Source organism: Petromyzon marinus, chromosome 56 (assembly GCF_048934315.1).
Source record: "Petromyzon marinus isolate PM22_M1 ecotype Great Lakes invasive population chromosome 56, UKy_Petmar_22M1.pri1.0, whole genome shotgun sequence".
Classification (NCBI taxonomy): domain Eukaryota; kingdom Metazoa; phylum Chordata; class Hyperoartia; order Petromyzontiformes; family Petromyzontidae; genus Petromyzon; species Petromyzon marinus.
Genome location: NC_133722.1, coordinates 3,086,091 through 3,150,931, shown reverse-complemented (window position 1 = coordinate 3,150,931; position 64,841 = coordinate 3,086,091). Strand labels below are relative to the sequence as shown.

The window sequence follows — 64,841 nt, the reverse complement described above, 5'->3', positions numbered from 1 at the left end:
GGTTTAATGTTCGAATTTGTTTGATATTAAACGTTTGATAAAAAAATATATATAGTTTAAGCAGCTGAGAACTGAAGACAGCAGGATAGAGTATCGTTGACAGAGTGGCCGGGGGCATCATAAAAGCAAAGAAAGTTACAGCCATGAGGTAAATATAAATCATTAACAAGGAGACTCAACACGTTCGTAAATAACAGCACCGCGTTGGTGCGTAGCTATAAAATTACTACTTTAAAAATCGACGTTTCGGGTAATGTCCCTTGTTCATAGCACAATTATAAATCAAGGTAAATATATATTTGCTGTGAAGGGCCATTACCCGGAACGTCGCCTTTCTATATTTGTTTACCTTTTTGAAGGCAGCGCAGTGTTGTTGTTATTGACTAATGTGTTGAGGTTTTTTTATTGTTTGTACTTGTGTACCACTGCTAACATTGCAGCAGCATCACCAAATAATGTCTCATTTATATTTGGTTGCCTGCTCTTGTGTTTTAAGCCGTAACAATGTACTGTATTCGTCTGAAGGCGCAGACTATGGTCATTTAAAGACCAAAACATGGTAAGTGTCTACATTTATTTTGCCACAAATCTGATTTCTGGCAACGACCTGATGATGCTGGCTGCAGGTTACCAGCGAAACGTCGGACTACCGAGTTGTCAAATGTACCGCGTGGATCACAGTGATAACACACCAACGCGTGTGTTCATCACGTTAACAAAGCTTATTGAATTTTGACTTAAAGCTTTCGTGACTGCAGGAATTGATATTCTTTGGTTCTTTCGGTAAAGTTACGTAGATAGAAAAAATAATAAATAAATAAAGTGGGCGAACTGGCAGTCTATAATGTAGACTGTAGCCTGGTAAACTGACACACTTAGCCCATCTCTAAACCTTTATAAAGTTTGACTTTAGAGGCTAACCCCCCCCCCCCTTTTCCTGATGATGACTGCTTGTGTTGCGATCGAAACGTCGTAGTTTTTGTGTTTAATTTCATTTTTAGTACTGAAAGAACCAAAATAAGTCTACATTATAGACTGCCAATACGCTCACCAGCTTAAAAACCAAGCTACAGTTTACCAGGCTACAGTCTACATTATAGACTGCTAGTACACTCACGTTTTTATTATTATTTTCTATCTAAGTGACTTTACCGAAATAACCAAATAATATAAGCTTATTAAATGGCTGTGTCGGGTGGAGGAGAGTGGACGACACACATTTTGCTTACTCAAATCTGACATACATATCGGTTATGAATAAAACATTTTGGTCGCAAAAGCTTACGCGTTAAATGTACAGTGAGGAAAAAAGTATTTGATCCCCTGCTGATTTTGTACGTTTGCCCACTGACAAAGAAATGATCAGTCTATAATTTTAATGGTAGGTTTATTTGAACAGTGAGAGACAGAATAACAACAACAAAATCCAGAAAAACGCATGTCAAAAATGTTATAAATTGATTTGCATTTTAATGAGAGAAATAAGTATTTGACCCCCTCTCAATCAGAAAAATTTCTGGCTCCCAGGTGTCTTTTATACAGGTAACGAGCTGAGATTAGGAGCACACTCTTAAAGGGAGTGCTCCTAATCTCAGCTTGTTACTTGTATAAAAGACACCTGTCCACAGAAGCAATCAATCAATCAAATTCCAAACTCTCCACCATGGCCAAGACCAAAGAGCTCTCCAAGGATGTCAGGGACAAGATTGTAGACCTACACAAGGCTGGAATGGGCTACAAGACCATTGCCAAGCAGCTTGGTGAGAAGGTGACAACAGTTGGTGCGATTATTCGCAAATGGAAGAAACACAAAAGAACTGTCAATCTCCCTCGGCCTGGGGCTCCATGGAACTTCTCACCTCGTGGAGTTGCAATAATAAAACAGCTGTGTTAAGATGTTAAAACACCAAACTGAAACCTTTCCAAGGAATCATGTCTGCATTAAACCACACAGGACTTGTGGTGAACATGCAAACAAAAAAAACATGCTCTGACAGTATGTCCTGATAGTGGCGTTGTTTTTGTGCTGTTCGCCTTGTGGCGTCCTCTGGTCGAACACTGTCAGTGAGACGAGGCTCTAAAGAAAGCCGTCTCTGGTGTGGACCAATCAGTTTCAAAGACGATGCACATACTGTCAGCATGTTTTTTTTGTCAGCATGTTCACCACAAGTCCTGTGTGGTTTAATGCAGACATGATTCCTTGGAAAGGTTTCAGTTTGGTGTTTTAACATCTTAACACAGCTGTTTTATTATTGCCAGAAAAGGGAAAATCTATTATCATGTAATACTGCAGAGGAGGTCTCGTGATGTTCTGTTAATGTATAATGCATTGTCTTAAAACTGATTGGCCTGCACCAGAGACGAACAGTACAAAGACAATGCACGTATCAGAGCATTTCATAGCTCAGGGTGAGCAGCTTCTATCATGAGATACCTTTTTGCCAGTATCATGTGTTTACATTCACGGTTTTATCAGCCGAGCTCCAACTTCTGCCTAATTATAGTTGTATTTATAATGGTGCATTATCAAACAATTCTCATTCAGCTGACCATTGTACAGGGAGCGCAAGTGCAGTGGTTAGCACGTTCAGTTCGACCGATACGGCGTGGAGGAGGCCTTCATCCAGCAGTGAACTAACAAAAAAATGGCTTGGTATATTATAGCAACGTGACCATTGCAAAGGCGTCGTTACATAGTTAGGGCAGTAGGTGGCGACCCAATCTCAATCACTTCCCCAATTACAGCCACTGTGTTCAACTACCCCACGACGCACTTCCAAAATGTACCCTACTGCCCAGCATGGAAGAGTAGGCCAAATAACCTCGAGAAGGGGTCATCTATGGCAATGGTTCTCAAAAATGTTTGGCTACTGATGTTGAATCTCAGAACCAAACATGGTTCTGAGATCTTGATTTGAAGCTTTCGTGACTGTAGGAATCCATATTCTTTGGTTCTTTCGGTAAAGTCACGTAGGTATTTTATACGTCACGTGACTTTACCGAAAGAACCAAAGAGTATGGTTCTGAGAAATATTTGTATGAATACTCTTTGGGTGTTTCGGTATGTATGAATAATGAACATCAATATTTCAATATTTTAATAAATTCTTCATTTGTGAGGTTATATTGGACAAACGTAAAGTTCACATTTATATTTTAGTAAATACTGCCCACTGTTAACCCCGTAGCACCCTCGCCAGTGTGACTCGGACCCCATCTTTATAGCAACCGCCACCCGCGTAGTAGCTTCGAACACCACACTGCATACTTGATTTGAGCACCTTAATAAACCTCCCCATATTATCCGCAAACACCATTGTATAGCCTCGACCACCCCACAGGTCAATATAGCCTATGCCACTTGTGGGGTAGCCTCGAACACTACGGTGGCGGATAGCCTCGAATATCAAATAGCATCGAACACCACTGTGGCGTAACGTCCAATGCCATTCATAGCGTCGAACGCCACTTTCGTGTAACCTCGAACACCGTTAATTTCCTCGAACGTCAAATAGCCTCGAACACCACTGCGGAGTAACGTCCAACACCATGCATAGCGGCGATCAAAACTATTGTGTAATTTTCGATTTAAAGCTTTCGTGACTGCAAGGATTCATCTTCTTTGGTTCTTTCGGTAAAGTCACGTAGAATGAGAATAAAATAATAAAGTAATAAAATAACAAAATAAAATTCTCACGACGTTTCGGCCACAACACAAGCAGCCTTCTTCAGGTGAAAGAACAGAACTGTCGGGACGACAGAGCTTCAATGTTGTGTAATCTCGAACACCTTTAGTCGAGAATACCAACGACGGGGTAGCCTCGAACACCACCGCAGGTGAGTGGCGCGCCCCGCTTGTGAAGTCTCGCCACGCGTCGCGCGCAGCGGAACACCGCGAACCCGCGTGGTTATTCTGGCACTCGCATTCTCACGATGGCGAGGCGTCAGGTCGCCTCGCTTCGCTCTCATCAGCACCACCCCCACCAAACCCCTCCCCAATGAGGGGTTGGGTGGGTGGGTGGGGGCTATGAAGGTGGGAGGAAATGGGGAGGGATCAAGCTAGGGAAGCGGTGTAATCGCAAACACCGCCACCTTCGCCGCTCTTAGTTGACTCCCTGCTCTTGACTGCGCGTGTCCCAGATCGCGTCCACGGAGGAGATCGAGCGATGCAATAAACTCGTGTGCAGGTGCCGGTGGGAGGATCGTGATAGATTGTTGCGGCTTGGGAGAGGTCTTCATCCAGCAGTGGATTTATCATGGCTGACGATGATGGTGACTGTAAGTGTGGCATCACCTTCCTCACAATGATCTGTTGAAAACGGTGAATCTGTAGAGGCATATGAAACGCGTACAGCCCTTTATCATTCCGCTGCTGGATGAAGCTAGGTGAATCTTCAGTGACGTACTCCACTGAGCCAGTACCGCCTGTGAACATATGTTCAAAACCCGGGCTCAGCCGCTGCTTGTGATTAAACCTGGATCTCAAATGTACCGATGAGTTGGTGACCGCAGTCCGGTCACCAACTCATCGCTTAAATTCTGTTCTGTTAATTGGTAATTAGTGGGCTAACAGCTCGGTATGTCCACTGCCTCTTATACACGTGAAAATAGGATTTCCTTAAAAATGCACTGGGCATTTAACTGAGTATTGGATCAACTTTATAATCATGAAACCCATCGCTTCGTGCACCACCAACCCCTCCCCAGCCCATGCGATCGTCTCATCTTGGTCCTAGAAGGTGCGGAGAATGGTTGGTGGATCACAAAGTGGTAGGAGTAATTATGATACTGCCGGTTCAATAATTAGTTATGAGGCTATTTTGTAGTTGTGGATAAATGATTACTATTAATGGATATACGTGATGCTGATTTGGGAGTGGAGCGGTGGCACAGTGGTTAGCCCACCGTCCTACGAAACCCGCAACCCAAGTTCGAATCCCGCTCACGGCCAATATCAGTGGCGAATATCTGAACCTCCCTTAAGTTGACTCAGCATTAAATTAGAAAAACATCACTGGGGAGACAAAGGCGACCGGGCGTGGTTATGGCCACACCACTCACTCACCCACTCACCCAATCGAGGCAAAGATCCACTTTACAGCATGAACAGATTGTTGGGGCAGGTGCTGTTAGCGAGCACCTATGAAGGTCGGCACGGCACACGAGGTGGTAGGTGGCCAGCACCACGACCGGCCGCCTTTTTCTCCCCAATGGTGATGTTTATACATCGCACCAGGTACTCGCCCACCCACTTGTGCACCCACTCACAAACTTACTCAACCGCCCATTCACTTACGCACACAGTGGCTCAGTTACTCGGCAGCTCCCTCACCTCCTCATCCACTAAGCTGTTAACCCACTCATCTACTCACAGATGACCAAACCCCTCCCGCAGTAGGCGAGATGGTATCTCCCTCGCCTGTGGGCACTTTAGACTGCGTGGGTTTGTTCTCGACCCTGGAGATGCCTGTAGTTATAATAAAAAAAAAATGATGCCTGTAAAAAAATATTGCTGTGGTTTTCCCACCTGATGATGACTGCTTGTGTTGCAATCGAAACGTCGTGATTTAATGTATTTTATACCTACGTGGCTTTACCGAAAGAACCAAAGAGTATGGATTACTGCAGTCACGAAAGCTTCAAATCTCGATAGAATGCCTGTAGTTGCCACACGTGGATTTTACTCCGGATTTTCTACCCTGCACATTGAGAAACACGCGTTTAGATGAATTGGTTGCTGCTATAAATTCCTACGTGTGACGATAACAGCCACTTCGATGAGCAATCATGGGTGGCCAGGTCGCCTCTGAAAAATAGCTATGAGCTCAGTGGGCATGACCTGGTAAATAAAATAATTTGGTTTGAGACCTCTCTTCGCACTTACCAAGCCATACATTTACCCACAAACTCATCCAACAGCCCAAAATGCCACTCACCCTCCCTTATACCCTGTTGACCTTAATTAATACACGTTCTCTATAACAACGCTTTCCCAAACTGCCTGTGAAGGCTATACGGGATATCTTTGTCTTTATGTAATACCATATGCCCACGGGAGAGTGGGAGGGTCCTTGCGAGGAAGAGAGGGGAGGGGCGTGCCAGGAGGCGGGGTCATGGGGGGCATCGCTAATACGATGGGCGGGGCAACGATTCCCCCCCCCCCCAACTCGCGACCCCTCAATTGGTCAGCCCCGCACGTGCGCGCGCACCTCGCCGCTCCAGCCAATTACGAGCGGTCGCTCGCTGTCAGGGACGGGGCTAGGGCCCCAGTATAGAAGGGGGGGGGGGGGCCCGCGCGGTCAGCTGTTGAACCCCGCTCACCTGCTGGTTCATTCATAAAAAACACCCCCCCACGCCACTCCACTCCCCGTGGCCGCACGCGCTGTGCCTCCTGTCGCAACTCTCTCACCACCCTCAACCCAACGACACACGCGCGCGTGCACATTTATAAGCCTGACACCCACCAACCTCTTTCCCACCCTCGCCCGCATCGTCAACCTTCCACCTCTTCTATCCGTGAGTAACCCCCCCCCCCTCCCCCTCCAACCCGTTATCGCGTTGCGTTATAGACGAAATCTCTCTGTGTCCTGGAGAAGGGCCATTGCCCGAAACGTCAGCGTGTATGTTTGTAGTAAGTCAATATATTGGGCGTCCAACCGAGGAGATGGAGTGATGAAATCAGCTTGTGTGCAGGCGGTTAGGTGGATTATCGTATGGTGACGGGCTTCGGGAGGTATTCATCCAGCAGTGGATTAACCATGGCTTATGATGATTCAAGTTTAATGCTAAAAACAAGGACAACAATTTACTATCAGATTATTAAAGTTTACAGCTCTGGATGAAGACCACCCCACACCGTGTTGGACATGGGGCGTTGTTTGACCATACTTCACCACGCTGGTCAGTGCGGGTTGTTGAAGGGGGGTCGGAAGGAGAGACGAGGTCAGGACTGGTTTTGAGATCACTCGCCACTGATGATAGCCGTGGACAAGGGGGGAAATCGAACTCAGGTTTCCGAGGCTCGCAGTGCAATGCGCTAACCATTGCGCCACCGCTCCGCGCATATTGTACTAAACAGTACCACTTTAAATCTAAGTTTAAGCTGACACGTAGAGGATGCAACATCGTTGCGCATCCTCTATATGACTCTGTGGTCACGAATAAACGGAAGTCAAAATTCGTTATTAATTTATTTATGCCGACTCGGTCCCACCACGCACATCAACGCCGCGATCCACCTGGCGCGGGTCGTTTCTGTTGCGATGTCCTCCAAGCGCAGCTGCGAGGATGAAGGCGCACAAGAGCTGAACAAGCGAATGCGCTCCATGCTCGGGTATGGGCAGGATCATAACAAGGCTTATCCAAAGCTGCTCAAACTGCCTACACGACTGAAGTCATTTTTATTTGTCACCACGGTATGCATAATAATACGGCGAATCTGCCCTCTTATCTTTATTATTATTTGTGAACTACCAATGTCTGCAGCCAGGATCAATCGATGACAATCTGCAGATATTTAACAGATGAGATGCGTTGCACCGTTAATTCCTCCCGTTTGATAACACTTCTCTTGTCCGTATGCATCTGTGCAGATAGGTTTGTTTTTGCGGTTAAGCCATAGTCCCCACGTACCGCTCGTATCAATGCGGATAAGAGGAGCGGCGACCCACTGCTCCGTAGAGTAACATTGGTGTAAACGCTCGTTACAATATGAACAGCGCATTGAACACGCGCACTATTTGATGTACTGTTTACAAAGTGTGTTCACACATCCACACTGGGAAACACGAGGGGTGTAAATTACGTTTTCGATAGTGTATTTAAATAGAGGTACTGCAGGTAAGTAGTTTTCGGCATCGTTTAACAAGACAACACTGGCCACCATCCTTCAAAACCCATTGGTGAAAGAGAGCAAAGTGTTTGTTTACATTATAATATGTTTACATTATATATAATATAATGTTTATGCGGTAGCCGGGGGCTTATGGGACCCCGGGGTCTCGCCATAAGGTTCATATGTCAAAAAAGTTCAAGTGATTTCTCTGCCGTGACCGGGAATCGAACACACCCCCCCCCCCCCATTCATAGATCGTATTATACTAAAGAGTGTATTTGAAATGGGAGTCTACAAATGTATCCCTTAAGTTATGCACTACTGGTTGTAGGTGGTACTGATTACCACCATGTATGAGAGTGTTCATAGTTTTATTCTAAGACATTACAGTTCTTTTCCTGCCGAATATTCGGGGAGATGGAGCGATACAATCGGCTCCTGCGCGGGTGCCATGGGTGGAGGATCGTGAGAGGTGGCGACGGCTGATTTAAGGCCGAGTCGAGCGAGGGGAGGTCCACGACAGGTCCAAATGTTCGCGGCTGTTATTAGTTTTGAGCGGGAATGAAATTCGGGTCGCCGGGTTCGTAGCGTGGTGCGCTCACCACTGCATCACCGCTCCCATAATGATACACACAAGCACACGTGTGTTTGTCGATGGTTTACGAGATCCCTGACCGCCGATGGCTTTAAAGAAGTCTCATTTCGAACGAAACTTCGTCAAGTTAAACTGTAAACAAGAATGAGGTCTTCAGGAGCTGCAGGTTAACAACTTCGCCGGGGTCTGTCTTCACGTGCGAGCTCGCAATAACTCAAACAGACACACATGGGGGTGGTGGTGGTGGGGGGTGTGCAGACGAACCGACCATTGCCTATCAAGGTACACTCAGATTGAAATAGCAAGGAAGAAAAAAACACGCGCACGTCTGGAGTCTGTGAGCGCGTTGCATGCAGCAAGGGTTGGCACTTTGTAGCGCTGCTGTTTTTTGCTGTCGCGTCGTGTGTGCCTCCCTCCCAAGTCCTGTGAACGCGTTTTTGTTTGTTTGTTTGTTGTAAATCAAATGGCTAATTTTCTCTCGAGGGTAAAGTCCACGATAAGAAAGGCAGCCGCATACTGACGGGTGTTTTTTTTGGTTCGGATTGAAGCTAATTCACGAAAGATGCCGCGGCTCTTCCACGTTACTCTGGCGGGCGGGCGGACGGACGGACGGGCAGGCAGAGCTCATGCGTTAGAGCCTTTGAGCATTCGCCGCTTGGCCTGTCACGACCAATAATTGTGATTTATGTTAATAAAACATCCGTACTCAACACGCTCGTCAATTACAACGTGGTCGTAAAGTGGAGGGGGGGGGGAGGAATATATTAATAGGCGACGTTTCGGGCAATAGCCCCCATAGCATAGCACATGCATGATTTGATAACACTGTGGATGAATGTTTGAGTCGGATCGCCACGTGAAAAGAATGGCAATGCGTGTGTGTCGTCGCACCCTCCTCTACCCGACAGGTGTAAATAACACGTGGGACAAACAATTAATCGTCAGTGTTTGTTCACGTGACAACGCTATTTATTTATTCGATTGTGTCGGGTGGAGGAGGGGTGTACGACACACTTGGACTTGTATGCGATGACCCAATAATTATTTTAGCTGTGATCAATTTAACCCTTTAAAAAAAACCTTCGTCGGAAATCGTAACAGTATAAATGTCAACATATAAAACGTAACTTAAATATTCAGACTTTTTTTTTACAAAAAAAAATTGCCATTATCCGCAGCTGCGTTATATATGTAAGGAGACGCTGGCAAAAAAAAGGGGACGCAAATACGATGGCAAAAACAATGTGAGGATTCTGTTGGTTTCCGTGAAACAGCCCTCGCGCGTGCCTCCTGATGCCCTCTGGAGCAGCTCCCGTGCTGGTCATTAGAAGCATCAATTAAGATGCAATTAGGCTGTGCGATAGTACGGGGGGTGGGGGGGGCGTGGAAAGGGATGGGTGCGAGTTCAGTCGAGTTCGCCCTCCACCCGTTTGGGGTTAAGGTACGGGATGTGTTCGTGTAGCTGTGCGCGTGCGTGTGTGGGCCATTGTGTGTGTGTGTCACTGCCACGGTGTGTGTGTCACAGTGTCATTGTGTCCCTGTGTGTCACTGTGTGTGTCATTGTGTGTCACTGTGTGTGTCACTGCCACGGTGTGTGTGTGTGTGTCACAGTGTCATTGTGTCACTGTGTGTCACTGTGTGTCACTCTGACACGGTGTGTGTGTCACGGTGTCATTGTGTTCCTGTGTGTCACTGTGTGTCACTGTGTGTGTCACTCTGCCACGGTGTGTGTGTGTCACAGTGTTATTGTGTCACTGTGTGTCCCTGTGTGTCACTGTGTGTGTCACTCTGCCACGGTGTGTGTCACAGTGTCATTGTGTCCCTGTGTGTCACTGTGTGTGTCCCTGTGTGTCACTGCCACGGTGAGTGTGTGTCTGTCACGGTGTCATTGTGTTCCTGTGTGTCACTGTGTGTGTCACTGTGTGTCACTGTGTGTGTCATTGCCACGGTGAGTGTGTGTCACAGTGTCATTGTGTTCCTGTGTGTCACTGTGTGTGTCACTGTGTGTCACTGTGTGTGTCACTGCCACGGTGTGAGTGTGTCACAGTGTCATTGTGTTCCTGTGTGTGTGACTGTGTGTGACTGTGTGTGTGTGTTCCTGTGTGTTCCTGTGTGGTGTCCCTATGAGTGTGTGTCACTGTGTGTGTCACTGTGTCATTGTGTTCCTGTGTGTCACTGTGTGTGTCACTCTGCCACGGTGTGTGTCACAGTGTCATTGTGTTCCTGTGTGTTCCTGTGTGGTGTCCCTGTGTGTCACTGCCACGGTGAGTGTGTGTCTGTCACGGTGTCATTGTGTTCCTGTGTGTCACTGTGTGTGTCACTGTGTGTCACTGTGTGTGTCATTGCCACGGTGAGTGTGTGTGTGTGTCACAGTGTCATTGTGTTCCTGTGTGTCACTGTGTGTGTCACTCTGCCACGGTGTGAGTGTGTCACAGTGTCATGTGTTCCTGTGTGTTCCTGTGTGGTGTCCCTATGAGTGTGTGTCACTGTGTGTTCCTGTGTGTTCCTGTGTGGTGTCACTATGAGTGTGTGTTCCTGTGTGTTCCTGTGTGGTGTCCCTATGAGTGTGTGTCACTGTGTGTTCCTGTGTGGTGTGGGGAGCGGTAGTGTAGCGGTGAGCGCGCTGTGCTATGAACCTGGCGACCCGGGTTCGATTCCCGCTAACGGCCAACAACCAGTGATGATTATCTGAACCGGTCCTGGGCCTCCCCTAGATCGACTCAGCCTCAAATGAGTACCTGGTGGATAAAAACATTGCCACTGGGGAGACAAAGGCGGTCGGGCGTGGTGCTGGCCACCCACCCCCTCGTGTACCGTTCCGGCCTTCATAGGTGCTGCTCGCTAACAGCACTTGCCCCTATAGTCTGTTAAGGCTATATGGGGGATCTTTGTCCTGTGTGTGTGTCCCTCTGAGTGTGTGTGTCCCTCTGAGTGTGTGTGTCCCTCTGAGTGTGTGTGTCCCTCTGAGTGTGTGTGTCCCTCTGAGTGTGTGTGTCCCTCTGAGTGTGTGTGTCCCTCTGAGTGTGTGTGTCCCTCTGAGTGTGTGTGTCCCTCTGAGTGTGTGTGTCCCTCTGAGTGTGTGTGTCCCTCTGAGTGTGTGTGTCACTGTGTGGTGTCACTATGAGTGTGTGTCACTGTGTGTCACTGTGTGGTGTCACTATGAGAGTGTGTCACTGTGTGTTCCTGTGTGGTGTCACTATGAGAGTGTGTCACTGTGTGTTCCTGTGTGGTGTCACTATGAGTGTGTGTCACTGTGAGTGTCACTGTGAGTGTCACTGTGAGTGTCACTGTGTGTGTGTCACTGTGTGTGTGTCACTGTGTGGTGTCACTGTGTGTGTGTCAGTGTGTGGTGTCACTGTGTGTGGTGTCACTGTGTGTGTGTCACTGTGTGTGTGTCACTGTGTGTGTGTCACTGTGTGTGTGTCACTGTGTGTGTGTCACTGTGTGTGTGTCACTGTGTGGTGTCACTGTGTGTGTCACTGTGTGGTGTCACTGTGTGTGTCACTGTGTGTGTGTCACTGTGTGTGTGTCACTGTGTGTGTGTCACTGTGTGGTGTCACTGTGTGGTGTCACTGTGTGGTGTCACTGTGTGGTGTCACTGTGTGGTGTCACTGTGTGGTGTCACTGTGTGGTGTCACTGTGTGGTGTCACTGTGTGGTGTCACTGTGTGGTGTCACTGTGTGGTGTCACTGTGTGGTGTCACTGTGTGGTGTCACTGTGTGGTGTCACTGTGTGGTGTCACTGTGTGGTGTCACTGTGTGGTGTCACTGTGTGGTGTCACTGTGTGGTGTCACTGTGTGGTGTCACTGTGTGGTGTCACTGTGTGGTGTCACTGTGTGGTGTCACTGTGTGGTGTCACTGTGTGGTGTCACTGTGTGGTGTCACTGTGTGGTGTCACTGTGTGGTGTCACTGTGTGGTGTCACTGTGTGGTGTCACTGTGTGGTGTCACTGTGTGGTGTCACTGTGTGGTGTCACTGTGTGGTGTCACTGTGTGGTGTCACTGTGTGGTGTCACTGTGTGGTGTCACTGTGTGGTGTCACTGTGTGGTGTCACTGTGTGGTGTCACTGTGTGGTGTCACTGTGTGGTGTCACTGTGTGGTGTCACTGTGTGGTGTCACTGTGTGGTGTCACTGTGTGGTGTCACTGTGTGGTGTCACTGTGTGGTGTCACTGTGTGGTGTCACTGTGTGGTGTCACTGTGTGGTGTCACTGTGTGGTGTCACTGTGTGGTGTCACTGTGTGGTGTCACTGTGTGGTGTCACTGTGTGGTGTCACTGTGTGGTGTCACTGTGTGGTGTCACTGTGTGGTGTCACTGTGTGGTGTCACTGTGTGGTGTCACTGTGTGGTGTCACTGTGTGGTGTCACTGTGTGGTGTCACTGTGTGGTGTCACTGTGTGGTGTCACTGTGTGGTGTCACTGTGTGGTGTCACTGTGTGGTGTCACTGTGTGGTGTCACTGTGTGGTGTCACTGTGTGGTGTCACTGTGTGGTGTCACTGTGTGGTGTCACTGTGTGGTGTCACTGTGTGGTGTCACTGTGTGGTGTCACTGTGTGGTGTCACTGTGTGGTGTCACTGTGTGGTGTCACTGTGTGGTGTCACTGTGTGGTGTCACTGTGTGGTGTCACTGTGTGGTGTCACTGTGTGGTGTCACTGTGTGGTGTCACTGTGTGGTGTCACTGTGTGGTGTCACTGTGTGGTGTCACTGTGTGGTGTCACTGTGTGGTGTCACTGTGTGGTGTCACTGTGTGGTGTCACTGTGTGGTGTCACTGTGTGGTGTCACTGTGTGGTGTCACTGTGTGGTGTCACTGTGTGGTGTCACTGTGTGGTGTCACTGTGTGGTGTCACTGTGTGGTGTCACTGTGTGGTGTCACTGTGTGGTGTCACTGTGTGGTGTCACTGTGTGGTGTCACTGTGTGGTGTCACTGTGTGGTGTCACTGTGTGGTGTCACTGTGTGGTGTCACTGTGTGGTGTCACTGTGTGGTGTCACTGTGTGGTGTCACTGTGTGGTGTCACTGTGTGGTGTCACTGTGTGGTGTCACTGTGTGGTGTCACTGTGTGGTGTCACTGTGTGGTGTCACTGTGTGGTGTCACTGTGTGGTGTCACTGTGTGGTGTCACTGTGTGGTGTCACTGTGTGGTGTCACTGTGTGGTGTCACTGTGTGGTGTCACTGTGTGGTGTCACTGTGTGGTGTCACTGTGTGGTGTCACTGTGTGGTGTCACTGTGTGGTGTCACTGTGTGGTGTCACTGTGTGGTGTCACTGTGTGGTGTCACTGTGTGGTGTCACTGTGTGGTGTCACTGTGTGGTGTCACTGTGTGGTGTCACTGTGTGGTGTCACTGTGTGGTGTCACTGTGTGGTGTCACTGTGTGGTGTCACTGTGTGGTGTCACTGTGTGGTGTCACTGTGTGGTGTCACTGTGTGGTGTCACTGTGTGGTGTCACTGTGTGGTGTCACTGTGTGGTGTCACTGTGTGGTGTCACTGTGTGGTGTCACTGTGTGGTGTCACTGTGTGGTGTCACTGTGTGGTGTCACTGTGTGGTGTCACTGTGTGGTGTCACTGTGTGGTGTCACTGTGTGGTGTCACTGTGTGGTGTCACTGTGTGGTGTCACTGTGTGGTGTCACTGTGTGGTGTCACTGTGTGGTGTCACTGTGTGGTGTCACTGTGTGGTGTCACTGTGTGGTGTCACTGTGTGGTGTCACTGTGTGGTGTCACTGTGTGGTGTCACTGTGTGGTGTCACTGTGTGGTGTCACTGTGTGGTGTCACTGTGTGGTGTCACTGTGTGGTGTCACTGTGTGGTGTCACTGTGTGGTGTCACTGTGTGGTGTCACTGTGTGGTGTCCCTATGAGTGTGTGTCACTGTGGGTTCCTGTGTGGTGCTGTGTGGTGTCACTATGTGTTCCTGTGTGATGTCACTCTGAGTGTGTGTCACTGTGTGTCACTATGTGTTCCTGTGTGATGTCACTCTGAGTGTGTGTCACTGTGTGTCACTGTGTGTTCCTGTGTGGTGTCACTATGAGTGTGTGTCACTGTGTGTCACTGTGTGTCACTGTGTGTTCCTGTGTGGTATCCCAATGAGTGTGTGTCACTGTGTGTTCCTGTGTGTTCCTGTGTGGTGTCACTCTGAGTGTGTGTCACTGTGTGTTCCTGTGTGTTCCTGTGTGGTGTCACTATGAGTGTGTGTCACTGTGTGTTTCTGTGTGTTCCTGTGTGGTGTCCCTATGAGTGTGTGTCACTGTGTGTTCCTGTGTGTTCCTGTGTGGTGTCCCTATGAGTGTGTGTCACTGTGTGTTCCTGTGTGTTCCTGTGTGGTGTCACTATGAGTGTGTGTCACTGTGTGTTCCTGTGTGTTCCTGTGTGGTGTCACTATGAGTCTGTGTCACTGTGTGTCACTGTGTGTTCCTGTGTGTTCCTGTGTGGTGTCACTCTGAGTGTGTGTCACTGTGTGTTCCTGTGTGGTGTCACTCTGAGTGTGTGTCACTGTGTGTTCCTGTGTGGTGTCACTATGAGTGTGTGTCACTGTGTGTTCCTGTGTGTTCCTGTGTGGTGTCACTATGAGTGTGTGTTCCTGTGTGTTCCTGTGTGTTCTTGTGTGGTGTCACTCTGAGTGTGTGTCACTGTGTGTTCCTGTGTGTTCCTGTGTGGTGTCACTATGAGTGTGTCACTGTGTGTCACTTTGTGTCACTGTGTGTTCCTGTGTGGTGTCCCTCTGAGTGTGTGTCACTGTGTGTTCCTGTGTGGTGTCACTGTGTGTCACTGTGTGTTCCTGTGTGGTGTCACTGTGTGTTCCTGTGTGGTGTCACTATGAGTGTGTGTCACTGTGTGTTCCTGTGTGTTCCTGTGTGGTGTCACTATGAGTGTGTGTCACTGTGTGTTTCTGTGTGTTCCTGTGTGGTGTCCCTATGAGTGTGTGTCACTGTGTGTTCCTGTGTGTTCCTGTGTGGTGTCCCTATGAGTGTGTGTCACTGTGTGTTCCTGTGTGTTCCTGTGTGGTGTCACTATGAGTGTGTATCACTGTGTGTTCCTGTGTGTTCCTGTGTGGTGTCACTATGAGTCTGTGTCACTGTGTGTCACTGTGTGTTCCTGTGTGTTCCTGTGTGGTGTCACTCTGAGTGTGTGTCACTGTGTGTTCCTGTGTGGTGTCACTCTGAGTGTGTGTCACTGTGTGTTCCTGTGTGGTGTCACTATGAGTGTGTGTCACTGTGTGTTCCTGTGTGTTCCTGTGTGGTATCACTATGAGTGTGTGTTCCTGTGTGTTCCTGTGTGTTCTTGTGTGGTGTCACTCTGAGTGTGTGTCACTGTGTGTTCCTGTGTGTTCCTGTGTGGTGTCACTATGAGTGTGTCACTGTGTGTCACTGTGTGTCACTGTGTGTTCCTGTGTGGTGTCCCTCTGAGTGTGTGTCACTGTGTGTTCCTGTGTGGTGTCACTGTGTGTCACTGTGTGTTCCTGTGTGGTGTCACTGTGTGTTCCTGTGTGGTGTCACTATGAGTGTGTGTCACTGTGTGTTCCTGTTTGGTGTCACTATGAGTGTGTCACTGTGTGTTCCTGTGTGATGTCACTCTGAGTGTGTGTCACTGTGTGTTCCTTTGTGGTGTCACTATGAGTGTGTGTCACTGTGTGGTGTCACTATGAGTATGTGTCACTGTGTGGTGTCACTGTGTGTTCCTGTGTGTTCCTGTGTGGTGTCCCTATGAGTGTGTGTCACTGTGTGTTCCTGTGTGGTGTCCCTATGAGTGTGTGTCACTGTGTGTTCCTGTGTGTTCCTGTGTGGTATCACTATGAGTGTGGTGTCACTGTGTGTTCCTGTGTGTTCCTGTGTGGTGTCACTATAAGTGTGTGTCACTGTGTGTTCCTGTGTGGTATCACTATGAGTGTGGTGTCACTGTGTGTTCCTGTGTGGTGTCACTATGAGTGTGTGTCACTGTGTGGTGTCCCTATGAGTGTGTGTCACTGTGTGCGTCACACTCCCATAGGTGCTCGTTAACAGCACTTGCCCCAACAGTCTTTTAAGGCTACACTGGGGATCTTTGTATTTTTTTGTGTCACACTCCCAGTGCGTTGTCCTTAAAGTGCACCTAGACTGGTACAAGCACCGTGGTGATGTCACCGCCACTTGGTGGCGAGTGGCGGCTGTTGTTGTTTTGCCACAGTGGTGGTGTCGTGGCAAAGCGCACTGCGCCACAAACCCCGGCAACCCGAGTTCGAGTTTCGTTCGTGACCAATATAACAATGACGAACATTTGAACCGGTCCTGGGCCTCCCCCAGGTCGACTTAGCCTTAAACATGAGCACTGTGCGTGGTGTTGGCCACGCACCCTCTCGTGTGCCCTGCCAGCCTTTATAGGTGTTCGCTCTCAGCACTTGACCCCAGCAGTCTGTGAAGGCTGTACGGGGGGTCTTTGTCTTTGTGTCACGGTGACATTGGTGTCCCTTTGAGTCTGCGTGTATGTGTCACTGCCATTATGTCCAATGAGTGTGTGTCACCGTGGCATTGTGGCCCGACCAGTGTGTCAGTTAGTGTGTGTATGTATGTCTGTGTGTGTGTGTCACAGTCAGTTGTGGGGAGCGGTAGTGCAGCGGTTAGCGCGCTGCGCTGCGCTATGAACCTGGCGACCCGGGTTCGATTCCCGCTCACGGCCAACAGCAGTAACGAATATCTGAACCGGTCCTGGGCCTCTCCTAGGTCGACTCAGCTTCAAATGAGTAACTGGTGCGGTGTGTAAACATCGTCACTAGGGAGACAAAGGCGGCCGGGTGTGGTGCTGGCCACCCACCCCCTCGTGCGCCGTGCCGGCTTTCATAGGTGCTCGCTAACAGCACTTGCCCCTACAGTCTGTTAAGGCTACACGGGGGATCTTTGTCTTTTTGTGTTTCACAGTGACATTGTGTACCTTGGGAGTGTGTGTCGGTGTATGTATGTCTACGTGTGTGTCACCGCGACATTGTGTCCTTATGATAAGCGTATGTGTGCGAGTCCTTGTGTATGTCACTGACACCGTGTCCTCATCAGCGTGTCACTGTGTGTGTGGTGTGTGTGTGAGTGTGAGTGTCACAGTGACATTGTGTCCCCTGGAGTGTGTGAGCGGTAGTGGAGCGGTTAGCGCGCAGAGTTTAATTCCCGCTCACGGCCAACACCGGTGACGATTATCTGAGCCGGTCCTGGATCTCCCCTAGGTCGACTCAGCCTCAAATGAGTAACTGGTGCGATGTGAAAACATCGCCACTAGGGAGACAAAGGCGGCCGGGCGTGGCGTTGGCCACCCACCCCCTCGTGCGCCGTTCCGGCCTTAATTAGGTGCTACTCGCGAACAGCACTTGTCCCAACAGTCTGTAAAAGGCTACACGGGGGATATTTGTGTATGTGTGTGTGGGTCACTGACACCATGTTCCCATCGTTGTGTGTGTCTGTGCGCATGTCACCGTGACACTGTGTCCCCCATAAGTTTGTGTGTGTGTCATTGTCCGTGTCTTGCGTGTGTGGGAGGAGCGGTATTGTAGCGCATCGTGCTACGAACCCGGTCACCTGAGTTAAATCCCCGCTCACGGCCACCACCATAACCGGTCCTGGGTCGCTCCAAGGTCGTCCCAGCCTTAAATGAGTAGCTGGTGCGTCTGAATAAAAGTTCGTACTGAGGAGACAAATGTGGCCAAGGCGTGGTGCTGGCCGACCTCAACAGGTGCTGCCCGGCCTCAACAGGTGCTGGCCGGCCTCAACAGGTGCTGGCCGCCCTCAACAGGTACTGGCCGGACTCAACAGGTGCTGGCCGACCTCAACAGGTGCTGGTCGGCCTCAACAGGTGCTGGCCGGCCTCAACAGGTGCTGGCCAACCTCAACAGGTGCTGGCCGGCCTCAACAGGTGCTGCCCGGCCTCAACAGGTGCTGGCTGGCCTCAACAGGTGCTGGTCGGCCTCAACAGGTGCTGGCCGGCCTCAACAGGTGCTGGCTGGCCTCAACAGGTGCTGGGCGGCCTCAACAGGTGCTGGCCGGCATCAACAGGTGCTGGCTTCCAATACTCGCCCCAACAGAGCACGAAAGGCTACACGGGGCACCTGTGTGTGTGTGAATACAATGGTTTTAAATCGATAGTCCTCTAACCCCTAATATACACGCAGACAGACGCTCGTGGCTGACAGCAGTGAGTTCTTTATTAATTCTAGATTTGAAGCTTTCGTGACTGCAAGGATCCATACCAAAGAGTATGGATCCTTGCAGTCACGAAAGCCTCAAATCTAGAATTGATAACCTCTACGGGGAGGGCTTTCACCTATCTGTTATAGAGCTTTCAACAGACAACGGGACAAGAAGTCACAGCTCATCGAGACGCTGACCTTCCTCAAAAGTGATTTTTGTTGTTCTATATTAATGTTCTCGAAGGGACATAGAGCTGTCACGGGTTTCTTTGATTGGATCCCGAATCATCCAGAAAGTCTTGGGGCTACATCGTGTATTACTTACAGATACTGTATACACCACTGTATATGTACAAACCAGGCCCGAGAAAAGTTGGCAAGCTTCACGATTTACATGTTAAATCGGAAACCAACGTTTTATGCCCGCGAAACATCGCACGCGTTACAAATTGCAATAACGGTTCATTGTTTTGATTTTGAGCAGATGTAACAATGGGTCTTGTTCTAGAGCAAGGATTTGATCCGATTCCCAAAAATAATCGATTACTTTTCCGATGATCGGTTCCGCTGCCTCAACTAAATCGAATGAACGCCGAACGTAATTGCTCGGGGGGAGGGGAGGGGAGACCTTTACCACTTGTGCCGCTGGACGGGAGGTTATGGCGGGAGGGTCTTGGTGACGTGAGCCGCATCGTCACCAGGCACGTCACGCTGGGTCTTGTGAGTTTTGTGCGTTGTGTGTTCTCCCACTAGGACCCATATCTAAGAGAGAGGGCCCCCTTCTCGATAACACGTGGGCAGATCGCCAGCATTGGTTCAAGGGAGACTGATTCTGCTGATGAGACACTGATTGTGTCGTCCTGAACCAGTGCTACTGGTATGAATACGATGCACTCCCATAGAGCCGTTTCGGCTGATGGGATGTGTAAAACATACGTTCTTGGTATATGTCTTTTGCGTAAGCTGGCTTGCGCATACTGTACTGTAGTGTATGGCTCTGTGCGAATCTGCGTGGCTATATGATTTTATGACGTAATGGAGTGTATGCCCAAATTAATGGAGCGATTGATGAGGTGATGGAGTGAATGAGGAGGTGATGGAGTGAATGAGGAGGTGACGGAGTGAATGAGGAGGTGACGGAGTTAATTAGGTTATAGAGTGTACGATGGACATGACTGCGAGATGAGGTGACAGAGGTGACACGCTGGTGATGAAGTAAGGGGATGGGGGAGGGGGACAGTGGGAGGGTGGGAGGGAGAGTAGGTTCTGTGTCACCGTGACATGGGGGAGGGAGGGGGGGCACCGGGGCACCCGCCCCCGCCTTCTCCCCCCACTCCCTCCCCTCTCCTCACACCTCCCTCTCCGTTGTCTCCTCCCACTCCCTCTCTCTCTCCCTCCCACTCTCCCTCCCACTCCCTCCCACTCTCTCTCTCCCACTCCCTCTCCCTCCCACTCCCTCCTACTCCCTCCCACTCCCTCTCTCCCTCCCACTCCCTCCCTCTCTCCCTCCCACTCCCTCCCACTCTCTCTCTCCCTCCCACTCCCTCCCACTCTCTCTCTCCCTCCCACTCCCTCCCACTCTCTCTCTCCCTCCTCACTCCCTCCCACTCCCTCCTCACTCTCTCCCTCCATCCTCCCTTCGCTCTGTTGCTCTCCCGGGTCACTTCCTCTTCTCTCTATTTTTTCTCACACAGCATCATCACCACACAGCATCATCACCACTCAGCATCACCACCACACAGCATCATCACCACACAGCATCACCACCACACAACAACATCACCACCATAGCATCATCACCACACAGCATCACCACCACACAGCATCATCATCACACAGCATCACCACCACACAGCATCACCACCACACAGCATCATCACCACACAGCATCATCACCACACAGCATCATCACCACACAGCATCACCACCACACAGCATCACCACCACACAGCATCATCACCACACTTAGCATCATCACCACACAGCATCATCACCACACAGCATCACCACCACACAGCATCACCACCACACAGCATCATCACCACACTTAGCATCGTCACCACACAGCATCATCACCACTATAGCATCATCACCACACAGCGTCATCACCACACAGCATCATCACCACACAGCATCATCACCACACAGCATCATGACCACACAGCATCATCACCACACTTAGCATCATCACCACACAGCATCATCACCACACAGCATCACCACCATAGCATCACCACCACACAGCGTCACCACACAGCATCACCACCACACAGCATCACCACCACACAGCATCACCACCACACAGCATCATCACCACACAACAACATCACCACACAGCATCATCACCACACAGCATCACCACCATAGCATCATCACCACACAGCATCATCACCACACAGCATGACCACCATAGCATCATCACCACACAGCATCATCACCACACAGCGTCACCACCCCACAGCATCACCACCACACAGCGTCACCACCACACAGCATCATCACCACACAGCATCATCACCACCACACAGCATCATCACCACACAGCATCATCACCACCACACAGCATCACCACCACACAGCATCATCACCACACAGCATCATCATCACCACACAGCATCACCACCACACAGCATCACCACCACACAGCATCACCACCACACAGCATCATCACCACACAGCATCACCACCACACAGCATCATCACCACACAGCATCAGCACCACACAGCATCATCACCACACAGCATCATCACCACACTTAGCGTCATCACCACCATAGCATCATCACCACACTTAGCATCATCACCACCATAGCATCATCACCACACAGCATCATCACCACACAGCATCACCACCACACAGCATCATCATTACACTTAGCATCATTACCACAGTATCACCGCACGCATCACCATCACAGCGGCAGTAACTGCACACATCATCATTTTGCTTGGGCTAATAACATAAGCTTGGTACCACTTTGCGGACAGTTAACAACGATGATCGTTGGGATGGACTTGGCCCCGCCACGATAATGTGGAATGCGACCAGTTAACAGAGACGTGCGCTGAGCTCTGCTGGTGTTGTTGAACCGTTGCTGCTGATTATATATGCAGTCCTAGATGGCCGAGTGGCGCATGGGACGTGTTAAAAAAAAATACTTTACGTGGAGGGACGGGTGTGGGGAAATAGGACGCGGATTGGCCTCCGAGTTATTTGGTCATTGCTAAATGGCGTTTTCCTTGAGTGGTGCATCAGTGGCAGCGCTCATGTCTCACGACAAGAAGGTCCTAGGTTCGATTCCCGGCACAGGCACCTTTTTTGCGTGGAGTTTCTATGATCTCCTGTTCTGTAGAGTGGTGCGAGGTGAGTGTGTGCGGTGAGTGTGTGGCGAGCGGTGGCTTTTGTAGTGGTTAGCGTCACTGAGCTACGACACGGGACGATCCGAGTTCGATTCCCCGCTCACAGCCACCAACACCAGTGACGATTTTCTGAACTGGTCCTGGCCCTCCTCTAGGTCGACTCGGCCTCAAATGAGTGTACCTCGTGCGGTGTGTAAACATTGTCACTAGGGGGACAAGTGGGGCCTTAACTGGTAATATTGAGGGCGCTTCGAAAAATGTTTTAACACTTCTGAGAATTTGCAACAATCGCACAAGAAATGTGCTGCTGCCTTCCAGGCTCTGGAGATCACCTGGAGAAGGTTCCAGGCCACGTGTTGACAACGATGGTGAACAAGTGGGAGACTCTTTGACTTTTTGAAGCTATTAACATACATTTGTTATCATGTTTACAGTGTATTATCCGTTCTTTTTCCATTGAAAATGATAGTGCCATGTAAGTGTAAAAAAAAAATTAAGCATCCTGTATTATTTTTATTTAAATGGTGATTTAAAGCTTTCGTGACTGCAGGGATTCATATTCTTGGTTCTTTCGGTAAAGTCACGTGGAAGGGAAACAATAAAATAAATAAACATATATAAAACAAAATTCTCACGACGTTTCGACTGCAACACAAGCAATCATCATCAGGTGTGAAACTCACAACAAGAACATTTGAAAAAAGTGGCGGGTTTTTTTTACGTTAAAAAACCCCGCCACCTTTTAATGTCCTGGGAAGACGGAGAGCTTTCTCGGAACAAAAGCAGCAGCTGCCTCCTCAACAATAGAGGTTAAAGGCCCTCTGAACTATAATAGATATTTGTCAGCAGCGACCTGGCTATCACAAATTATCGTTAAACGAAGTGGCTTATCATCATGATGTGGACATTTATTGCAGCCAAATCACTCTAAACGCGCGATGTTGATTCTAAATGTGGAGGGGGAAAACCGGAGTAAAATCCACGCGACCACGGGGAGAGAGACACACGCAAACTCCGGTGTCAGGGTAAGGATCGAACCCATGATCTCCTGTATACCAGGCGAGGCAATGAACCTCTCGCCACCACCGAAGTGCCCTAACAAACACCACCAGCACATTTCGGGGTACGTGTTCACATGCCTGTTGAAAAAAAAACCTGCGCATGTGTTTGCCTAAACCGGCTCGAGTATCCCCGTTCTGAACCCGCTCCCCGTCACCACCCGCTGTGAAAACAGACTCCGCTCCGTGCAGTAGCAGCAGCGTGGAGGCCCTGATGCAGCCTCTCTCTCCTCCTCGTCTCTCCTGACCCTTGGCTCCCGTTTCTCCACTCGCCTTCCCACCGTCTTCCCCCCCTACTTCCCGTTCTGTCTCTTCGTATTTTTCGTCGACTCCATCTTCCCTTCCCTCGCTTCTGCCTTCCACTTTCTCCCGTACAATCCCCTGGACTCCTCTGCCCTCCCCGTGGCACACCACGGGTGGAGCAGCAGTTGCAAGTCATGCAGGAAACGGTGTAAACAGAAAGTGATGTCTCCATCCCTCATCATATCCAGTCTCTCTTTTGGCCTCTCTTTATATACGCCATAAAGGACCGTTATCCAAAGCGTCGCCTATTGTATACTACTCATTTTAAGGCCACGCAAAGACTACCCTATAGCCATAACAGACTTTTGGAGCAAGTGCTGTTAGCGAGGACCAATGCAGCAACTTTGGCACAGTAGGGAGTACAGCTGGAGCATCGACCAGTCATCTCAGTCAGCTAACCCTTGCCACCTGCTAGGTCTGTCCCGTGACCCCTGTCAGCGAGCCAAAAAACACTTCACGTGGCCTCAAAGTGCACCTGGCCTGGCACAGGCGCCGTGGTGACGTCACCATCACTTAGTGGCGAATGGCGAGTATTGGTATATGAGTGTATGTAGGGGAGCAGTAGTGTAGCGATTATCGCGCTGCTGTGCTACGAACCTTGCGACCCGGGTTCGATTCCCGCTCACGGCCAACACCAGTGACGGTTACAATTATCTGAACCGGTCCTGGACCTCCCCTAGGTCGACTCGGCTTCAAATGAGTACCTGTTGCAGCGTGTAAACATTTTCACTGGGGAAGCGAAGGCTGTTGGGCGTGGTGTTGGCAGACCCGGGACCTCAACATGGTAACTGTGGTAGTAGCGATAGAAGAGTGATCAGGAGGCGGATGACTATCGGTGGAATGATGTTGATTCGTGTGTCGACAATTGGAAATTCACAACCGTGATCTGGCCTCCGCACGCGACGATTGATGACGACGATGATGAATTTTACAGATCTCTGTGTCCCCTGCGGTTTGACACGCTGGGGACAAACCCTGTCCTCGGGGGACACGGGGATACAGCCTCGTGTGCCGAGCCAGGACACCGCATTCTCACCCCAGACCAAATCTTCAGCCAAAGAACATGATGAGATGTACATACCTGTCACGGTCGAATGCGTTTGTATGGGTGTGTGTGGGAGTGTGGGTGTATAGGTCTTCTCGGCCACGGTCATTCCCTCCCTTCTCTACGCTTGCGAAACGTGGACCCCCCTAATGGAACATCTTCGCCGGTTAGAAACATTTAGGCTGGCCTGCCTACGGTCCATCCTGGGTTTAACCAGACTGGATTATGTAAGGAGCTCACAAATCCTTGAAAGATCTGGGCAAGGTCCTATCGGTGAGCTCCTCCAGCGGGCAAGGCTGCGATGGCTGGGTCATGTAGCCCGCATGCCCAGCCACCGCATGCCGAAACAGCTTTTGTTCGGCCGGATCGAGGGGGCTCAACGGGCGCGGCACGGGCTAGAGAAGAGATGGAGTGATGTGGTACAGGAGGACGTGGAGCTGAGTGGACTTGCCGATGACTGGTACCAGCGGTGTCAAGATCGGCCTCTGTGGAGGAGGCTCGTGAAGGACGCTACTGGGCAGTTGGAGGTAGTCGCCCTCCAACAACAACGGAGGGCGGAGGAGCGACGCTCACAACAACGAGCGGAGCGCTGGGTGGCTAAAGCACAGCGGGTTGGCACAGTAGGGGGCACAGGTGGTGCACCAGCCAGTCATCTCAGTCAGTCGACCCGTGGCACCTGGGTCTGCTCCGTGACCTCCTGCCAGCGGGCGTTCGACACTTCACGTGGCCTCAGGGTGCACATAGCCTGGCACAAGCGTCGTGGTGACGTCACAGCCACTTAGTGGTGAATGGCGGTTGTTGTTGTTGTATTGGTGTGTGAAGGTTTGGGGATGTGTGGAGGTGTATTGGTGTGTGGGTGTATTGGTGTGTGAAGGTTTATGGATGTGTGGAGGTGTATTGGTGTGTGGGTGTATCGGTGTGTGAAGGTTTGGGGATGTGTGGAGGTGTATTGGTGTGTGGGTGTATTGGTGTGTGAAGGTTTGTGGATGTGTGGAGGTGTATTGGTGTGTGGGTGTATTGGTGTGTGAAGGTTTGGGGATGTGTGGAGGTGTATTGGTGTGTGGGTGTATTGGTGTGTGAAGGTTTGTGGATGTGTGGAGGTGTATTGGTGTGGAGGTGTATTGGTGTGCGGTAGTGTAGCGATGAGTGCACTGCACTACGAACCCGGCCACCCGAGTTCGATTCCCGCTCACGGGCAACACCCAGTGACGATTACCTGAACCAATCCTAGGCCTCTCCTCGGTCGACTCAGCCTCAAATGAGTACTTGGTGCGGTTTTGTAAACATTACCACCGGGGAGACAAAGGCGGCCGGGCGTGGTGTTGGCCACCCACCGCCTCGCGTGCCGTGCCGGCCTTCACAGGTGCTGCTCGCTAACGGCACTCGCCCCAACAGTCGGTTCAAGTTATGGGGGGGATCTTTTTTTGTATGTGTATTGGTGTGTGGAGGTGTGAGGGTGTGTGGAGGAGGTGTGTTGGTGTGTGGGCAGTGGCAGGCCGTGTATTTTACACCTAGGCCTTCAGTACTATCCTCCCGCAATTAAACCGCCTTCGAATAACCTCACCGTGACACTAGGGGCTACAGGCTGTTGTCATTCGACGTAACCACCCCACATTCACAGTGACAGTGACCTTTATCGAGTGGAAGAAAGTGATTTAACACGAGGCTCAACACCTATGAGAGTTACAATACACTAATCGCAGAGACATGAATACATGGTGACTGAAACCATCAAGGATGTACCACTATTACGCGGTATTACAGGATGCTGCATCACACATAGACATCGCATAGCCCAAATCAATGCCATTACCAAATAAATAAGAACAAACTAACAACAACCAGTCACATTTACTCATACGACCACCAAGCAAGCAAAAATGTCGTAAAACACAAATAATACAATCAGGATTCAACAGGCTTCCCCACAGAGAAAAAAATAAATCTAAAGCACTACATTTAAAAATCTAAACATCACGAAAGAAAGTTTAAATACATCTTGGATGATGCTACGTTACGTGCTAGCTAGTTTTACTTCAGTTAGCTAACTGGCCCTCCGATCACGCCACATGAACAATGCTGACGTAGGCAGCTAGGCCAGCTAGAAGGTGCCGGCGCGTCAAAGGACACGCCCACCATGGCAATCTCGACATCTGATTGGTTAAAGAATATGACAATCAACAACATCGTCTCCATTTGCTTCAACAGCAGAGGGGATTCACTCGACATTCTGAAGGCCTCAGGGTAGATTTTTTTTTTGCCCGGAGAGGCGGAGACACCACAGGTGGAAAATCTGATTGGATAAAAGCTCTATTTTATATGAGCTGCACTGGAAGCAGCGCAACTGAGGGAGAGAGTAGCAATGATATGACGTTAATAGACTAATGGGAACGAACTTCGTAAAATACATATAGCATTAATGAAAATATATTAAATAATACAAATAACATTTTATGATTCTGGCATTCTCTGCCAGCAGAGAAGGCCTTGCTGGCCCTAACGGCCCGCCTCTGTGTGTGGGTGTATGGGTATATGGGTGTTTGGGGGTGTGGGTGTATTATTGTGTGGGTGTGTGAGTATGTGGGAGCGGTGGTGCAGTGGTTACGCGCTGCCCTACAAACCAAGCCACCCGATTTTGATTCCTGCTCATGGCTAACATCAGTGGTGAAAATGCGAAGCGGTCCTACACTTGCCCTGGGTCGATTCAGCCATAAATGAATACCCAGTGTGTAAATATCAACACTGCCACACCTGCTCACTGCCAACGCATTCTCCCCTCCGCCAGATCTTGCAGCTGCCGCACAATAGAGACACGCATAGAGTCACTTACCTCTGCCCTTAGATAAACTCAGACAGAGACCCATAGACTCACACAGAGATCCATAGACTCACACACAGAGACCCATAGACTCGCTCACACAGACCCATAGGTTCGCATATAGACCTCTAGACTCACACAGAGATCTAAAGGCTAAGAGACCCACAGACTTGTACAGAGACGCGCAGACTCAGAGACCCACAGACTCATCCAGAGACTCACATAGAGATCTATAGACTCACAGAGGCCCGCAGACTCACTCACACAGAAACCCATAGACTCACAGAGGCATCCATAGACTCACACAGAGACCCATAGGCTCACACAGAGACCCATAGATCTGCCATGACAGTCTCCCCCGATCTGGTCTTAAACCGTCATCTTCATCACGATCGCATCATCGTGATCATAATCATGATCACCGCGTCAGTGGGTTCTTGTGTGCCCTCCAGAATGATGCCACGGAGGTACAGCGGAGGACGAGCGGAGCACGGAGACCCGGGATCACACTGACGACCATACGCAGCGAGGCATCGTCACCAACAGCACCGCCATCGGCAGCACCATCATCACGACCAACATACGACACGCGCCGAAAACCAGAAAGAAGAGGAGGAGGCGCAAGAAGAAGAGGCACAAACGGGGCCAGGGGGAGAATAATCCGAGAGAGAGACGGACAGAAGTTCTTGTTACACGCTTGCGGGGGGACATCTCGTGAAGACCTCAAGATGTCTGGCAGTGTGCCGTGTGCCTGTGTTGTGTGACTTGTGGTGTGTGATGTGGCCGCGGCAGTGATGTTAGAATTGAACCTAGGTTCCCCAACCCAGCAGCTCTGCGCACTCCCCCCTCGACTGCCCTGCTATCCCGCTCAGGGCCAACATCGGTGACCTTCAGCGTGCTCCTGGGCCCTCCCGTTATGTCGACTCGGCCCTAAATGAGTGCCCGGTGCACCGTGACCAACTTCGGCGCCGAGGAGACAAAGGTGGCCGGGCGAGGTGCTGGACATGCTGCCCGCAGAGACCCATAGAGGTCTGTCCGCGCCCATCTGCTATTAGACTCGCACAGAGACCCACAGGCTCACACAGAAACCAATGGACTCACATAGGGACCCATAGACTCTCAAAGAGACCCACAGACTTACACGGAGAGCATGGACTCTCACGTAGACCCATAGGCTCACACATTCTCAGAGAGAGCCATACTCTCAGGGAGATCCACAGGTTTGCAAAGACCCATAGACTCACACAGAGACCCACAGACTCGCAGAGACACCCATAGACTCACACAGAGACCCACAGATTCACAGAGACACCCATAGACTCACACAGAGACCCACTGATTCACAGATACACCCATAGACTCACACAGAGACCCACAGATTCACAGAGACACCCATAGACTCACACAGAGACCGACAGATTCACAGAGACACCCATAGACTCACACAGAGACCCACAGATTCACAGAGACACCCATAGACTCACACAGAGACCCACAGATTCACAGAGACACCCATAGACTCATACAGAGACCCACAGATTCACAGAGACACCCATAGACTCACACAGAGACCCACAGATTCGCAGAGACACCCGTAGACTCACACAGAGACCCACAGATTCACAGAGACACCCATAGACTCACAGAGACCCACAGATTCACAGAGACACCCATAGACTCACACAGAGACCCACAGATTCACAGAGACACCCATAGACTCACACAGAGACCCACAGATTCACAGAGACACCCATAGACTCACACAGAGACCCACAGACTCACACAGAGACCCATAGACTCACACAGAGACCCATAGACTCACACAGAGACCCACAGACTCGCAGAGACACCCATAGACACACAGAGACCCACAGATTCACAGAGACACCCATAGACTCACACAGAGACCCATAGACTCACACAGAGACCCATAGACTCACACAGAGACACCCATAGATTCACACAGAGACCCATAGACTCACACAGAGACACCCATAGACTCACACAGAGACACCCATAGACTCACACAGAGACACCCATAGACTCACACAGAGACCCATAGACTCACACAGAGACCCATAGATTCACACAGAGACCCACAGACTCACACAGAGACCCACAGATTCACAGATATACCCATAGACTCACACAGAGACCCATAGACTCACACAGAGACACCCATAGACTCACACAGAGACCCATAGATCTGCCCTCACCCCATCTGTCACCGGGCCGTGGAGACTGCTCCATGAACGTCGCTCTCCACTATCGGGCCTCCTCCCCCAACCTTGCTGCACACACCCCACCCAGCACTTGCCCCCAGGAGTATGTGTAGGCTACACGGGGGACCTTTGTCTTTTAGGGGGAATACCAGTGGTGTGTGCGGCGTAATGGTAGCGTAAGTAGATAGTATAGGTGTTTGTGCAGGTTACCGGTGTGGGTAACCGCGGCGTACGAGGTGATGGTGGTGTAGTAACTGTGTTGAGTGGTGTTCTGGGTGACGTGGGCAGTGATGGTGGGGTTGATGGCAGCGTAGGTGCTGTTAGTGGCGGCGAAGGTGGTCGTGGTGGTAATGGATTCGATAGTGGTGGCAGCATTTGGGTTGTGAGTGGTGATGGTGTAATTGTGTGCGTGTGGTGGTGTTGTATCGGGTGGCAGTGTGGTCTATACAGTAGTGGTAGCGATTTTTGCGTAGGTGGTGTGTGTAGTCGTATTGGGTTAATGTGGATCTTTCTGGTAAGAGTGTGATGGTGTTTTAGCTGGGAGTTATGTGGTAGTGGTGGTGTCGTGTTTATGGTCGTGGTGGTAGTGTAGTAGTGATGGTGTGGTAGTGGTGGTGTGGTCGTGGTGGTAGTGTAGTAGTGATGGTGTGGTAGTGGTGGCAGTGTAGTAGTGGTGGTAGTGTAGTAGTGATGGTGTGGTAGTGGTGGTGTGGTCGTGGTGGTAGTGTAGTAGTGATGGTGTGGTAGTGGTGGCAGTGTAGTAGTGGTGGTAGTGTAGTAGTGATGGTGTGGTAGTGGTGGTGTGGTCGTGGTGGTAGTGTAGTAGTGGTGGTAGTGTAGTAGTGATGGTGTGGTAGTGGTGATGGCTACCACAGTATTGCTGTAGTAGTGTTGGGTGTATGGTGTGGTAGCGGTGGCTCGTGGTGGTGTGGTAGCGGTGGTGTTCTCCACAGTGGCTGCTGCCGGTGTGAATGAGATTACAGCCGGCGTGCTTTGCCTGTGTGTGTGTGGCGGATCAATCATTATCAGCATCATCAACCGCAGCAGCAGCAGCAAAGTGTGGAGAGCACTGGGAGGAGGGAGGAGCCGTAGCGGCAGGAGGACCCCGAAGCCATGATACTGGGTCACCGTGACCCGAAGAGACAAGACGTTCTCTCCAACACTCCCTCCCGCCTCGGCATCCTGCCCAACCCGGTCTCCACCACCACCACCACGACCACCACCACCACCTCCTCCTCCTCCACCACCAGCAGCAGCAGCAGCGGTGGGGGCAGCCCCCTCCCACCACCCGCCTCGCGGCCCCGCCCCTCGCGGAGGGGAGGGGGGATCAAGCGGGAGGCGAGCGGCAGCCGAGAGCCCAAGAAAGGTGAACGAGTTTGTGGGGGCGGTTATTTATTTATTTACTTTGTCAGCGCGTCGTGCGGCGCGCGTGGGAAGAGACTCTCTGTGTGTGTGTGAGGGGTAGTGACTGTGTGTGTGTGAGGAGGGTAGTGACTGTGTGTGTGTGAGGGGTAGTGACTGTGTGTGTGAGGGGTAGTGACTGTGTGTGTGTGAGGGGGGTAGTGACTGTGTGTGTGTGAGGGGGGTAGTGACTGTGTGTGTGAGGGGGGGGTAGTGACTGTGTGTGTGTGAGGGGGGTAGTGACTGTGTGTGTGTGAGGGGGGTAGTGACTGTGTGTGTGTGAGGGGGGTAGTGACTGTGTGTGTGTGAGGGGTAGTGACTGTGTGTGTGAGGGGTAGTGACTGTGTGTGTGTGAGGGGGGTAGTGACTGTGTGTGTGTGAGGGGGTAGTGACTGTGTGTGTGTGAGGGGGGTAGTGACTGTGTGTGTGTGAGGGGGGTAGTGACTGTGTGTGTGTGAGGGGGGTAGTGACTGTGTGTGTGTGAGGGGTAGTGACTGTGTGTGTGAGGGGTAGTGACTGTGTGTGTGTGAGGGGGGTAGTGACTGTGTGTGTGTGTGAGGGGGGTAGTGACTGTGTGTGTGTGTGAGGGGGGTAGTGACTGTGTGTGTGAGGGGGGGGTAGTGACTGTGTGTGTGTGAGGGGGGTAGTGACTGTGTGTGTGTGAGGGGGGTAGTGACTGTGTGTGTGTGAGGGGGGTAGTGACTGTGTGTGTGTGAGGGGGGTAGTGACTGTGTGTGTGTGAGGGGTAGTGACTGTGTGTGTGTGAGGGGGGTAGTGACTGTGTGTGTGTGTGTGAGGAGTAGTGACTGTGTGTGTGAGGGGTAGTGACTGTGTGTGTGTGAGGGGGGTAGTGACTGTGTGTGTGTGTGTGAGGAGTAGTGACTGTGTGTGTGAGGGGTAGTGACTGTGTGTGTGTGAGGGGGGTAGTGACTGTGTGTGTGTGAGGGGGGTAGTGACTGTGTGTGTGTGTGAGGGGGGTAGTGACTGTGTGTGTGAGGGGGGGGTAGTGACTGTGTGTGTGTGAGGGGGGTAGTGACTGTGTGTGTGTGAGGGGGGTAGTGACTGTGTGTGTGTGTGAGGGGGGTAGTGACTGTGTGTGTGTGAGGGGTAGTGACTGTGTGTGTGAGGGGTAGTGACTGTGTGTGTGTGAGGGGGGTAGTGACTGTGTGTGTGTGTGTGAGGGGTAGTGACTGTGTGTGTGTGAGGGGGGTAGTGACTGTGTGTGTGTGAGGGGGGTAGTGACTGTGTGTGTGTGAGGGGGGTAGTGACTGTGTGTGTGTGAGGGGTAGTGACTGTGTGTGTGTGAGGGGGTAGTGACTGTGTGTGTGAGGGGGGGGGTAGTGACTGTGTGTGTGTGAGGGGGGTAGTGACTGTGTGTGTGAGGGGTAGTGACTGTGTGTGAGGGGGTAGTGAGTGTGTGTGAGGGGGGTTAGTTACTGTGTGTGTGTGAGGAGGGTAGTGACTGTGTGTGTGTGAGGGGGGTTAGTGACTGTGTGTGTGTGAGGGGGGTTAGTGACTGTGTGTGTGTGTGTGGGGGGTAGTGACTGTGTGTGTGTGTGAGGGGTAGTGACTGTGTGTGTGAGGGGGGTAGTGACTGTGTGTGTGAGTGGGGGTAGTGACTGTGTGTTTGAGGGGGGGGGGTAGTGACTGTGTGTGTGTGTGAGGGGGGTTAGTTACTGTGTGTGTGTGTGAGGAGGGTAGTGACTGTGTGTGTGTGAGGGGGGTTAGTGACTGTGTGTGTGTGTGTGAGGGGGGTTAGTGACTGTGTGTGTGTGTGTGGGGGGTAGTGACTGTGTGTGTGTGTGAGGGGTAGTGACTGTGTGTGTGAGGGGGGTAGTGACTGTGTGTGTGTGAGGGGGTAGTGACTGTGTGTTTGAGGGGGGGGGGGGTAGTGACTGTGTGTGTGAGGGGGGGTAGTGACTGTGTGTGTGTGTGTGTGAGGGGGGTAGTGACTGTGTGTGTGAGTGGGGGTAGTGACTGTGTGTGTGTGTGTGTGAGGGGGGTAGTGACTGTGTGTGTGTGTGAGGGGTAGTGACTGTGTGTTTGAGGGGGGGGGTAGTGACTGTGTGTGTGAGGGGGGGGTAGTGACTGTCTGTGTGTGTGTGTGTGAGGGGGGTAGTGACTGTGTGTGTGTGAGTGGGGGTAGTGACTGTGTGTGTGTGTGAGGGGGGTAGTGACTGTGTGTGTGTGTGAGGGGGGTTGTGACTGTGTGTGTGAGGAGGGTAGTGACTGTGTGTGTGCGAGGGGGGTAGTGACTGTGTGTGTGTGAGTGGGGGTAGTGACTGTGTGTGTGTGTGAGGGGGGTAGTGACTGTGTGTGTGTGAGGGGGGTTGTGACTGTCTGTGTGAGGGGGGTAGTGACTGTGTGTGTGCGAGGGGGGTAGTGACTGTGTGTGTGAGGGGTAGTGACTGTGTGTGTGTGAGGGGTAGTGACTGTGTGTGTGAGGGGGGTAGTGACTGTGTGTGTGAGGGGGGTAGTGACTGTGTGTGAGGGGGGTAGTGACTGTGTGTGTGAGGGGGGGGGTTAGTGACTGTGTGTGTGTGTGAGGAGGGTAGTGACTGTGTGTGTGTGAAGGGGGTATTGACTATGTAAGGGGGGTAGTGACTGTGTGGGTGAGGGGGGGTAGTGATTGTGTGTGTGAGAGGGGGTTATGACTATGTGAGGGGGGGTTAGTGACTGTGTGTGTGTGAGGGGGGTAGTGACTGTATGTGTGTGAGGGGGGTAGTGACTGTGTGTGTGTGTGAGGGGGGTAGTGACTGTGTGTGTGTGAGGGGGGTAGTAACTGTGTGTGTGAGGGGTTAGTGACTGTGTGTGTGTGTGAGGGAGGGTAGTGACTGTGTGTGAGGGGGGGTTAGTGACTGGGTGTGTGTGAGGAGGGGTAGTGACTGTGTGTGTGTGTGTGAGGGGCGTAGTGACTGTGTGTGTGTGAGTGGGTAGTGACTGCGTGTGTGTGAGAGGGGGTAGTGACTGTGTGTGAGGGGAGTAGTGACTGTGTGTGTGTAAGGGGGAGTAGTGACTGTGTGTGTGTGTGAGGGGGGGGGGGGGGTAGTGACTGTGTGTGTGTGAGGGGGGGGGGTAGTGACTGTGTGTGTGTGAGGGGGGTAGTGACTGTGTGTGTGTGAGGGGTTAGTGACTGTGTGTGTGTGAGGGGGGGTAGTGAGTGTGTGTGAGGGAGGGTAGTGACTTTGTGTGTGTGGGGGGGGGGGGGGTAGTGACTGTGTGTGTGTGTGAGGAGGGTGGTGACTCTGTGTGTCTGAGGGGGGTAGTGACTGTGTGTGTGTGTCAGGGGGGTAGTGACTGTGTGTGTGTGAGCGGGGGTAGTGACTGTGTGTGTGTGAGGGGGGATAGTGACTGTGTGTGTGTGTGTGAGGGGGGGTAGTGACTGCGTGTGTGTGAGGGGGGTGCTAACTGTGTGTGTGTGTGAGGGGGAATAGTGACTGTGTGTGTGTGAGGAGGGTAGTGACTGTGTGTGTAGATGTGTGAGGGTGGTAGTGACTATGTGTGTGAGGGGGTTAGTGACTCTGTGTGTGTGAGGGGGGTAGTGACTGTGTGTGTAGATGTGTGCATGTGACGTGTGTAGTGACTGTGTAGGATGGATCGTGACTATGTGTGAGGTGGTAAGAGGAGTGGTGGAGTCGTGGTTCGCTCTGCTGAGCTACAAACCGCGCGGTCCGAGTTCGTTTCCCACTCACGACCAAAAACACCGGTGACAATTATCTGAACCGTTCCTGGGCCTCCCCTAGGTCGCCTCAGCCTCGAATGAGTACCCGATGCGATGCGTAAAACATCGCCACTGGGGGAGACAAAGGCGGCCCGGCGTGGCGTTGGTCACCCACCCCCTCGTGTGCCGTGCCGCCTTCACCCCAACAGTCTACGTCTTGCTGATGATTTTGATCGATGGTGATTGTAGATTTATGACGGAACTATTGATTGTAACGATGGTGGTGGTGTTTTGCCGCGACGTCTGTGGGAAAGAAGAGCTTCAGAGCTCATCGGATTTTTTCCAGGATAAATGGAGACTGACATAGTTAACCTAGACTCAAGTCGCCGCTGCAAACCCGTGGATTAATCTTTCACGTGGATGAATCCCGTGAGATGGGATACATCTCAGATTAACACGTAGGATACATCTCAGATTAACACGTAGGATACATCTCAGTTGAACACGTAGGATACATCTCAGATTAACACGTAGGATACATCTCAGATTAACACGTAAGATACATCTCAGATTAACACGTAGGATACATCTCAGATTAACACGTAGGATACATCTCAGATTAACACGTAGGATACATCTCAGATTAACACGTAGGATACATCTCAGATTATCACGTAGGATACATCTCAGTTGAACACGTAGGATACATCTCAGTTGAACACGTAGGATACATCTCAGTTGAACACTTAGGATACATCTCAGATTAACACGTAGGATACATCTCAGATTAACACGTAGGATACATCTCAGATTAACACGTAGGATACATCTCAGATCAACACGTAGGATACATCTCAGTTTAACACGTAGGATACATCTCAGATTAACACGTAGTATACATCTCAGATTAACACGTAGGATATATCTCAGATTAACACGTAGGATACATCTCAGATTAACACGTAGGATACATCGCAGTTTAACACGTAGTATACATCTCAGATTAACACGTAGGATACATCTCAGATTAACACGTAGGATACATCGCAGTTTAACACGTAGTATACATCTCAGATTAACACGTAGGATACATCTCAGATTAACACGTAGGATACATCGCAGTTTAACACGTAGTATACATCTGAGATTAACACGTAGGATATGTCTCAGTTGAACACGTAGGATACATCTCAGATTAACACGTAGGATACATCTCAGATTAACACGTAGGATACATCTCAGATTAACACGTAGGATACATCTCAGATTAACACGTAGGATACATCTCAGATTAACACGTAGGATACATCTCAGATTAACACGTAGGATACATCTCAGATTAACACGTAGGATACATCTCAGTTTAACACGTAGGATACATCTCAGATTAACACGTAGTATACATCTCAGATTAACACGTAGGATACATCTCAGATTAACACGTAGGATACATCTCAGTTTAACACGTAGGATACATCTCAGATTAACACGTAGGATACATCTCAGATTAACTCGTAGGATACATCTCAGATTAAATCGTAGGATACATCTCAGATTAACACGTAGGATACATCTCAGTTTAACACGTAGGATACATCTCAGATTAACACGTAGGATACATCTCAGATTAACTCGTAGGATACATCTCAGATCAACACGTAGGATACATCTCAGATTAACACGTAGGATACATCTCAGATTAACACGTAGGATACATCTCAGATTAACACGTAGGATACATCTCAGATTAACACGTAGGATACATCTCAGTTTAACACGTAGGATACATCTAACTTTAACACGTATGTAGTGTCATTACTGGGTGACGCCACTGCTCCCCGGATGTAGTACCAGCTCCAGGACGACAGGAAGAGTGCCCGCATCGAGCTGGGCCGTGGCACTCAGTTTGAACCCAGGGGGGCTCGTGACCGGAGGTATGGACCCCAGGACCCCCAAGAGGGGGCTGGGGGGATGACGTGTCCACAGCCCAGGTCCTATTCGACAGTTCGAGAAGGAGGGCATGGCTAGGGGCAGGGAGAGCTGGGACTGACTATATAAGCCAGACCCCTGAACGGGTCCGGCTACTGTTGTATACTTGAAGACCCGAAGCCGCCACCTGAAGACCTGAAGCCGTCACCCTGAAGAGGAGCCCAAAGACGGGACCCGGACCCCAGCCGGGGTCAGGTCGAAGTTAACCTCCCCAGTGTTAGGGCGCGTTAGCCCGGAGGCTATACCTCCGTGGAGTATCGGGTGGAAGGGGCCGTTACCCCTTCGTGTTAAGGTCATGATTGTTATAATAGACGTGTTGCCTCTATTTAAGTCTCGCTCTCCATTCTACCCACTACAACTGGTGTCAGAAGTGGCCCAATAGTTAGCTAAACTGCTATTATGGAGACGTGAAGAAAAACATGTACCAGGGCTCCAGAGGAAGAGGAGGACGACTCAACAGCCCCAGGGTTGGCAGCCCTGGAGGGGGGAGCAGAAGCACTGCCGGCCGAGCTGCACACTGCCTGGCCACCCGGTGGCTCACCACCGTCGGGGATGGCGCTTCGGGTGGCACACTCCCGCCTCGCCAAACTCCTGCACGCGGCGGCATCCATCCTCAATGAAATACATCGCGGGGAGCTGGCGGTGGAGGACGGAGGAGTGGAGCGGCGCAGGGCTGCAGTTCCCGCCGCCGCTTCAACAGTTCCCGCCCAAGATTTAGAATTTCTCGCCGAAAGTGGGGGAGCTTCCACCGGAAGCCTCGATCACCCAGAGATCTCCGGGGCTTCCGCCCACGATTCCCGGCAATAAGGAATCGCCGCGTCAAATTTGGCGCGACCGGCGGAAGGGGCCGCCATCTTACCTTCAGACTGCGGCGCAGTTCCCACCAAGAATGAAGTAAACCAGCTGTCAGCGGGGCGCGTTCCGTCTCTCCAACAATGCCTGCCCATCCTCAAAGAATTCTCCATAGTGGCAGGCGACTGGGCGGCCTTCCAAGGACGGTTCCTCTCCAACTGCAAGATGGCAGGGTGGTCGGAGGCGGAGGCGATGCGAGTGCTCCTGGCCGCCCCGGATGACGACGCCCTGGCTGCCCTCATCACCATCCTGCGGGCAGATCGCTCTACGTTGCAGCAAGCGCTGTAACATATGGCGGCGATTTATGGACCACCATTGGACACGCGCCATCACTTTGCTGCACGGAGGAGGGGTGAGTCTGAGACACCCCTCGCCTTCCGCAGCGCATTGTTGGCCTTGGCGAAGGCCGCCTTCCCCCGCATGGACCACGAGGGCATTGATGCTCTGGTCCTGGAGAAGATGCTGGCGTTGGCGCAGGACCTGCAGGTGGTCATACACGCCGTTGACGACAAAGACCTGTGCTCCCTCCGGGCCGCCAAGTGCATCCAGGCGCACTTGCTCCTATAGGGGGAAGTGGGCCTGGTGGCCTGTGCTGCACCGGATGAGGCGCGCAGTCCGCCAGAGGAGGCGGAACCCACCCAGGCCTTCGCGTCAACCCGGGACAGGGGATGGCGAGTGGACGACCGGCCGCGTTGGGATGGCTCCCGGCAACGGGGACGGACGTCACCACGACCGGACCGGGCCCTCGTCACCTGCTACAACTGCGGACTGCGGGGGCACGTGTCATCGTGCTGCTGGGCGCCTTGACGTCGTTTCTCCGGATCTCAGCCGTCGTCCCCTCGCTCACCCTCGTCTCCGCGGCAACCTGAGGCGAGTCGCGGCACCATACACACACGGCCCCTGCCTTCACCTCATGCATCTCGTTGCGCCGGCTCGCGCGTTCGTCATGCGTCGGGTGTAGGGGGGCCGGAATGCGCTCATTCCGCCTGGCCGCTCCGACCGGGTCAGTGGTAGGAGCTGGCTCATAGGGTTGTTGCAGTGACCGCGGGATCCTCGGTCATTATCGGTTCTATCAAGGGGGTCGCTTTCCGGATGCTGGTCGATACGGGAACATCGGCGACCATCATTTCGGAACTCATTTATAACATTTTACCCGAGAAATGCCGCTCCTTACACCCCTTTGAGGTGCCATGCTTCGCCGCTAACGGGGGTTCATTGGGCATCGTTGGCCAAATTACTGCCCAAATTTGTATTGGTGATATTAAATTAACGGGCCCGATTCTGGTTGCCTCATCTCTTGCCATTCTGTGTTTACTGGGGACCGATTTCTTGGGTAAGATGCCTATCAAAATTTTGATCGACCAGGCATGCATTGAATTTTCATCCGGCCGTCGGTTGGCATTCCAGCCCTCCCTCACTCGGTTGCGTACGGCCTACGCCACTGTGCAGGCGCTTACATCCCGGGCAGTGCGCATTCCCCCTGGAGCGCAAATGCTTGTTCCCCTTAGCTTGCGCAAACCACTCAATTCGGTGGCGATGGCGGGGGAATCCTCTTGGGTCCGTCGAACACGGTTGGAGCTGGTCGGGGCACAAACCATAGTGTCCAACGACAGGGAGCTCTTCATCCAGGTCTTGAATGCCGGGTTGCGGACTTCCGTCATACCACAGGGTACCGTGCTCTCTCACGCGACACCGGCACTCCAAGGATCGGTTGTGGGGCATGTTGGGGCCGTGCCTCGGCCGCAGCCGCACGCGGATCTGGATGAACGGTGGTTGAATTCATTTTGCTCAGAGGCTGGCAACCTGTCAGAATCCGAGAGGGAAAAATTGCGGGCGCTCTTGTGGGAATTTACTGACGTTTTTAGCAAGAGTAAATTTGATATTGGCCGCACTAACCTTTTAAGCCATCATATTGACACGGGTGACGCCGCTCCCATCCGGCAGAACCCCTATCGGTTGAGTCCAGCGGAAAAGCAGCATGTCCGATTGGCTGTTAATGACATGCTGGCTGCGGACATCATTTCACCATCCACCAGTCCGTGGGGGCCCCCGATTGTCCTTGTTAAAAAAACATGATGGCAGCTTGCGATTTTGTGTGGATTTTCGCAAACTGAATAAAATTTCGGTAGTGGACGTTTATCCCCTTCCTCGGATGGACGAATCCGTGGATGCCCTGGTTGGTGCATGTTCTTTTTCCACACTGGACCTTCTGTCCGGCTTTTGGCAATTGCCTCTGGACGAGGCCTCCAAGCCCAAAATGGCCTTCCGAACGCCACAGGGCCTTTTTTGATTCAACCGGCTCCCAATGGGTCTCCACTCTGCTCCAGCAACATTCCAGCGTCTGATGGAACTGGTCCTCGCTGGGCTTCAGTGGAACTCGTGTCTGATATATTATGACGATGTCATCATCTTTAGCCGTACGTTTGAGGAACACCTAGATCGCTTGAGGGCTGTCTTTGTTAAAATGCGAGCAGCCAATCTCAAATTCAAGCCCCAAAAATGTCACCTCTTGCGGGAATCCTTGCAGTACCTCGGGCACGTTGTCAGCCATTGCCACTGACCCATAGAAGATGGCTTGCGTCTGGACGTGGCCGACCCCCACGTTGGTGGGGGAGGTGCGGAGCTTTATCGGATTTGCATCTTATTATCGTCAGTTTATGGCGGGGTTTGCTTCCATCGCTAAGCCCCTCCATGCGCTGACAGCCAAGGGCCAAAAATTTCATTGTGGGGAGGAGGAGGCTGCGTTTGTCGTGCTTCGTGGGGCATTGGTTAATGCCCCTCCCCTACGCTACCCCAACTTTGCCACGCCATTTATCCTCGACACAGATGCCAGCAACACCGGCATTGGTGGGGTTTCGTCACAGGTCGTAGAATGCCTCGTTACATATGGCAGCAGAGTGCTGTCCCCGGTAGAGCAACGCTACTGCGTTATGCGCCGGGAGCTTCTAGCCATCGTTTTTTTTGTGCAGCAATATCGGCCATATCTATATAGCAGACGGTTTACGGTATGGTCTTATCACGCGGCGCTGCAATACGTGTTGCGGGTTGACCAGCCATCCGGTCAACTCTCTCGCTGGCTCTAAGTCTTACAGGACTATTCGTTCACCGTCACCTACTGGAAGGGTACCCAGCACTCAAACCCCGACGCTTTGTCGCAGTTACCACCAAGCGACGGGTGCGCGTGCTTCTTGGGCTCGGGGTGCTGTAAGCAGCCAGTTGACAGCTCGCCCCCACCCCTCGCGTCATCAGCTGAAATAGCTTCCTCAGGGGTGGGTTCCTCCAAGGTGGCTGACGAGTCTGTCGCACGGGATGCCGTTCTCGGCTTCGACCTTGCTGATTGGGGGCGACTCCAAGTGCAGGACGTTTCCCTTCTAACGTTGCGCTGCCGTGCTATGCGGCCCAATGGGGATAAGGGACGTGGGGGATTTGCGTCTGTTATCTTGCGCGATGGCCTCTTGATGAAATGGGATGGCAGCGCACGTTGATACCAGATGGTTGTGCCCACCGCCCTGCGGGGTAAGGCTGTATTGGCTGTCCATGAGCGGTTTTTGCACTTAGGGGTACACAAGACCTTGCCACGCTCCAGCTTGACTTCTTTTGGCCGGGCATGGCAAAGGATGTGGCTGATTTGTTGCAGGGCTGCGTGCAGTGTGCGCAATGGAAACCGCCAGCCAAGCCATCCTGTCCGCCCTTGCAATTGATCCAGGTGTCCCGCATTAATGAGCTTGTCTCTCTGGACATCCTTGGTCCCTTTCCCGCCACTGCCCGGGGTAATAAGAACTTGCTGGTTGGGGTGGAATATTTCTCACGCTGGCCTACGGCCTGGCCGCTCCCCAACCAGTCGGCGACGGCCATCACTGATGCCTTTCTCCATGGCTACGTCTTAGACAAGGGTGCTCCTGAGCGTCTATTGACCGACCAATGGAAAAACTTTTCTTCCACTTTACTGCGGGAAGTATTCGACCTGTTGGGTACGAAGAAAATCCGTACATCTCCATACCACCCCCAGATGGACGGTATGGTGGAGCGTCTGCACAAGACGCTAACCTCCATGCTGTGCCATCAGGTCAGCGAGTCGCAACTTGATGGGGATTTGCAAATTCCCAGTGTTCTGGCCGCATATCGGATGGCCCCTCACGGGGCAACCGGCTATTCGCCATTCTTTTTAATGTATGGCAGAGACGTCGACCCCCCCCCCCCCCCCCCCCCCCCCCCCGCTGAAGTGCAGCTGCGGGTCACATCGAACAAATCCAAATCTAAGATCTCGGACCGCATGCGCTTCAATATTCAAAAGCTGACGGAAGTGTGGGAGGCGGCAAGGGAAAATTCTAATTCGCGCCAATTGGCCAATGAATGGCTGTGGGACCTCCGTGCATCCGGACACGTGTGGACTGCAGGTGACAGGGCCTGGCTGCACTGCCCCCAGGTACCATTGGCCATGTCGCCCAAAATGCTGAGACCCTGGAGGGGTCCTGTCGACGTCGTTCGGGTCGTCCGCCCGCAGTGCGTTAAGGTTTGGTGGGGCCGGAGGTGCTGGTTTGTTCACCCGTCGCGCCTCAAACTCTTCATTGCGCCGCGCGTTTTTACTCCATCTCCACAACGCAGGGGCCGTGTGTGTGATGTGTCCGACAAAGCCAGGTTGTGTGCCCGCTGAGACTAATCCTCAGCGGAGTTCTGTGATTGCATCCCCAGATGCCGCACGAGTGATGCCTCCACAATCGTCCCCGCCGGCTGCTCCTCCGACACCAGATGTCGTGTGTTCACCCGCCCAGCCAGATGTCCCTCGTACGGGGCCAACCTCTGCTGGACCATTAATAAATCCCCCTGACACCTCAGGGGATCCAGCATCAAGGACTCGGTCTAAGACCTTCCGGTTTTCATGACCCCCCCCCACACACACATGTGTACGCCACGCTATCGATTCACTTCCACTTTCAACAGGCCATCTCATTCGTTGGTTCCTCTTTTCCTTTATTGTACCAACGGGCAGTGATATGCGACGTGGGTGCCGCGTGCGTCCTCACGTGCGGTTTGCCCTACTCTGGTTGTTTTTTATCTTTGCACGGGTGTACATTTGTATATAGTGTGATTATTGTAGATGTGGGTTAGGGTATTTATTAGTGGGATGCTGTGTGGTTGCTGTTTGTTGAGGCACACGTGCTTGGTTGTTGTTATGTTACCTGCTTCATTCGCTTTGAGTGGGAGTTGGCAGCCGGGACGGCTGGGTGCTACGAGGGGGGGAGTGATGTAGTGGCATTACTGGGTGATGGCACTGCTCCCCGGATGTAGTGCAAGCCCCAGGACGACAGCGGGCGGAAGAGTGCCCAGATCGAGCTGGGCCGTGGCACTCAGGTTGAACCCAGGGGGGCTCGTGGCCGGAGGTATGGACCCCAGGACCCCCAAGAGGGGGCCGGGGGGATGACGTGTCCACAGCCCAGGTCCTTCTCGAAGGTTCGAGAAGGAGGGCATGGCTAGGGGCGGAGAGAGCCGGGACTGACAAAAAAGCCGGACCCCTGAACGGGTCCGGCTACTGTTGTATACTTGAAGACCCGAAGCTGCCACCTGAAGACCTGAAGCCGTCACCCTGAAGAGGAGCCCGAAGACGGGACCCGGACCCCAGCCGGGGTCGTGTTGAAGTTAACCTCCCCAGTGTTAGGGCGCGTTAGCCCGGAGGATATACTGTACCTCTGTGGAGTATCGGGTGGAAGGGGCCGTTACCCCTTCGTGATAAGGTCATGATTGTTATAATAAACGTGTTGCCTCTATTAAGTCTCGCTCTCCATTCTACCCACTACACGTAGGATACATCTCGTTGGCGTGTTCCCCGATACCAACCCTGATCTCTAACGACAATTGCCTGTGGAGTGATAGTGATGATTTGAACGGTGCTCTCTATATATATGTAATGCTTTGAGTAATGGTTGACTAAAGATGGCGATTGAATGATTGATTTCAGTACTGATTGATTTAAATGCAAGGATTTCTTTACACAATAGTAGGGCAATCGCGGCCATTGGCTTTGCATCGGCATGAAACAACACAAAGTCCACTCGGAAATTTCGGAATTATTTAGAGAACAGCCCGCAGAAGCGGACATCGCAGAGCTACTTCTGACATCCCGATGTCATGTCACCTTAGGGGTGTTTTAATTAAATTAATTAAAAACCCGAATTAAAGTGACGGGTTTTCCTTTTGTGAGGTCATCGGTGACCGTGGTGAGACCATCAACTCGCTACACCTGAAAACCCGGTTTAATCATGTCTGTGTGAGTCTATGGGTCTCTGTGTGAGTCTATGGGTCTATGTGCGAGTGTATGAGTCTGTGTGAAACTTTTTGTCTCTACACAGTCTGGATTTCTGTCCGAGCCTATGGATCTGTGTAGGCCTCCGTGCGAGTTTGGGTCCTGGATGAGTCTCTCCTCTGAGCGACACAGAGAGAGAGACACGGATCAGAGAACACACGCGGGTTCGTGACATCGCCCAAAACTGTTACGAGACGCGAGCGGTGGGGCTTTTGGGCAGAGGGGGACGACGACGATGGCCCGGATGGGGCGAGGCTAATAACGGAACGGCAGTGCAAGGGATGGAACGCGGTGTTCGAGAAGGGAGGAGGGGGGTGGGGGGGGGGGGGCGGCGTCCAGATAGGAGGAGACGGAGCGAAGTCGTGAAGTCGGCTCCGTGACGCAGTGCAGGTGCCGAGTTGGTGTTTCGGCAGATCGCGGCATCGTGAGATGGGACGGCCCGCTGGGGGGAAGGAGGGGAGGCCTTCATCCAACAGCAGATTGATGATGGCTGGCGATGGCATGTTCTGTTTACGTGACAAACCTTATTAATTGGCTATGTCGGGTGGTGTCGGGTTTAACAGTACATTTATATTTACGCGATCTAACCCAAAAAATCTGAGTACTCATTGTAAATTATTGTTGTGGATTTGCTCTGCAACACAACGGTGTGCTGTACTAGTAACGAATTGCAATGTTCTGTTGACGTGACAAACCTTACTGATTGGTTGTCAGGTGGTGGCGGGTTTAACTACACATTTATATTTACGCGATCTAACCCAAAAACAACCACCTGTATTACGGCTCAGAGAGGTACGCACGGCAACGCCGAGAGGCGGTACAACCCCTCGACTCGATCGGCCCTTCTCGTGGTTGATTGGAGGTAGGTTAGTGATGATGATCAGAGTGATGATGGTTCAATATACAATGGTGATACGTTCACCATTATCTTCACCACCATCATCAACAACAACCGCCATTCGCCACTAAGTGGCGCTGACGTCACCACGACGCTTGTGCCAGGCTATGTGCACCTTGAGGCCATGTGAAGTTCACTCCAACGCTGTCCTCGAGGCAGCCTGATCCCTTCACCTGATGAAGGCCGCTTGTGTTGTGGCCGAAACGTCGTGATTTTTGTTGTTTTATTTTTTACCTACGTGACTTTACCGAATAGAACCAAAGAGTATGGAGCCATGTGAAGTGTCGAACGCCCGCTGGCAGGAGGTCATGGGGCAGACCCAAGTGCCACGGGTCAACTGACTGAGATTGGCTGATGCACCACCTGTGCCCCCTACTATGCCAACTTGCTGTGCTTTAGCCACCCGGCGCTCCGCTCATTGTTGTGAGCATCGCTCCTCTACCCTCCGTTGGTGTTAGAGGGCGACTACCTCCAACTGCCCAGTAGCATCCTTCACAAGCCTCCTCCACAGAGGCCGATCTTGACACCGCTGGTACCAGTCATCGGCAAGTCCACTCAGCTCCACATCTTCCTGTACCACATCACTCCATCTCTTCTCTAGCCCGTGCCGCACCCGTTTAGCCCCCTCGATCCGGCCGAACAAAAACTGTTTAGGCATGCGGTGGCTGGGCATGCAGGCTACATGGCCCAGCCAAACGCAGCCTTGCCTGCCGGAGGAGCTCACCAATGGGACTTTGTCCAGATCTTTCAAGGATTTGTGAGCTCCTCACACAATCCAATCTGGTTAAACCCAAGATGGGTTGTAGGCAGGCCAGCCTAAATGTTTATAACCGGCAAAGATGTTCCATTAGGGGCGTCCACGTTTTGCAAGCGTAGAGAAGGGAGGGAGAGAGTGACCGTGGCCGAGAAGACCTGAAGCTTCGTGCTGAGCGACAGACCAGGTAGCTTCCACACAGCGTTACGCAACCGATGAAAAGATAATGCCACTCGACCGATTCGGAGTGAGAGCTCTGCTGTTAAACCAGAACCGGTCATGAGCACACTGACCAGGTATGGGAAACTCTCCACTCTCTCCACAACTCCCTATCACCAATTGGGAGTTGTGGGGGTGGAGTGTTCGTTGGTACGAAATACCCAGGCAGGTGCTTAGTTTTGGTGGAGCTGATGGTAAGGCCCCACCTCTTTGTGGTAAGCTCCAGGTTCAGCAGCAGCGCCTCCAATTCCTCCTCTGAGTGAGCAGCAATTACCAGATCATCGGCATACATAGCATGGTTGAGCAATAGGGAGCCATCATCCCTTGACCGCACCCGGGCATCGATCAGCCTCCCATTGTATCTGTGCCAGATGGAAATTCCTCCGGTAAAGTTATTGAAGGCTTCATGAACTACGTGATCGAAATAGATGTAAAATAATGTGGGAGCCAGAGGACATCCCTGTCGCACCCCAAGGTGAACAGGGAATGGCTCCGACTCCCGGCCACGTAGTTTTACCCGAGCCCGCTCATCATTATGAAGGTCCTTAATGATCGTGAGCAGAGGGTCAGGGACTCCAAAAACATGAAGAACAACCCAGAGCCCAGGCCTACTGATGGTATCATAGGCCTTGAACAGGTCAACAAAGCAGAGATGTAGGTCTTGTGGGAATTCCCCACACCTCTGCTGTAGCAGATGGACAGAAAATAAGTCATCTGTGCAGTACCGCCCTTTCCTGAAACCACATTGGGGCTCCGCAAGCCTCTCCTCAGTGTGCCTAGCAAGGCGATGTTGAATGATCCTTGCCAGGACCTTTCCCGGCACACTGAGGAGTGAGATGCCCCTGTAGTTGTTACAGTCTGTGCGGTCCTTCTTCTTATAGAGGGGGACCACCAGGGCATCCTTCCAATCCTACGGAACCCGTCCAGTGGTCTAGACTGTTATGATGTCATGTAGGGCAGCCTGTGCACAAACGCCACCCTCCCTCAGCATTTCTCCTGGGAGATAATCTCTGCCCGGTGCCTTTCCTGGTCTCAGACTCTGGATCCCCTTCAGTACTTCAACAGATGGCACCTCAGCCAGCCACTCTCAGGGGGTGACTTCTTCCAATATTTGAGGCATCGCAGCCTCGGCAGGGTTACCCCCACTTTGTCCCACGATGTTTTCCAGGCTGAGGGATTTCCTCTCCCCCAGGACCTCCCAGAAATGATCAACAAATCTGCAAACCTGTTCCTGGGGGTCGGAGATTAGATCACCGTTCTTCCCCGTAATGATGGTAATAGGCGTGGCGCTGCAGGTTACTTTTTTGATGGATTTATACAGGCGTTTGTGATCGCGGGCTATTGAGGCAGACTCCATCTCCTCAGCAACCCGCGACCACCACCCATCCTTGCAGCACCTCACAGCTCTCCGAACCTCCGAGCGAAGGCTGCGGTAAGTCTCCTCATTCTCCGACGTGGGATGCTGTAGCCGATGAGAGTGGTTCTGTCGCTTTGTCTCAGCCAGCTTGAACACCTCCTCTGTCAGCCAGGGTCTCTGGGGAGGTCTGGACCGTGTCCCCAAAGCAGCCATTGCAGCTGCATGAGCCCCAGTCCTAAACCTCGCCCATTTCCCCTCGACATCAGGAGGAGTGAAGGATGATGCCAACCCGAGCCACAAACGATGGTTCAATTCTCGCTTGCAACTTTCATCAGCTAGCTGAGACCATGCCACTAAGGGTTTGAATGGGGTCCTGGGTGTACACCCACCACCGGAGTGGAAGAATGGCAGGCGCATTTTACAGATGACAAGTCGATGGTCAGTGGGCATATCAGTTCCACGGTATGTCCTGGTGTCAAGGACATGGGCCCACATCTGCTGTTCCGTCACTATGTAGTCTAGCAGATGTTCTTGCTTGGACCCGGCATGCATCCATGATGTTGTTTGGATGTGCCGATGCTGCAACAGCGTGTTGGTAATTACAAGCCCATGGGCTGGACAAAAATCTAGCAGCCTCCTGCCGTTGTCATTGAGCTGATCTGGCCCATGCCTTCCAATCACTCCACACCAGGTGCCAGCATCATGACCAACTCGGGCATTGAAGTCACCCAACAAGATAACTCTATCTCGAGGGGCCACTTTAGCTAGCACCTGTGACAGGAGGTCATAGAAGGCATCTGACTCATCGGCCTTGCCTGCATCCCTCCATGGATGTTCGTCTTTGGTGGGGCATAAGTAACCACGACCACCACTCCTCGCTTCTGGTTGATGGGAAGGCGAGCCCAAAGTAGCCTGGTGCGCACAGCTTCCCACATCTCACCACCACGCTCCCATGCCCCCTTCATTATTTTGTTAAGAAGAAGAGCTATTCCCTGTTGTTTGGCAGTCTCCTGCCCCGAGAAGAGGACTGTCCACCCCTCATGGTGGCAGGAGCCAGAGCCGGTCCACCGGACCTCCTGAATACCTCAGAGATCCAGGCGGTACCGGTCCAACACCCGACAGAGGAGTGGCAGGCTCTCCTCCGCAGTGAGTGTTCGAACATTCCACGTGGCCACACGTAGTGGTTTTTTTGTTGTTTCTAGAGGAGCCCCGAGGGTAAGGATTCAGTCTCCTGGCTCCGCCAAATGGGGTTTGGCCAGGAGACGTCATAAACGCCTGTCCTCCCGGGGCCTCCGGCACAAGCTTATTAATTAAACATTTCCGTCATGGTTTAGTGGTAATTAATTAAAGGTGGAGGGGTTACCAGCCCCTCGCACCCGTCCAGAGCCCCCATTTGGCCGCTGGGGTGGTTACAAACACCATGAGGGGAAAGGCCAATTTAAATTGGCCCTCCCCCCCACGGCACTGCCCACCACAGCGTTGCCGCCCGGCACCACGAGGAGGTCGGGGGTTGTTTTTGCTGGACTAACCACCATCAACACCACCATCACCAACTCCACCAACATCGCTATTATAAACACCACCAACATCACCACTACCATCATCAACACCACCACCTTCAGTCTAACACGTAGGCTTTCGCGACCAATATTATTCATAATAAAGGTTTTTGGGTTAGATCGCGTAAGTATAAATGTGTCGTAACCCTCCACCACCTGACACAGCCAGGAAGGTTTGTCACGTAAACAAAGCGCCAATTAGTGACTACTTCAGCCCACCGGTGTGTTGGAGAGTAAATCCACAACATTTACGATTTGAGTAGTACGACGTTTCGCTGGTAATTACATCAACCAGCGTCATCGGGCGATTTGCCGGAATAGTGAAGCAATCCACCTGTTTCCGATCATCAACACCACCACCACCATCATCATCGTTCCCTTCTACCTGCCCGTTGCCATAAACCCCGAGATAACTGGATGAGTGCAGCCCCCCCGCCTACTCCCCGGTTCTCCCCTCAATAACCCGAACAAGAGAGGACAGTATGTTCTCTCGAAGCGGTAGACCAGTTACAGCGGTGTATGCGCACAAACACTCGCACTGATACACACGCATGTGCTCACACAAATACCCCCTGTTTGGTATTCGCAGACGTTCTGGGGCAAGTGCTGAGTAGCAGCACCTGTGATGAAGGCCGGCACGGCACACGATGGGGTGGGTGGGTGGCCAGCATCGCGCGCCCGCCGCCTTTGTCTCCCCAGTGGCTGAGTCGACCTCGGGGAGGCCCGGGACCGGTTCAGAGATAATCGTCACCGGCGTCGGCTGTGAGCGGGGATCGAACTTGTGCCGCCGGGATCGTAGCTAGGTGTAGCGCCTAACGCTACACACGCAACGTACCGTCACTCACGCACGCACACGTGAGTGGACAACGTTGGCACGCGCACAAAACTGCGTAACCGTAGAATGAAGAAACGTTTTAAAAAAAAAACCGGTTTTAAACGTTGTTTTTTTTTTGCTGAGCATATACACAGATTGGCCAGAGCGATTAGGGACGACGCCTCTTTACGTCTTTAAAAGCTCGAGGCGAAGACGCCGAGCAGCTGCCACAACGGTGGTGGGGCCGCAGTGCTGAGCACCAACCAGCCATGCGGAGCTGACCTGTTGGGGGGTCAAGTGCTGTTAATAATAACAATGATAATAATAATTTATTTAAATGTAACAAAAAAATCGCCCTTTTAAGCAATCATATTCTTGGTTCTTTCGGTAAAGGTACGTAGGTAGAAAATATAATTAGAATTGAAAAGTAAATTAAAAAATAAAAACAAAAGGCCCACGTCGTTTCGATTGCAACACAAGCGGTCTCCACCTGCTGAAGGCCGCTCGTGTTGCGATCGAAACGTCGTGGGGGTGTTTTTTGCTTTTAATATTTTGTTTTTATTTAATTTAAGTTGTATTTTCTATCTCCGTGACTTCACCGAAAGAACCACGAATATGAATTCCTGCAGTCACGAAAGTTTTAAGTGTAAAACTTTAAACAATCGTTCTTGGGGCGCTCCGCCACGGCGAGGCGGAACAGGGCTTCAGAACAACCAGTGTCAAGTAGAAGCGAGAACGACGCTTTGAAGAGAACTCAGAGAGAGCGTAAGACGCTTTAAACGGATGAGTTTGTTTTTTTTTGTCGTCGAGATTTGCAGATTTGTAAAGTGTCTCGTCAAGTCCCCTGACCTCGAAGGTTCAAGGAGTTCCAGAGTTCAGGCGCCGCACTTGCAAAGACGCCGTCACCCACCCCCCAGTGTGATTCCTCGAGACAATGGTACGGTGAACAGTGCACAGTGTGAAGCTCCTGAATGGTAGCCAGCAAGCAGCAGTGGGAGCAGCTAGCCCGTGAAGGCGGGCACGCCACGCGAACGGTGGCCGGGTCGGCCAACACCACGCCGGGCCGCCTTTGTCTCCCCGGTGCCGATGTATGTTTACACACTCGGTGCCTTAGTAAGGTGGCTACAGCAGAGGTGGGGGAGGGGGGGGTCAGCTCTTTAAGGACTTCCTTCGCGATCGTGTTGTTTATTTATTTACGGACCCCCCCCCCCGCCGCCCCATCACCAGCCTCGCATTGACCCACAGTGCATCGCGGCTCCCGATACATTTTAGTGTATTGTTGTTGTTCTTCTTGTTTAAAACCCGAATTTTTTTTTAAAAAAAAGTCTCTTCGTGTGTTCTGCTGTGGACGTCGTCTTTGTGTTGCAGTCTACATCCCCAGCTACCTGGAGAAGGACGAGGTATGTGTGGTGTGCGGAGACAAGGCCACGGGCTACCACTACCGATGCATCACCTGCGAGGGATGCAAAGTGAGGCTGCCCTTTCTGCTGCTGCCCTTTCTGCTGCTGCCCTCTGCTGCTGCCCTTTCTGCTGCTGCCCTTTCTGCTGCTGCCCTTTCTGCTGCTGCCCTCTGCTGCTGTCAGTCATCACTGTCAGTCATCACTGTCAGTCATCACTATCAGTCATCACTGTCAGTCATCACTATCAGTCATCACTGTCAGTCATCACTATCAGTCATCACTGTCAGTCATCACTATCAGTCACCACTGTCAGTCATCACCCATCATCACTATCAGTCATCACCCATCATCACGATCAAACATCACCCATCATCACGATCAAACATCACCCATCATCACGATCAAACATCACCCATCATCACGATCAGACATCATCCATCATCACGATCAAACATCAAACATCACCCATCATCACGATCAAACATCACCCATCATCACGATCAGACATCACCCATCATCACGATCAAACATCACTCATCATCACGATCAAACATCACCCATTATCACGATCAAACATCACCCATCATCACGATCAAACATCACCCATCATCACGATCAAACATCACCCATCATCACGATCAAATATCACCCATCATCACGATCAGACATCATCCATCATCACGATTAAACATCACCCATCGTCACGATCAAACATCACCCATTATCACAATTAAACATCACCCATCATCACGATCAAACATCACACATCATTCTTCTTCTTTGTTTTTTTCGGTAAAGTCACGTAGAAATAAGAAATAATAAAATTACATAATAGCGTATGACGTTTCGATTGCAACACAAGCAATCATCATCAGGTACAGAAGAGCTAAATTTACGAGAGAGAGGAGACATAACCGCAGATATATATACAGACACAGATACAACAGGGGATACAGAGAGATAGACGGGGGGAGCACACTAAATCAAACAAGGTTTAGCAAAATTTGGAAACCATATAACGCAACACAGAGGGTCGGTCAAAACACAATTAACGCATGGTCTGGTTGATTACGCTATTTCAAAGATTGCTAAATTGCAAGTTAAGTGTGAAATTTTTAAAAAATATACAGACCGCATAAACATATATAGACATCCAAGCAGAACGAGTTAGCACAGAGACACATGGAGAGAGGCAAGCACACAGTGATCTCTGTGTCAAGGTCTTAAATCGACAGAGAAGGCGGGGCTGAGATGCAATGGGACACAAATTAGCATGAAACTGCACATACTCGGCGAGACAATGGGACACAAATTAGCATGGAGCATGCAGCAAGGTGCTTAACACCAAGGCACAAACACAGGCAGAGACACCGCAGAGACACAAACTTAAGCTCCAAATTCAAGTTATCACCCATCCTCACGATCAGACATCATCCATCACTCTCAGTCATCAGTCATCACTGTCAGACATCACCCATCATCACGATCGGACGTCACCCATCGTCACGATCAGACATCAATCATAACTCTCCGTCATCACCCATCACTATCAGTAAGCACGTGACCTCTCCACGTGTTATGAAGAAGGGCCATTGCCCGAAACGTCGCCTGTTCTATATTTTTTCCCTTTTAAGGCAACACACGGTGGTGGTGTTGTTGACGAGTGTGGAGTCGACTTAAGCTGCCGACCGACCGTTCTTGTGGACCGCTGCCAGCGCAGCAACAGCACCGGATGGAAGTTTTTGTTGTTGTGCCGGTTGATGATTCGTAAACCATCTCAGTGGAAGACAAAAGTTTTGCTGGCTGTAGGGACGGACGGACGACCACGTCCGTGAGGACGTGCCAGGTTGCTAGACGTTAAAGACAAATTGAACGGCGCTCGGCCCAGAAGGGGAAGTCGACGGCCGACGCTTCGAGACGGCTCGCGGAGCAGCAGCCGAGAAACGGAACGCGCTTTCTCGGACGTCCACCGAGGGCGGAGAGAGAGCAGGCGCCTTGCGGGGGTGTCGTGGCCGGCCGGGCGTTGGCTCGGGGATCGAGGGCTTCATTCGGATCGAGCTCGCGGCCGACGCCGCCGACGATGCCGGCGGCGATTGACGAGGCGGGGCAGTTCCTCGGCGGGCGCTGCGTCACGGGCGAGGGCATCCAGCAGTGGCTTCGGTTGCCTCTCGCGCTGCGCTCGCCGCCGCCCGTCGCTACTCGCCTCTACTCCCCTCTCCCTTGGTGGTGGGGTGGGGGGGAAGAGTATTCATAGCCGGAACAGCCGAGCCTCAGGAAGGATCACGACAGGGAGAGAAGTATGGAGATCCCCACACTCCCAAAAGAGGAGGAGGGGGGTGTACCCGGCAAGGTCGACCCCTGGGGTGGCACGGCGGTGGATACCGGGGTTAGCCCCAGGTTGCCCAACGCGTTGGCGGCCAGAGTGCTGGAGCGGAGGCTAACCGATGGGGCGCCTTGGTCCGTGTCCGCGAGCAGGGCTTCTTCCGCCGCACGATCCAGAAGAAGCTGCACCCGCTGTACGCGTGCAAGTTGGAGGGCGTCTGCCTCGTGGACAAGGGCACGCGCAACCACTGCCAGGAGTGTCGCTTCAACAAGTGCCTCGCCATGGGCATGGCCACCGACCGTACGTTGGCACGCAGCGCCAGCACGTGGCGCAAGCCCAGATCACTATCCCAGATCACTATCCCAGATCACTATCCCAGATCACCATCCCAGAGAATTATCCCAGAGAACTATCCCAGATCACTATCCCAGATCACCATCCCAGATCACCATCCCAGAGAACTATCCCAGAGAACTATCCCAGATCACTATCCCAGAGAACCATCCCAGATCACTATCCCAGATCACTATCCTAGAGAACTATCCCAGGTCACTATCCCAGATCACTATCCCAAATCACCATCCCAGAGAACTATCCCAGATCACTATCCCAGAGAACTATCCCAGATCACTATCCCAGAGAACTATCCCAGATCACTATCCCAGATCACCATCCCAGAGAATTATCCCAGATCACTATCCCAGAGAACTATCCCAGATCACTATCCCAGATCACCATCCCAGAGAACTATCCCAGATCACTATCCCAGAGAACTATCCCAGATCACTATCCCAGAGCACTATCCAAGATCACCATCCCAGATCACTATCCCAAATCACTATCCCAGTGAACTATCCCAGATCACTATCCCAGATCACCATCCCAGGTCACTATCCCAGTGAACTATCCCAGAGCACTATCCCAGATCACTATCCCAGATCACCATCCCAAATCACTATCCCAGGTCACCATCCCAGAGCACCATCCCAGAGCACTATCCCAGTGAACTATCCCAGATCACCATCCCAGATCACTATCCCAGATCACCATCCCAGAGCACTATCCCAGAGCACCATCCCAGAGCACCATCCCAGAGCACCATCCCAGATCACTATCCCAGAGAACCATCCCAGATCACTATCCCAGATCACTATCCCAGGTCACCATCACAGAGCACCATCCCAGAGCACTATCCCAGTGAACTATCCCAGATCACCATCCCAGATCACTATCCCAGATCACCATCCCAGAGCACTATCCCAGAGCACCATCCCAGAGCACCATCCCAGAGCACCATCCCAGATCACTATCCCAGAGAACCATCCCAGATCACTATCCCAGATCACTATCCCAGGTCACCATCCCAGAGCACCATCCCAGAGCACTATCCCAGTGAACTATCCCAGATCACTATCCCAGATCACTATCCCAGAGAACCATCCCAGATCACTATCCCAGATCACTATCCCAGGTCACCATCACAGAGCACCATCCCAGAGCACTATCCCAGTGAACTATCCCAGATCACCATCCCAGATCACTATCCCAGATCACCATCCCAGAGCACTATCCCAGAGCACCATCCCAGAGCACCATCCCAGAGCACCATCCCAGATCACTATCCCAGAGAACCATCCCAGATCACTATCCCAGATCACTATCCCAGGTCACCATCCCAGAGCACCATCCCAGAGCACTATCCCAGTGAACTATCCCAGATCACCATCCCAGATCACTATCCCAGATCACTATCCCAGAGCACCATCCCAGAGCACCATCCCAGAGCACCATCCCAGAGCACTATCCCAGAGAACCATCCCAGATCACTATCCCAGATCACTATCCCAGATCACCATCCCAGAGCACCATCCCAGAGCACCAGCTCGGGCACTGATGCTAAGCGTCATCCCCGGTCTGCCTCTCCTCCTCCTCCTCCTGCTGCTGCCCCCCGTCTAGTCGTGCTGGACGAAGGCAAGCGCCTTGCCAAGCGCCGTCTGATCGCGGAGAACCGCGAACGCCGGCGGAGAGGAGAGACGCAGCGGAGCGGCGCGTGGGAGCGTCCGGGCCCCACGCGGCACGAGTGGGCGCTGCTGCAGGCCGTCACCGACGCCCACCGCGCCACCAGCGCCGAGGGCAGCCTGTGGAGGCAGCACCGCCGGTTCCTGGTGAGGGGGCGGCGAAAGCACGCAGAGACGCAGGCGGAGACGCAGGCAGAGACGCAGGCGGAGACGCAGGCAGAGACGCAGGCGGAGACGCAGGCAGAGACGCAGGCAGAGACGCAGGCGGAGACGCAGGCGGAGACGCAGACAGAGACGCAGGCGGAGACGCAGGCAGAGACGCAGGCGGAGACGCAGACAGAGACGCAGGCGGAGACGCAGACGGAGACGCAGGCGGAGACGCAGGCGGAGATGCACGGAGAGACGCAGGCTGAGACGCAGGCGGAGACGCAGACGGAGACGCAGGCGGAGACGCAGGCGGAGATGCACGGAGAGACGCAGGCGGAGATGCACGGAGAGACGCAGGCGGAGACGCAGGCGGAGACGCAGGCGGAGATGCACGGAGAGACGCAGGCTGAGACGCAGGCGGAGACGCAGACGGAGATGCAGGCGGAGACGCAGACGGAGACGCAGGCGGAGACGCAGGCGGAGACGCAGGCGGAGATGCACGGAGAGACGCAGGCGGAGACGCAGGCGGAGACGCAGGCGGAGACGGAGATGCAGGCGGAGACGCAGGCGGAGATGCACGGAGAGACGCAGACGGAGACGCAGGCAGAGACGCAGGCGGAGACGCAGGCGGAGATGCACGGAGAGACGCAGACGGAGACGCAGGCGGAGACGCAGGCGGAGATGCACGGAGAGACGCAGACGGAGACGCAGGCAGAGACGCAGGCGGAGACGCAGGCGGAGACGCAGGCGGAGATGCACGGAGAGACGCAGGCGGAGACGCAGGCGGAGACGCAGGCAGAGACGCAGGCGGAGACGCAAGCGGAGACGCAGGCAGAGACGCAGGCGGAGACGCAGGCGGAGACGCAGGCAGAGACGCAGACGGAGACGCAGACGGAGACGCAGGCGGAGACGCAGGCAGAGATGCACGCAGAGACGCAGGCGGAGACGCAGGCGGAGACGCAGGCGGAGACGCAGGCAGAGACGCAGGCGGAGACGCAGACGGAGATGCAGGCAGAGACGCAGGCGGAGACGCAGACAGAGACGCAGACGGAGACGCAGACGGAGACGCAGGCGGAGACGCAGGCAGAGACGCAGACGGAGACACAGGCGGAGACGCAGGTGGAGACGCAGGCGGAGACGCAGACGGAGACGCAGGCGGAGACGCACGGAGAGACGCAGGCAGAGACACACGCAGAGACGCAGGCAGAGACGCAGGCAGAGACGCAGGCGGAGACGCAGACAGAGATGCAGGCGGAGATGCAGGCGGAGACGCAGGCGGAGACGCAGGCGGAGACGCAGGCAGAGACGCAGGCGGAGACGCAGACGGAGACGCAGGCAGAGACGCAGGCAGAGACGCAGGCGGAGACGCAGACAGAGACGCAGACGGAGACGCAGACGGAGACGCAGGCGGAGACGCAGGCAGAGACGCAGACGGAGACACAGGCGGAGACGCAGGTGGAGACGCAGGCGGAGACGCAGACGGAGACGCAGGCGGAGACGCACGGAGAGACGCAGGCAGAGACACACGCAGAGACGCAGGCAGAGACGCAGGCAGAGACGCAGGCGGAGACGCAGACAGAGATGCAGGCGGAGATGCAGGCGGAGACGCAGGCGGAGACGCAGGCGGAGACGCAGGCAGAGACGCAGGCGGAGACACAGACGGAGACGCAGGCAGAGACGCAGGCAGAGACGCAGGCGGAGACGCAGGCGGAGACGCAGATGGAGACGCAGACGGAGACGCAGGCAGAGACGCAGGCAGAGACACACGGAGAGACGCAGACGGAGACACACGCAGAGACGCAGGCAGAGACACATGCAGAGACGCAGGCAGAGACGCAGACATGCAGTGATATGCACAGAGAGGTAAGTTCCGTCCCTTCTCTCACACGCACTCCCTCTCCATTTGCCCTCCCAACCCCCGTTTTTCTGTCCTCCTCCCCCCTTCCATCCCCCCCCCCCACCCTCCCCGTGGCCCCACAGCCGGAAGACATTGGGCAGGTGGTGGCAGGAGGCGACCGCGTGGACGTGAAGGCGTTTTGCCACTTCATCAGCATCATCACCCCGGCCATCATCCGCGTCGTCGACTTCGCCAAGAAGCTGCCCGTGTTCTGCGAGGTGGAGACGCGCACGCACACGCACACGTGTACACTCGGGCACACATACACACATGTACGCGCGTGCACACACACACACACATGTACGCACGCACACGTGTACACTCGGGCACACACACACGCACGCATAAGTACCCACGTACGGACACGTACACGTTCCCGAGTGCTCACACACGCACAGACGTGTAGATCACAACTCCAACCCCCCTCCACCTCCTCCACGTCCTCCACCACCTGGTCCCCTAACACCTACTCACCCTGCTCCACCACCTGGTCCCCTAACACCTACTCACCCTGCTCCACCACCTGGTCCCCTAACACCTACTCACCCTGCTCCACCACCTGGTCCCCTAACACCTACTCACCCTGCTCCACCACCTGGTCCCCTAACACCTACTCACCCTGCTCCACCACCTCCGCCCTTAGCTGTCCTTCAAGGACCAGATCGTGATCCTCAAGGGCTGCTGCATGGAGATCTTGTCTCTAACCCTGATCCTCTTCGCCTCCTCCACCTCCTCATCTCCTCCACTACCTCGTCCCCTAACCCCTACTAACCCCCCACCTCGTCCCCTAACCCCTACTAACCCCCACCTCATCATCCGCCACCTCATCCCCTAACCCCTACTAACCCCCCACCTCGTCATCCGCCACCTCATCCCCTAACCCCTACTAACCCCCCACCTCGTCCCCTAACCCCTACTTACCCCCCACCTCATCTTCCGCCACCTCGTCCCCTAACCCCTACTAACCCCCCACCTCGTCTTCCGCCACCTCGCCCCCTAACCCCTACTAACCCCCCACCTCGTCATCCGCCACCTCGTCCCCTAACCCCTACTAACCCTCCACCTCGTCCTCCGCCACCTTCCCCCCTCCCACCCCCCCCCCCCACCCCGCCCCCTCTCCATCCACCTCCACCGTAGTTGCCGTGCGAGGACCAGATCGTGCTGCTCAAGGGCTGCTGCATGGAGATCATGTCGCTGCGGGCGGCCGTGCGCTACGACGCGGGCAGCGAGACGCTGACGCTGAGCGGCGAGGTGGCCGTCACGAGCGAGCAGCTCCGCAGCGGTGGACTCGGCCTCGTCTCCGACTCCATCTTCGAGCTGGGCCGCTCGCTCGCCGCGTTCCACATGGACGACACCGAGGTGGCCCTCATGCAGGCCGTGCTGCTGCTCTCTTCTGGTGAGCGGCGGCGGCGGCGGCGGCGGCGGCGGCGCTGGCAGGATAGCGACGGTGGTGGCGGTGTTGGTACGTTGTGTGTGTGTGTACGTTGAACTTCTTTTGCACCGTACGTAGACAACCGTGCTAATCGGAGGTGCGGTAAGGCCGACTGACCGATGGATTGACTGACGGTGACTGCGGCGGTGGTAGTGCTGGCGGTGATGATTGGCATGGTTGACTACGTATGGTGCGAAAGAAGTTCAACATATATACGTACGTGGCGTTGGCGACCTAGGGGAGGCCCAGGACCGGTTCAGACATTCGTTACTGGCGCTGGCCGTGAGTGGGAATTGAACTCGGCTCGCCGGGTTCATAGCGCAGCACGCTTAACCGCTCCTCGCACACAAAGACAAAGATCCCCTGTATAGCCTGTTGGGGCAGGTGCTGTTAGCGAACACCTATGAAGGCCTCCCGCTCCACGCACGTTGTCGTGCGTGTGCCCGTGTGTGTGTTCATGTGTGGCACAAGCGTCGTGGTGACGTCACCGCCACTTAGTGGCGAATGGCGGTTGTTGTTGTTGTTGTTGTAGGTGTGTGTGTGCCCGTGAGCGGTAGTGTAGCGGTCAGCGCGCTGCGCTATGAACCTGGCGACCCGGGTTCGATTCCCGCTCACGGCCAACACCAGTGACGATTATCTGAACCGGTCCCGGGCCTCCCCTAGGTCGACTCAGCCTCAAATGAGTACCTGGTGCGGTGTGTAAACATTGCCACTAGGGAGGCAAAGGCGGTCGGGCGTGGTGCTGGCCATCCACCCCCTCGTGTACCGTTCCGGCCTTCATAGGTGCTCGCTAACAGCACTTGCCCCTACAGTCTGTTAAGGCTATATGGGGGATCTTTGTCTTTGTCTTTGTTCATGTGTGTGTTCGTGCGTGTGCCCGTGCGTGTATTCATGTGTGTGTTCATGTGTGTGCCCGTGCGTGTGCCCGTGCTCGTGCCCGTGCGTGTGCCCGTGCGTGCAGACCGGCCGGGCCTGACCTGTGTGGACGCGGTGGAGCGGGCGCAGGAGGAGCACCTGCTGGCGCTGGAGCACTACATCAACCAGCGGCACCACGCCATGCCCTTCTTCTGGCCAAAGCTGCTCATGAAGGTGACCGACCTGCGCACGATCGGCGCCTGCCACACCAGCCGCCTGCTGCACATGAAGGTGGAGTGCCCCGCCGAACTCTTCCCTCCGCTCTTCCTCGAGATCTTCGACGACTGACGGCGCCCCGGAGGCCCCCCACGCCTCCGGGAACGCTCGCCACCGGCACCGCCACCGGCACCGCCACCGGCACCACCACCGCCACCGGCACCACCACCGGCACCGCCACCAGCACCGCCACCAGCACCGCCACCGGCACCGCCACCGGCACCACCACCAGCACCTGTGGATTCCGTGCTTCTTGGTTCCGGCTTCTCTGGTTCTGGACCCTGGGGTCTAATCCTGGGTTCTAGATCCTGGCATCTAGATCCCGGGTTCTAGATCCCGGGTTCTAGATCCTGGGTTCTAGATCCCGGGTTCTAAAACCCGGGTTCTAGATCCCGGGTTCTAGATCCCGGGTGTTGTTTTGTGTTGTTTTCTTTGTTTTGGGTAGCATAGAGCCCGATCACTGTTACCGAGGCCTGGATTTTGTAATCGCGAGTTGGGGCCCCGGTGCGAGGCATCTGGCGAGACCCCAAGAGACACCGAATCAAAACAACGGCAAGCGACGGCGATTTGGAACAAAACGAACGCAACAGAAATAGCGGAAGGAGGCTATAAACTATTACTTAACCTTTTTCATACCAGGTAAGGCCCACTGAGCTATACAGCTGTTTTTTAGATGCCATCTGGCCACAAATGATAGTTCAACGAAGTGGCTTATCACGTGGACATTTATAGCAGCCAAATACTCTAGACGGATGTTTATTCAAAATGTGAAGGGAGAGAGCGGAGGACCCGGAGGAAAATCCACGCGACCACGGGGGGAGAGAGACAGAGACACACAAACTCCAAATATACAGCAGGCTTCAGGGTTAGAATCGAACCCACGGCCTCCTGTATACCAGGCGAGGGAGTCAACATCTCGCCACCATAGCTAAGGAGAGCGGATTGACGCCGAACGGGCAGACGAGCGAGCGGATAAATGGAGGGACATTCTCGCCGGTCGGAACGAAGACGGCCAGCGCCGGGAAAATCGGCGACCTCGCGGCCGACAATTTAAAAGTTCGCTGAATGTAAAAAAAAAACTTTTAAAAAGAGAAAATCAAAACGAGCGACGTGCGGTGGAACCAATCAAACGACGCGCGGCAGAGGCAATGGCTCGACAATCTATTTTTTTTTTACTTTAAAAAGATGAAGAGGCGACGGGCGACGTCGGAGGAGGTGCGCCGATATTCACCTCTGCGCGGACGAGCGAGCGGATGGATGTCCAAGAGGGGGGGGAATGGAGGGGAAGAGGAGTGCAGCTCCGTCCCTTGCCCACCCCCCCCCCCAAGGATCTGCTGGTTGCGGACGGACATCTTCAACCCACTGTTGCAAAGTTTCCACATTCCAATTGCAGGGGGACCAAACTGGTCGCTGGCTTTCCGCTCGGTGGGAGAGTTACGATCGGCGGATTCGACGATGCCGGCGAATCGGCCCCAATGCACAAATCATCTTATCCGTGGGGGGCGGGGGGCAGGGGGCCGGCTGGCGCGGGGAACCAGGAGTGTGGAGTCAGGTTCCAAATTTCGCGGACACATTTTTCCAATGAGAGATGTTCCATCCCCGAGGAATTCTCCCGGTGAAATATTTTGCCGCATAGCTTTGAGTACGCAGGGATGTAAATCGCCCATAGGCAGAGGCACGCACACAGACGACAAAGATCCCCCGTGGGGGCAAGTGCTCTTCGCGAGTAGCACCAACGAAGGCCGGCACGGCACACGAGGGGGTGGCTGGCCAACACCACGCCCGGTCGCCTTTGTCTCGACAGTGGCGATGTTTACACGCACCACACCAGGTACTCATGTTGAGGCTGAGTCGACCTGGGGTAGGCCCAGAACCGGTTCAGATCATCGTCACCAGTGTTGGCCGTGAGCGGGAACTGAACTCGGGTCATCGGGTTCGTAGCGCAGCTGCGATAACCGCTACACCACCTCTCCCTCCCACACACACACACATCTGTTTACACACGCAGGCACAATGCCCATTCAAAGATCACTAAAACCAAAACAAACAGAGATATTTCCACCTGGAGCTGCGGGTAGCAAAAAGTGAATTGCAGATGAAGAGGGAAACAATGGCTGGTGTGGTTAGTGCTAGGGTCTAGCTGGCTGGTGTGGTTAGTGCTAGGGTTTGGTTGGCTGGTGTGGTTAGTGCTAGGGTCTAGCTGGCTGGTGTGGTTAGTGCTAGGGTCTGGTTGGCTGGTGTGGTTAGTACTAGGGTCTGGCTGGTGTGGTTAGTGCTAGGGTCTGGCTGGCTGGTGTGGTTAGTGCTAGGGTCTGGCTGGTGTGGTTAGTACTAGGGTCTGGCTGCCTGGTGTGGTTAGGGTCTGGCTGGCTGGTGTGGTTAGTGCTAGGGTCTGGCTGACTGGTGTGGTTAGTGCTAGGGTCTGGCTGGCTGGTGTGGTTAGTGCTAGGGTCTAGCTGGCTGGTGTGGTTAGTGCTAGGGTCTGGCTGGCTGGTGTGGTTAGGGTCTGGCTGGTGTGGTTAGTGCTAGGGTTTGGTTGGCTGGTGTGGTTAGTGCTAGGGTCTAGCTGGCTGGTGTGGTTAGTGCTAGGGTCTGGTTGGCTGGTGTGGTTAGTACTAGGGTCTGGCTGGCTGGTGTGGTTAGTGCTAGGGTCTGGCTGGCTGGTGTGGTTAGTACTAGGGTCTGGCTGGTGTGGTTAGTACTAGGGTCTGGCTGCCTGGTGTGGTTAGGGTCTGGCTGGCTGGTGTGGTTAGTGCTAGGGTCTGGCTGACTGGTGTGGTTAGTGCTAGGGTCTGGCTGGCTGGTGTGGTTAGTGCTAGGGTCTAGCTGGCTGGTGTGGTTAGTGCTAGGGTCTGGCTGGCTGGTGTGGTTAGGGTCTGGCTGGTGTGGTTAGTGCTAGGGTCTGGCTGGCTGGTGTGGTTAGTGCTAGGGTCTGGCTGGTGTGGTTAGTGCTAGGGTCTGGCTGGCTGGTGTGGTTAGTGCTAGGGTCTGGCTGGCTGGTGTGGTTAGTGCTAGGGTCTGGTTGGCTGGTGTGGTTAGTACTAGGGTCTGGCTGGCTGGTGTGGTTAGTGCTAGGGTCTGGCTGCCTGGTGTGGTTAGGGTCTGGCTGGCTGGTGTGGTTAGTGCTAGGGTTTGGCTGGCTGGTGTGGTTAGTGCTAGGGTCTGGCTGACTGGTGTGGTTAGTGCTAGGGTCTGGCTGGCTGGTGTGGTTAGTGCTAGGGTCTGGCTGGCTGGTGTGGTTAGTGCTAGGGTCTGGCTGGCTGGTGTGGTTAGGGCTAGGGTCTGGCTGGCTGGTGTGGTTAGTGCTAGGGTCTGGCTGGCTGGTGTGGTTAGGGCTAGGGTCTGGCTGGCTGGTGTGGTGAGTGCTAGGGTCTGGCTGGCTGGTGTGGTTAAGGCTAGGGTCTGGTTAGTTGGTGTGGTTAGTGCTAGGGTCTGGCTGGTTGGTGTGGTGAGTGCTAGGATCTGGCTGGCTGGTGTGGTTAAGGCTAGGGTCTGGTTAGTTAGTGGTTAGTTTATGGACGACGAACGGGCCCCCTCGTGTCCCCCCTAGTCCCTCTTAGCCCCTCCACCACCCTTTAGTCCCCCCCCCCCTCTCCTCCAGCCTTCTCAGGGTGAATGAATTTGAATCACGTGGCCGGCTCGCCCCGCTGCCTCGGACGGCCTGGGCTCCAGTCCAGGCCCCGAGCTAGGGTTCCACGTGACGATACGGGATATGGGATACGGGATATGGTATTTGGGATACGGGATATGGGATACGGGGTACGAGTACTGGGGCGGTACGGGATACGGGTGAGCGTTGCAGCGCACGGCAGAATGTTTGACCTCAAAACGAGCGAAAATTCAAAATCCACGCCACCGCGGCTGCGGGGTTGGGTGGGGCGGCGAGACCCGTGGGGCCGAGTGACCACCACCACCACCACCGTCGACTGAGAGATAGCGAGAGAGAGTGGCCCGCGCAACGGCCGGCGTTGGGGCAGACGAGGCGTCGCGGTGGCTGTGACGGCGAGGTTTTTATTTTTACGAAGGTCGCAGCCGGGACGTTCAATCAGAACCCGTTTTTGTTGACCCGAGCTCGACGAAACGGGGGGGGGGGAACTCAATGGGGGGGGGCACACTGAGAGGGCAGTAGCAGCGGCCCCCCTCCCCAGTGTAAGAGGTCAGAGGGCACGAGACACCCGTCAGTCGTGATGGGAGGCGGACAGTTTTTTTTCTTCTTTTGAATCAAAACAAACGAACGGCGTGTGGGAGGTAAAAATCAAGAAGAAGGCAACAATTAAAAAACCAACACTTTTCAATCAAAATCCAGTGGGAAACTCCGCGGAATGTTTTATTATTATTATAGCAGGGTGGGCCCTGGGTGTGGCTGCGTGGGCCCTGGGTGTGGCTGCGTGGGCCCTGGGTGTGGCTGCGTGGGCCCTGGGTGTGGCTGGGTGGGCCCTGGGGGTGGCTGCGTGGGCCCTGGGGGTGGCTGCGTGGGCCCTGGGGGTGGCTGTGTGGGCGGGCACCGCCCCGCGTTGGTCAGCGCCGAGCGGTTCCTCGTCCACGTGCGCGGTGCCCAGCCACGTGGCTGCTGTGACGAGTCGCGGGGGCGTGGCGCGTGCGCCTGCACGTGACGACGGCCATCGACCGATCGATCGACCAATCAGAAGTCCTCGATTTCTCGGCTCGCAATTCGTAGCTCGGGCCGTGCTTTTTTTTTACGTTTTCGCATGACCCGCTTCCACCACTGCCACCAGCCACTAGAGGTCGCTAGAGACGAGGGAGACGTGACCGCCGGTATCCAACACTGGCCAAGTGGCTGTTGGGGCGACAGTGCCTCGCTTCGGACCCGAACTGGACCCACGGCAGCAGGTTCAGGATCCTCTTCCTGTACGCGTGGAGAACATAGGGGTCACGCGAGTGTCTGTGTGTACCTACGGGTCTCTATGAATCTCTCTGTGTATACGTGTCTCTATGAATCTCTACGTGAGTCTGTGCATTTCTGTACATCTCTGAGTTAGTCTATGGGTCTCTATGCCAGTCCATGGGTCTCTGCGTGAACTCGTGTCTACCACAGATTTACAACTTCACGCGGCCTCTAGTGGCTACGGTGATGGGGGGGGGGGGTGTAGAGGTCACGCAAACCCAATCAGTGTCCACCCTGGGTGCCTGTGGAGCGTGGTGGGGTGGCCGCGTTCACTGGCGGCACGCGTCGACCGGCGCCTGGGCGATCGTAGGCCAGGGAAAGTCGCGCCGAGCTGCGATGTGATGGGGGGGGGGGGAGTGTCAACTCTGTTCACACGTGTGCCGCTGGACGGGAGATGCCGCTGGGCCTGAG

The 64,841-nt window shown here is 53.2% G+C and overlaps 2 protein-coding genes across 6 annotated transcripts; both read left to right on the top strand.

Moving 5' to 3' along the window:
- Positions 1–6,285: 6,285 nt before the first annotated feature.
- Positions 6,286–63,825, top strand: LOC116954637 (thyroid hormone receptor beta-like). 5 transcript variants are annotated; one of them, XM_076052463.1, is made up of 9 exons: positions 6,286–6,516; positions 27,602–28,178; positions 30,401–30,737; positions 50,545–50,645; positions 53,052–53,199; positions 54,856–55,064; positions 57,045–57,179; positions 58,099–58,423; positions 59,355–63,825. In XM_076052463.1, the coding sequence occupies exons 3-9, from the start codon at positions 30,485–30,487 to the stop codon at positions 59,594–59,596; spliced, it is 1,413 nt and encodes a 470-aa protein (XP_075908578.1). In that variant the 5' UTR covers positions 6,286–6,516; positions 27,602–28,178; positions 30,401–30,484; the 3' UTR covers positions 59,597–63,825. The 5 variants fall into 5 exon arrangements, with proteins under 5 accessions (XP_075908578.1, XP_075908575.1, XP_075908576.1 ...); XM_076052460.1 differs by adding an exon at positions 18,132–18,431 and having other exon boundaries at positions 6,291–6,516; positions 27,602–30,737; XM_076052461.1 differs by having other exon boundaries at positions 6,292–6,516; positions 27,580–30,737.
- LOC142905662 (uncharacterized) lies at positions 55,308–57,017 on the top strand (the record flags this gene model as incomplete). The annotated part of the gene is made up of 1 exon (XM_076052586.1): positions 55,308–57,017. A coding segment is annotated over exon 1 (1,710 nt), but the record flags the coding sequence as incomplete, so codon positions are not given.
- Positions 63,826–64,841: the final 1,016 nt, after the last annotated feature.

Coding starts and splice junctions, on each gene's coding strand:
- LOC116954637 (XM_076052463.1), top strand. CDS start 30,485: ATGATACTGGGTCACCGTGACCCGAAGAGACAAGACGTTCTCTCCAAC. Junction 53,200..54,855: donor CATGGGCATGGCCACCGACC/GTACGTTGGCAC, acceptor CCCCCCGTCTAG/TCGTGCTGGACGAAGGCAAG. Junction 55,065..57,044: donor GGCAGCACCGCCGGTTCCTG/GTGAGGGGGCGG, acceptor GTGGCCCCACAG/CCGGAAGACATTGGGCAGGT.